Genomic DNA, 72,089 nt, shown 5'->3' on the forward strand with positions numbered 1-72,089 from the left:
AGGCATAGGTTCATTCTGGTGGCCATAGACTGCTTCACAAAATGGGTTGAAGCTGCGTCTTATAAAGCGGTAACTAAGAAGGTTGTAGCGGATTTTGTTCGGGACTGCATTGTTTGTCGATTCAAAGTACCAGATTCAATCATTACCGACAACGCCGCCCATTTAAATAGCAATTTGATGAAAGCCATGTGTGAAACATTCAATATCAAGCATAGGAATTCCACAGCATATAGGCCACAAATGAACTGAGCCGTAGAAGCCGCCAACAAGAACATCAAGAAGATATTGAGGAAAATGGTGGATAATTATAAACAATGGCACGAGAAGCTTCCATTTTCTTTGCTTGGATATCGTACCACAGTTCGCACATCAACTAGGGCAACTCCCTACCTATTGGATTATGGTATTGAAGTTGTTATTCCTGCAGAAGTAGAATACCCTTCTCTAAGAATTATACAAGAAGCTGAGCTCAGCGATGCATAATGGATACGAAGCCGATATGAACAACTAGCTCTCATTAACGGGAAAAGAATGAATGCAGTATGTTCAACTATACCAAAACGGAATGGCAAGAGCTTTCAACAAAAGGGCCAGGCCAAGGCAATTCACACTGGGGCAATTAGTGCTAAAGCGAATCTTCCCGCATCAGGATGAAGCCAAGGGGAAGTTCTCACCCAATTGGCAAGGTGCCTACATGGTTCATCAAGTACTAACAGGAGGAGAACTTATACTTGCAGAAATGGATGGAGAGATTTGGCTGAAACCTATCAATTCAGACGTGGTCAAGTGATACTATGTTTAAGATTGTTTGCATTTTTCATTTGATGTAACTGAACTACGCTTGACCTGATTCCCGTTTAAGAGGGGATACATAGACAGCCCTGTGGGTTCGATCACATCCTACTAAAATCTTCATTTCCCCCATGATCAGAAACTGGGGCAAGATTTTGAGTTTGTCCGACTTCATCATGTATAGAACAACCAAGGAATGTGTTGCCGGAAGTATACATTTAAACTGGGGCAGAATTTTGAGGAGGACCCTCAAAATTCTAAAGCAAAGAGGTTGTAATGTCTTTAAATATGTCGCAGTCACCGGTTCATCTAAATTATTTGATCTCATGCATTATCATATATTTCAAAACAACTATGCTTTTGCAAATAATTTTATCAAGTGCATACATGTTTTTTGAAAACTTTGTTTCTATGGCAGCCAGATGTTACCCAGAGTAACTCAAGCAGGACCTCAAGACAAGAGTAAAGGCTAAGCAAGGAATCAAGAGCACGAACCAATCGTTCCCCCAAAAACTCACAATTGTTCTTTGGATGCAGGCACAATAAACACAACAGGTATATTCGCAAATAGATACACACACTAAAATCACTATCTTCATAATGACAAAGTTACCAAACGCAAACACATCGAGCTAAGAAATACTTCACTCTCTTACAACTGTCCTTTGCTTTTCTTGCATAAGGCTAAGCATTCCCTTTCTTTGCATGAGACTAAGCACTGTTTCCATTTCCTGCATGAGGTTAAGCATTGCCTCCGTAATTACAAAAGGCTAAGCACTACCTTTCTTTGCATGAGACTAAGTATTGTCTCCATTTCTCGCATGAGGCTAAGCATTGCCTCCGTAATTGCATAAGGCTAAGCACTACCTTTCATTGCATAAGGCTAAGCACTGCCTTCCTTTGCATGAGACTAAGCATTGTCTCCATTCCCTGCATGAGGCTAAGCATTGCCTCAGTAATTGCATAAGGCTAAGCATTTCCTTTCTTTGCATGAGACTAAGCACTATCTCCATTTCTTGCATGAGGCTAAACATTGCCTCCGTAATTGCATAAGGCTAAGCATTGCCTTTCTTTGCATGAGACAAAGCACTGTCTCCATTTATTGCATGAAGCTAAGCATTGCCTCCGTAGTTGCTTAAGTTTAAGCACTGCCTTTCCTTGCATGCGACTAAGAACTGTCTCCAATTCTTACATGAGGCTAAGCATTGCCTCCATAATTGCATAAGGCTAAGCACTGTCTTTTCTTTGCATGAGACTAAGCACTGTCTCCCCTCCTTTGCATGAGACTAAGCATTGTACCTATTACTTGCATGAGGCTAAGCATTGCCTTTCCTTGTCAAATACTAGGCATTGTCTCCTTTCCTTACATGAGACTAAACACCATCTCTGCTAAACTACATAAGGCTAAGCACTACCCCCCTTTATTCGCATAGGGCCAAGCATTGCCCTCATCTCATATAAGACTAAGCCTTATCTTGTATCGTCCTCGCATAAAACTAAGCATCATATCTTTGCATTCGTATGCTGAAATATTGCTATTCTTTTCCGAAGGCGTCATAGTCCGAAGGCACCATCCTCATAGCCGGGAGACACCATTCCATGGCCTGAGGATCTCTCGAAACTGCACATCATAATTCAAAGGTGTCATAGTCCAGATGCATCATCCTCAATGCCTGAGGACACCATTTCATGGCCTGCGAATCCCTTATCATACGCTTCATGGCCCAGGAAGTCATTGTCTAAGGACATCATCCTCATCATCCAAAGACAACCTTCGTGGTCCAAAGGGAATTTGCATCATGCTTAAATTATCGCAATGACCCATATATGTTCGCATGCACTATGTTTTAAGTTTTGCAGGTAATTCGGGAGATAACTGTTCTACAAACGGGAGAAATCTTCGCTCTAGTTTCCGTTCACAACATTCACATCCTTTTACTACCTCGACCGTAACCAACTACCAATAATTGACTACCTTTTACTCCATGACCGTTCGAATATCTGCCTCATACACCCATTACTTACAACACTATCCTGCCCAAAAGAACCTCTTCGAAACATACGACCATTCTTATAACAACTACAGCGGTTTTGTTCGTCGTTGGATCCAGAACTACACACGGCCTGATTCCCGTAACACCAAGGATATGTAGGCAACTCAGGAACCAGAGTTCGACCCCTATTTTTCAATCATATCATTCCCCATTAGTCGTCCATTTATGGTGTTACTTAGGTACTTGACTATGTTTGGCATGTATCACTTCCGAGATAAGACTAGAATGGCTCGAATCTTTGATTTTGGGCATTATTCAGTCTATATAAACTCAACGAAGAGCGATTTGCACTCTTGGATTGATTTTCAGACGATTGAACCCTAATTAGGGTTTGAGACTCTCGATCTCCTTTACTGATTTTGATTTGCATGTGATATTTTCTTTCCTTATTTGCACTTAATTGATTATTTTCCGTGTTTGTTCTTTCAATTTTACTACTATATAAACCCCTCCGCTAATTCCCTTTGGACAAAACTGGAATCGCTTAACAACTACCACTATTCTCTCACTTTAACCTTATATATTATTTCTGCTCTCTTGATTGTGGCCGGCTAAAATCCAAGGCCACCAGAATCTTCTCTATTGCCCCCTCTAGTGCGAGCACTGCTCGGGGCTTACTGAAGCTCCTGTGAACTCCGACACACTAGGACCTAGGGTTCTCATTTTTGTCTTTACTTTGCTGTCACTACTGAGATTCTGAGTTACTCACTCTTTTGCTCGATTATCTTCGCAATTGGTTAGCATTCTTGACCCTTTACAGCCTTAATTATTATTCCCCTACTTGTTCATGTTTGTGTGTTATGTACGCCAACACTGTTTGAACTTTTAGACAAGTATGCCTTAAAGCGTCTTTGTTATTTGTGAACTATCAGCATTGTATTGTTGTATGCTTTCTGTAATTCTATTATCTCCATGATATTCTGCAGTTTCATGTTCTCTAGTATCGAACTTGATAGGTTGGAACATGTGTAGTAGACCTTCACTCTACGTATTTGATTCAAGTAGAGTCTGTCCTTTTAAGTTTTACTTGAATGGTCATGTTCATGTTAGCCTTAACATCATGTCCTTTGATTGTTATGAGTTCACATCCACACCTTGGATTTCTGGCATCCTTGTAGAAATTGTTTGCTAAAAATCTTCTTTAATGAATCTCCTTCTACTAATCTACTATTTCCTACAAAGTAATTCTTGACTGTCCCATGTTGCTATTTGTAACTCTGATGATTGTGTCCCTTGACCTGTCAATCCTGCATTCTTAGCATTGCTTCTAGGATAGATACGAATATGTAGTTCTCTCATGTGAGGTCGACTGGCATGAATTCCAATGTTTGTTTGTCCTGTTAACATGTTCTTTTACCTATTATGAGTTCTGTAGAATCTTTTTGCTATGGTTAATGTCCCTCTGATAAGTTAAGTGTTTGGTTTGTCGAATTGTGCCCACTAGCATGTTGTTATGTTGTTTGCAACCACATTATCATTAGGTTCTCTGCCTGCTGCTTGTTCATGATTCTGTTATACTATTAGCTAAGGGTCTTTAGGTTGTTGCTGGATCATGCTTTACTTTGAAAGTCTTTGAAATGGTTTATTGTCCTATGATGCTCAACCTTGTCACTATTAAACTCTATTTTTGGAATTACTAATATAGGTGTGCCTCATAGGTTTCTTGTATACCTTTCTATTTAGTATGATCCTATTTATGTATCTTGGATGGAACTGTTGATGGTTACAACTATAAGAATTAAGTGTTTAAGTTGAGTATTGTGTCACTTGTATCGCTAAATTTGGCATTCGTTTGGGTGAGTAAGTCATTCATTGGGCCTAGAGTTGGGCCATGTGTGTTGTTGGACCTGGGGCACTGGATTCAGGTACACTCTGATTGTCTTGTGAGACTGTGGCTTGGTCCTGCTGTTTTTCCAGAGAGTAAGACTATTGAAGGCCTAGGATATCCCTGGGTTACTTTTGTACTGGGCCTGTAACTGCTTTAGTGGTCTTGTATTCGTTTCAGCCTATGTTTTTTGTTATTTTCAAGACTTTATTCTTGAACCTGTAATAATTTGTAAAAAAACAATTGGGGTGATAGGGAAAAAGGGCTGGGAAATTCTAATATTTGCATAAAGGGGTAGAAAGCACTCCTATAGGATCTATATGATCTATTCGCTATTTGCTCTAAATGTTTGTAACTTCATGAGTAGAAAGCTTTCCCATGGGAGTCACACGCACACACAAAGAGGCCAAGAGGTCTCGAGAGACTGGTTCTTATTCTGGTGCTCGTGCCCCAGTTGCTTGCCATAGTAGGGGTTATATGAGTTGCCCCGTTCATTCAACTCCTCTAGCCGCCAGTGGTGTTGCAGCCCATTGAAGGCCCCAGGAGCCTTATTATGCACCACCAGTATGTGGTGTGCCTCTTGCACGAGGTGCTTTAAGCAGTCAGTCCGGCAGATCTGGCCCGAGCTAGTCTCATCAGCCACGCCCTTCGAGGTCTTGTTTTGAGTATGGCAACACCCCCACAAGGTGAGGGATTTCCCCAGACTTAGGAGGGTGCACCTCCATAGATTTCTCAGCCACAATGTGCTCCACTGGGTCCTCAGGCTATGATTCCAGCACCAGCTACTGCCCCACCTGCTCAGCCAGCTCAAGGTGGAAGTCGGGGAGGTCGAGGTCGCCCTAGAGGAGGAGGCCAGGCCAGATATTACGCTCTTTCGGCTCGTACAGAGGCAGTTGCTTCCGACTCTGTCATTACAGGTATTGTTCTGGTCTGTCGTAAAGACGCGTCAGTCTTATTTGATCCAGGCTCTACATATTCCTATATGTCCTCTTATTTTACCCCGTATTTGGGCATAACTCGGGATTCCTTGAGTTCCCCTGTTTATGTGGCTACTCCTGTGGGAGATTCCCTTATTATGGATCGCGTGTATCGGTCGTGTTTGATTGTTCTTAGTGGTTTTGAGACCGGAGCTGATTTAATATTGCTCAGTATGGTAGACTTTGATGTTATCTTGGGCATGGACTGGTTGTTGCACCCTTATGCTATTCTTGATTGTCATGCTAAGACCATGATGCTGGCTATGCCAGGATCACCACGATTAGAGTTGAGAGGTACCTTAGAGTATACTCCCAACAGAGTTATTTAATTTTTTAAAGCTCAATGAATGGTTGAGAAGGGGTGTGACGCGTATCTAGCTTATATGAGAGATGTTAGTATTGATACCCCTACAGTTGAGTCAGTTCCACTAGTGAGGGACTTTCCAGATGTGTTTCCAGTTGATCTTCTGGGCATGCCGCCCAACAGAGATATTGATTTTAGCATTGATTTGTTGCCAGACACTCAGCCCATCTCTATTCATCCATATCGTATGGCTCATCCTGAGTTGAATGAGTTGAAGTAGCAGTTATATGAGTTGCTTGATAAGGGCTTCATTCAGCCCAGTGTGTCACCTTGGGGTGCTCTTGTCTTGTTTGTGAAGAATAAGGATGGCTCTATGCGTATGTGTATTGAATTTCACCAGCTAAACAAAGTTACAGAGAAGAACATGTATCCATTGCCTCGTATTAATGGCTTGTTTAATCAGTTACAGGGTGCCAGGGTATTTTCCAAGATTGACTTGCATTCAGGCTACCATCAGTTGAAGATTCGGGAGCCAGATATCCCGAAGACTGCTTTCAGGACTCGGTATGGCCACTACGAGTTCCTTGTGATGTCTTTTGTTATGACAAATGCCCCAACATCTTTTATGCACTTGATGCACAGTGTGTTCCGGCCCTATATTGACTATTTGGTCATCATATTCATTGAAGACATTCTGGTGTATTCCAGGACTCGCGAGGATCATGAGCAGCACCTGAGGACTGTGCTCCAGACTGTGATAGAAAATAAGTTATATGCAAGATTTTGAAAGTGTGAGTTTTGGCTAGACTAAGTGGCATTCTTGGTCTATGTAGTATCAAGTGATGGGATCCGAGTGGATCCGAAGAAGGTGGAAGCAGTGCAGAGTTGGCCTAGACTATCATCAGCTACGGAGATCCGGAGTTTTCTTGGTTTGGCAGGGTATTACCACCATTTTGTAGAGGGATTCTCATCCATTACAGCACCTATGACAAAGCTGACTATCACGCCCCAACCTCGGGAAGCAAGACTGTCGCTCAACCGAGTCAACGCAGCCGAGCAAGCCTGTTAGAAACTTTCTACCCAATTAACCCATGATTAAGAAAAGACGCTATTCCATTCATTATCCAGTAGGAATCTCATTCATACAATCCTAAATCGTTTCATTAGTCATTGCACCTTTAAGTCTCAAAATACACATTTCTTATAGTTCGAGTGGAACAAGTGATCAAACACAACATAACTTGTTTAACATTCCCAACACCCATATACAACCCACATAGTGTCTACGGAGCATCTAAAGATACAAAAGAGAGTAAAGAGGGTGTCGGCAATAAGGCCACGACTATACCTCAAAAAGTGACCATAATATAAATAAAAGGTACAACACATGATCCCGGAATGAAATGGGGTTCACCGAGTTTGCGGAAAAGAGGATGCAGCACAATCTATGATCTGCACTGTCTACTATGTAACCACCTGCATCGATTTAAAAATGCAGCGCCCCCGGCAAAAGGGACGTTAGTATCGTCAAATAGCACTAGTAAGAATAGTTAAACAACAACTCAATAGAATGAATAATAATACAAGAGGAACAGTCAAAAATTCAATGAGAGTTTTCAAATAATATTAAAACATCAATTTAAAGGCCACATAAGTTTTCAAGTCAACTTCCACGTTATTAGGTTGGGTGATCCTTAGTGCCGATATTCCACAATTCACAATGCCTCCATATTCTTACATGGAGTCCGATCTCGACACGATCGACTAGGTCATCTTATTTGAGACATCAACCATAACCACAATTTCAATTATCATGTCCAGTACAGTACCACCATGTGTGCGGCATGGCACCCGATCATGGCCCGATCGACTAGGCCGTCTCACCCAAGACGTTACCATTTTCAGTTAACCATCTCACATCATTTTCGTTCAATTCATTGGCACTAGTGATCACAATTACAAATTCATTCTTGGCACTTGGCCGTATTTCGTAATTCCAGACCCCTTTTTCACATTCAATATCATTATCATTATCAACAACAATACGGCTTCCCTTTCAATACATTAAATTCACATATGAGAAATTTGGGAATCTTAGGCACATAGAGGCTTTTCATACAAATTGGGCATAACAACCTTTATTTCGATCTTGACACGAAGTAAAGACATTTCTAACATATATTCCACATTTTTGAACACATCCTTAATAATAAGATAACATGATGAAGCATTTAAAATAAATATTGAACTTACATTCTTCAACACAAACACATTAGAAATCGCCAATTCTATAATGATCAATGGCTTACTCCAATTACATGAACACCGTGGGATTCGATTCTAAGAAGAAAGGGGGGGGGGGTAGCCAACATGCCTCAATTGAGCTTCTCAAACTCAAAAATGATCGAGAATTCTTAGAAACTTCAATCTATTTTAGAAATATAGCAAGTTGGGCCAAAATTAGGAAGATGAACATGGTTTTCGCTCATTTGAGCATATTAACAAACACTAGGTGTGCATCAATGATTTAAGGCCCATTCTCTATTATTTTTAGCTCACAATCTTCCCACATACTACAAGGATACATGCATTCAAGGTAAGCACTCCCATCCCCATTAGTTACCTTACTAATGGCCCATTCTAGTTACATTTTAAAATTAAGAGTTTGGGTGATATAATCTTACCTCTTAGGAAGAAGAACTAGGTGTCTCTCTTGATAATCTTCAAGATTTTAAGTGAGAATTGAAGAGCAATGTGATGAAGATCACTTCTCCCACAAAGACCTTCTCTCTTTCTAAAATGATCAGAAAATATGATCAAAATGGTCCATGTGGTGTGTTTTGACGGAACTGGGTCGTGTTTAAAAACCCCAAAATTAAAGCTCCGGAATGGGTTCTGCGGTCGCATATACGACCGCATAATGGTTATACGGTCCACAAAATGACCGCGAAAATGGGTGCCAGAGCTAGAAAGAAACTGACATGGTTTGCGGTCACTATGCGGCCCACAGACCTGTACTGCGGTCGCATAATGCACCACTGAACGGTTCTGTGGTCGCATAATGCACCGCAGAACCTCCCTCCAAAAAATCCCTAGGAGTTTTATACGACAAGAATGCAGCCTGCGAAATGGTTATGCGGTCGCATAATGGCCGCGAAATTGGGCATCAAAAATACCCCAGAAATCTGCCCCACTCTGCGACCAGTCTACGGTCCACAGAGTGGTTCTGCGGCCGCAGAAATGCGTACTTCTGCCCAACATTTTCCTTCAACTCCCCAATGCATTGTTCAATCTAAAATGTCTGAACCGCGGCTCGCTAGCCCGTCGCGAAGAATTTCTACTAATATAACCTCTACACCTACTTTGGCATCACGAAAACCAGGTGTTTAGGAAATATTTTACGGGGCCGTACATCCTCCCCTACTTAAGATCATTTGTCCTTGAATGAGGATCAAAGTCAATTATTAGCACCTTCTGCAACTCAATTATCATATCCTACACCAGCAACCCAAAATTTAACTAACTTCCTAAATTTTCAAAAGTTTCGTCATAGTTTCCTTTGTAATTATGCCTATCAACCTGTCAGAGAGCCCCATAATCACATCTTACAAACATATACAGAATCCAATGATGTACCATAAATCATAATAATGCCAATTGTGTCCTCATCTAAACAACATATAATCAAAAGGAACACCTTTACATTAACTGAATAAGTGATACAAAATTCATAGGCGACAAGTTCATAAAAAGAAAGGACTGCACAGCTATTCAAACAAGAAAGGATACTTCTTCTTCATGTCTTCCTCAGCCTCCTAGGTGGCCTCTTCAACCTGATGGTTTTGTCATAACACTTTCATGGAGGTAATTTCTTTATTCCTCAACTTTCATACTTGTCTATCGAGAATGGCAACTGGAATCTCTTCATATGACCATTCTTCATTAACCTCAATGGTCTCAACCGGCACAACAACTGACGGATCTTTAACTACCTTCTTCAACATATACACATGGAATACCGGGTGGACTAATGATATTTCGGGTGGTAGCTCAAGCTTGTATGCGACCTGGCCAATTCTCCGAATGATGCCCGACATACCTCGGACTCAATTTCCCCTTTTTCCCAAACCGCATAATACCCTTCATGGGGGAATCCTTCAAGAATACCCAATCATCTTCTTTGAACTCTAAGTCTCTGCGATGAACATCCAAATAAGATTTTTGATGACTCTGAGCAGTTTTAAATTGCTCCTTTATGATCTTAACATTTTCCATAGCCTGATGTACAAGGTCTGGCCCTATCAATTCTGCTTTCCCAATCTTTAACCACCCAATGGGAGATCTACATCTCCTACCATATAATGCTTCAAATGGTGCCATTTGAAAACTAGCATGAAAGTTGTTGTTATAAGAAAACTCTATGAGTAGAAAATGATCATCCTAGCTACCCTTGAAGTCAAGAACACAAGCACGCAACATGTCCTCAAGCGTCTGAATAGTCTGCTCTGCTTGCCCATCGTTCTATGGATGGAAGGCTATAATAAAACTCAACTGAGTACCCAAACCTTGCTGAAATTTCTTCCAGACATTGGCTGTGAACTGAGCCCATCGATCAGAAATGATAGAAACCGGAGTACCATGTAGCCTGACTATTTCCTCGATATACATCTGGGCATACTGTTCCGCTGTGTCGGTAGATTTAACTGGAAATAAATGAGCTGATTTCGTGAGCCGATCCACAATCACCCAAATTGAGTCAAACTTGCGCAGAGTGCGAAGTAATCCTTCCACAGTGTCCATATTAATCATTTCCCACTTTCACATTGGAATTTCAATGTTTTGTGCCAACCCACTAGGCCGTTGATGTTCGGCCTTCACTTGCTGACAATTCGGACACCTTGCCACAAAGTCCTCCACATTCCTTTTCATGTCATTCCACCAATATACTCCCTTGAGGTCGTGATACATCTTCGTAGAACCTGGATGCACGGAATACCTAGAAGCGTGAGCCTCGATCATGATTCTTTCACGGAGACCATCTACATTCGGAACACATAGTCGCCCTTGGTACCTTAGTGTACCATCATCCATGCCAAGAGCAAAAACAGTAGTCTTATGTTTTTGAATCCCCTTCTTCAATTGAACCACAAATGGATTGTTGTATTGCTTTTCTTTGACTTCCACAACAAGCGATGATTCAACCCTATTTTGCACATTTTACCCCTCCTTTATTAGAGTCCGTAAGACGAACTACCAAACTAGCCAATCGATGGACTTACTTGGCCATTGGCCTTTGATATACCTCCAAGTGAGCCAAACTACCCATAGATTTCCGGCTAAGCGCATCCGCCACAACATTGGCTTTCCCCGGGTGATAACATATCGATGTCATAATCCTACAGCAACTCAAGCCATCTTCTTTGCCTCAAATTCAGCTCCTTTTGTATGAAAATATATTGAAGACTCTTGTGGTCCGTGAATACCTCCACATTGACTCCATACAAATAGTGACGCCAAATTTTCAATGCAAAAACCACCGCCGCAAGTTCTAAGTCATGTGTTGGAAAATTCACTCCATGATTTTTGAGTTGCCTAGAAGCATATGCAATAACCTTACCGTGATGTATTAATACACACCCAAGCCCAATTCTTGAAGAATCGCAATATACCACAAACCCTTTTGTACCCTATAGCAGGGTCAACACCGGCGCCGTAGTAAATCTCGATTTAAACTCCTGGAAGCTCCTTTCACATGCATCAGACCATTGGAACTTAACTGCTTTCTAAGTCAATTTAGTCAATGGAGAGGCAAGAGTAGAGAACCCCTCCACAAACTTCCTGTAATACCCTGCTAAGCCTAAGAAATGGCGAATGCGTTGTAGGCCCAGGTCAATTCTTTACTGCCGAAATCTTTTTAGGATCAACCTTGATTCCATTTCTAGAGACAACATGACCCAAGAATGTGAAAGATTCGAGCCAAAATTCACACTTTGAAAACTTTGCATACAATTGGTGTTGATGAAGAGTCTGCAACACCATCCTGAGCTGATCGACATGGTCCTCCCGACCTCGTGAATACACAAGAATATTGTCAATGAACACTATCATAAGGGAGTCGAGGAAAGGCTTGAAAACCCAATTCATAAGATCCATGAAAGCCGCTGGGGCATTTGTTAGCCCAAAAGACATCACCAGAAATTCAAAATGCCCATAGCGGGTCCTAAAAGCTGTTTTCAGAATATCCTGCTCCCTGATCTTCAGTTCGTGATACCCTGATCGTAAATAAATTTTGGAGAAGTATCTAGCACCCTGTAACTGATCAAACAAATCATCTATTCTTGGTAGTGGGTATTTGTTTTTGATTGTGACTTTGTTGAGCTGCCGGTAGTCAATACACATCCGCAGTGATCTATCTTTCTTCCTCACAAAGAGAACCGGTGCGCCCCATGGTGACAAACTCAGTCTGGAAATACAGTAATCCCAAAATCAATCTCCCTGTCTGGTAGAATCTCAGGGAGCTCTTCAGGAAAGACATCTAGAAATTCATTCACAACTGGCACATATTCGAGTGCAGGTGCCTCAGCATGTTGTCCGTAACCCGGACCAAATGATCGACACACCCCTTCTTAACCATTTTCGTGGCCTTAAGGTAAGAAATAAACCTACCTTTTGGCATCGTATTATCCCCGTTCCACTCAACAACCGGCTCATTAGGAAATTCAAACCTCACAGTTCTAGTTCGGCAGTCGAGCTTAGCAAAACATGAATAAAGCCAATCCATTCCCATAGTTATATCAAAATCAACCATCCCCAATTCAATGAGATCGTCAACGGTGTCCCGACTATGCACTATGACAACACAACCCCTATAAACCCGTGCGGCCACAATAGACTCGCCAACCGGAGTAGATACAGAGAACAACTCAGGAAGATATTCTGGTTCTATCCTAAATTCCATAGCAACATAAGGGGCGACATAGGACAAGGTGGAACCAGGATCAATAAGAGCATATACATCACGAGTGTGGACAGTCAATATACCTATGACAATATCTGGAGAAGCCTCTACATTCTGGCGACCGCTCATAGCATTAAAATGGCTGGGTCCTTCTCAACTATGTGCACCACCAATAGCTACACCATGCCTCGCTGGTGCTGGAGTACCTCGAGCTAGAGGGGGTGCTGAAGATGTAGCAGCTGCAGAACCGGATGGCTGTGTTGTGCCCCTGCCCGCACCCTGGCGGGGTGAATGACACTCCCTCTGAATATGGATCCTCAATCCACACCCGTAACATATAGGTAAGTCCGTGTAGCATATCCCTAAGTGCATCTTCCCACACCTAGGGTATGGTGGTCTCCGCTGCTGTTGGAATCTCCCTCCTGATCGGCCTTGCTGGTAGGGTCCCATGCTACCCTGACTGGGCCTACAACGACTCCACTGCTACTGACTAGGCCCTGCTGGCGTTGCACTGGCTGAAGACTGAGCAACAGACTAGAATGGCCCTGATGACCCTCCCCTAAAGGTTGACCTCACCCCACCAAATGACTCCCCAAAGTTGCCCGTAGACTGGGCCTTGCTGGTACCCTCTCGCTCCATTCTGTTCTTCAACTTACGATTCTCTATAGCTTGAGCAAATGCTATTATCCTCCCATAGTTCATATCTAAATTTAAGGCAGCTGTAGCGGCCTCATTGATAACCAAGGGGCTAAGGCCCTGCACAAACTGGCGCACTCTAGCCTCCATAGTAGGCAACTTGAGAATGGCATATTTTGAGAGCCGCGCGAACTCCATGTGATACTCCCACACACTCCTACTCCCTTGCTTAAGATTCTCAAACTATGCGGCATGGGCTGCCCTTGTCTCGGCAGGCATATTTTGGCATTCACTCCATCTTGTTGGAGGGCTCCCCTCTTCCTGAGAGTCCTCCCACAGCTTAAACCAAGAATAGGTCATCCCTTTCAGGTGGAAGGCGGCCAACTCCACTCCCTCCGTATCATTAGCACGCATAACCCTGAGAGTCTTATGCATCTCATCAATGAAGTCCTGCGGGTCCTCCTCGGAATTAGCACCCGTGAACACCAGAGAATCCAACTGCAGAAACCTGTTCACCCTGGAACTACTAGAATCCCCTTGTTGGCTAGAAGATGTGGGTGCAACATTCGACCTTTGGACCTGAGAAGCCACTATCTGAGTCAGCATCTGAATAGCTCCCCTAAGATCCCCATTAGAAATACTAGAGCTGGAAGCTAGGCTGGAGGTAGAATCGGAATATCAGGTGGAGGAACCGTCGCACCATCAGTAGTGTAGGAACTGGTGTGGCCTGCGCTGGTGTAGTGGAATCAGGTAATGTAGCAGTCGGGGCATTATCCTCACCCCTCGGGTGTTCACCCGTATCATCAAATAAAGGGTCAACTGCCACTCCTAAGTCGGCGTTAACTCCTTGGCCAGTTCTTGCTCTCTTCTTAGGTGCCATATACTGAAAGTTAAAGGAATGCACGAGTTAGAGGGGGAAGAATTGCACAATTAGTTTCATCGCACGATCCAGAATATCGAAGAAGGGTATTGTTCCTAAATGTCCAAGTAGCCTCCAACTTATAGAAGTGGTCGACAACACACTTATAAGAAGGACTCTACTAGACATGGCTCCGAAACATCCTAGGACACTTTAAAACCTTAGGCTCCAATACAAAGTTTTTCACGCCCCAACCTCGGGAAGCACGATCGGCACTCAACCGAGTGAACTCGGCCGAGCAAGCATGTTAGACACTTTCTACCCAATTAACACATGATCAATAAAAGACGCGATTTCATTAATTATCCAGTAGGAATCTCATTCATACAATCCTAAATCATTTCATTAGTCATTGCTCCTTTAAGTCTCAAAATACACATTTCTTATAGTTCGAGTGGAACAAGTTATCAAACACAACATAACTTGTTTAACATTCCCAACACCCATATACAAGCCCACGTAGTGTTTACGGAGCCTCTAAAGATACAAAAGAGAGTAAAGATGGTGCCATCAACAAGACCCCGACTATACCTCAAAATGTGACAACAATATAAATAAAAGGTACAATACTTGACCCCGGAATGAAATGGGGCTCACCGAGTCCACTGAGAAAAGTGTGCAGCACTATCTGTGATCAGCATTGTCTGCTATGTAACCACCTGCATCCATTTAAAGATGCAGCGCCCCCGGCAAAATGGACGTTAGGACCGTCGAATAGCACTAGTATGTATAGCTAAACAAAAACTCAATATAATGAATAATAATACAAGAGGAACAGTCAAAAATTCAATAAGAGCTTTCAAATAATATTAAAACATCAATTTAAAGGTCACATAAGTTTTCAAGTGAACTTCGATATTAGGTTGAGTGATCCTAAGTGCCAATATTCCACAATTCACGATGCCTCTATATTCTTACACAGAGTCTGATCTCGACCTGATCGGCTAGGTCGTCTCATTTGAGACATCAACCATAACCACAAAATCAATTATCATATCCATCACAGTACCACAATGTGTGCGGTCTCACCCAAGACGTTACTATTTTCAGTTTACCATCTCACATCATACTTGTTTGATATCTTTCAATTCATTGGCACTAATGATCACGAGTACAAAGTCTTTCTTGGCACTTGGTCGTATTTTGTAATTCCAGATGCCTTTTCCATATTAAATATCACTATCATTATCAACAACAATAAGACTTCTTATTCAAGACAATAAATTCATATATGAGAAATTGGGAATCTTAGGCACATAGAGGCTTTTCATACAAATTGGGTGTAACAACCTTTATTTCGATCTTGACATGAAGTTCTAACATTTCTAACACATATTCCACATTTTTAAACACGTCCTCAATAACAAGATAACATGATGAAGCATTTAGAATAAATATTGAACTTACATCCTTCAACAAAAACACATTAGAAATCGCCAATTCTATAATGATCAAGGGCTTACTCCAATTACATGAACACCGTGGGATTCGATTCTAAGAAGAAGGGGGGTTTAGCCAACATACCTCAATTGAGCTTCTCAAACACTAAAATAATACGGAATTCTTAGAAATTTCAACCTATTTTAGAAATATAACAAGTTGGACAAAAATTAGGAAGATGAACATGGTTTTCGCTCATTTGAGCATATTAACAAACACTAGGTGTGCATCAATGTTTTAAGGCCCTTTTCCTGAACGATTCCATCATTCGCCAACCCATTCTCTATCATTTCTAGCTCACAGTCTTCCCACATACTACAAGGATACATGCATGCAAGGTAAGCACTCCCATCCCCATGAATTACCTTACTAATGGCCCATTCTAGTTACATTTTAAAATTAAGAGTTTGGGTTATAGAATCTTACCTCTTAGGAAGTAGACCTAGGTGCCTCTCTTGATAATCTTCAAGATTTTAAGAGAGAATTGAAGAGCAATGTGATGAAGATCACTTCTCCCACTAGGACTCTCTCTCCTTCTCTCTCTCTCTCTAAAATTATCAGAAAATATGATCAAAATGGTCCAAAAGATGTGTTTTAACGGAATTGGGTCAGTCTTAAAAACTCCAAATATTAAGCTCCGAACGGGTACTGCGGTCGCATATGTGACCGCATAATGGTTATGCGTCCGTGAAATGACCATGAAAATGGGTTCTAGAGCTAGAAAGAAACTAACATGGTCTGCAGTCACTATGCGACCTGCAAACTTGTTCTACGATCGCATAATGCACCGCATAACGGTTCTGCGGTCGCATAGTGCACTACAGAACCTCCCTCCAAAAATTCCCAAGGCGGGATATGTGATAAGAATGCAGCCCGCAAAACAGTTATGCGGTCGCATAATGGCCGCAAAATTAGGCATCAAAAATGCCCCTGAAATCTGCCCCACTCTGCGGTCCGCAGAGTAGTTCTGCGGCCGCAGAATAGGCCGCAGAAATGCGTACTTCTGCCCAACATTTTCCTTCAACTCCCCAACGTACTGTTCAATCCAAAATGTCTGAACCTCTACACCTACTTTGGTGTTACACCTCATATTTTAGTACATGAAAGTACGGTATAAGTAAATTGATGAAAGCTGAGAAATGAGATGTTACATCCCGCATTTTTGTACTTTAAAGTTTCGTCATAAGTTAATCGACGCAAGTTCGGGAATGGGATTATTTTGAGATTATAAGCATTATGCTATTTCAAACAAGTGACGAGTTAATTCGTTAAGGTGAGAGGGTAAGCTAATCAATGAAAATGAGTTCCGTCGAAGTTAGGCAATTATGGGATAGAATACGGCCCGAGCTAAAATACCCGGTATTTATGGACTAGTACCATACAAGGTATCACATGGCCACGATAGTAAGGTGTATAAGGTTTGTTTAAAGTAAGTATTATTATATATAATTTGAGATAATTCTTAATTATATGGATAATCGGATAATTATTGATTTTAGTTGGAGGTTAACTAGTTAATTAAGGAGTAGTGGTTGATTAATTACAATTATCGGATAAGATTAACACCCCTCCCCCCAAAAAAAACATGGCAGCACCCCATCACTTATAAAGTGACTCTTAAAATCTTGCATATACGTAATATTTTGGAGGAGTTATAGTGACTTAGTCACCCACTTAAGATTTCCTACAACTAATGAAATGCTTATTCCTTAGTACCAAGGATTAAAGATCAAGAATGGAATTCAATATCTTAAGGAGTGGGCTGGCCGTGAGTTTCCATCTTCCTACAACTAGTTTGATTCATGTTTCATCAATATGAATTCATATGTTGCCTTAAAATCCAAATTGAATCTCTTATAGAAGAGTGGCTGATCGTGAGCTCTTTAAAGAGCAAAACAAATCCATACCAAAAATTGATAACGTTGGTTGATTGATTTTGTAAACCGTAAATTGAAAATTCTATGAGAGTTGGTTCAGGTATGTTAAGTCTATCCCTTCTTTCCTTTTGACATGATCTATACGACACGGACAAAATGAGAAAATGCACAATTTTCATAAATGACTCTATTCATAGAAGTATTAGGGGTGTCTATGTCATTTATTTCCCATGCGAATTATTATTATTTGATAAAATTTATCCGAAAGGCATATTGATTTTATGACAATCTAAGAAATCTTATGAACGTAAATCTTATGCATTTCATGCATTTATACATGTACATTGACCCATGACCAGATGGCGTTATATAAGCGTATATATGTATATTATATTTATATGGGATATGGGAAAAAGTTTACGGCGTTATATACGCACCACCACCTGATCAGCTGGTATACGTTGATGATTTGCCCACAGTGGCCGAAATGATATGATGAGATGCCCTTAGAGGCTTGATAATGTTATGAACGCATATACCTATGCATGGTATGACATTTATACTGATATGCATGACATTATAAAAATGAAATGATTCACAGAGCTATGCAAACGTACATGTCGAGTCTTTTACTCCATGTTTCTCTCATGTCTATTATTTATTGATTTTCATTCCTTACATACTCGGTACATTATTTGTACTGACATCCCTTTTGCCTGGAGATGCTGCGTTTCATGCCCGCAGGTCCCGATAGACAGGTCGAGAGTCTTCCAAGTAGGTTCTCAGCTCAGCGGAAGATGTTGGTGCACTCCATTTGCTCCGGAGTTTCTTGTTTGGTCAGTATGATTTAGACGTGTATTGTTTGGTATGGCAGGACTCTGTCCTGACCTTTATAAAAATTATGTATCCTTAGAGGCTTGTAGACAGATGTCATGTACGTAAAAGATTGTATGGCCTTGTCGGCCTATGTTCAGTATACGAGTGGTTATTTTGGTCTTATAGGCCCGTATGTCTTATGTATAAGTTGGCATTACATGTTGTATTCTACTTATCACACGGCAGCCTTTCGGATCAGTTATCTATTATAGTATGACATAAAAAGATACGTTATGTTTGTACTCAGTTGAGTAAGGTACCAGGTGCCCATCGCGGCCCATCGATTTGGGTGGTGACAAAAGTGGTATCCGAGCAGTTCTATCCTAGGGAGCCTACAAGCCGTGTCTAGTAGAGTCTTGTTTATGGGTGTGTTGTGCACCACACTTATAAGCAGGAGGCTACAGGGCATTTAGGACTGTAACTCTTTCTTCTTCCTCTAGATCGTGTGGTAGGGCTCAGTTGTAGGAACTCACTTTCCTAAACTCTATCTTATTCATAATACAACGATGCCTATATCTAGAAAGACGGTTGGTAAGAGATTGCATGTGGCTGTGAAAGAGTTGAGTCAGAGGAACTCGATTTTGCATGATGTTTGTGATGAGTAAATGTAAGGTCGTCAGTAGATTATGTGTGTACTAATATGTGTATGCCTTTTGATAAGGAGCCTTAAGGCAGGAATATCTATCCACCCCTATGGTGAAAGGCAATGAGAGATTCAGAAGTAAAAGAAGCATGATGAAGAAGGGTACGAGGCATCCAGCTAATGAAGATTATCAATATTTACAATTCAGGCAGAGGAATATAAGACTTTTGAGTTACCTTCAACAATAATATAGGTATGTACAATTGGCCACACCCATCTCATTTATGCCCTATGGGGGCTAACAAAAGTAGTATAAGAAAAGGACGGATATCAGGATCTGGCTGGGGTTAGAGTAACCCAAAATGGTGAATGGATTGTTTGTGTTAGTTGACATTTCCGAAGGATATTGCAAATGTGGTAATAGATCTCCTTGTGAGACACCCGGATGGTACACTCTAAAATAGTACAGCTAGATATGAGTACTATAAAGATAGGTACTAGAAGCCTTGAAGGGATAAATATTACCTTAGTGTAGCTCCCGTCCCTAGTGGAGAAAGAATGTTAGGCAACCCAAAGAGCCAGTAGATGGGTCAAGGGGAGCTAAAAGCAAAAGAATGTCTTGTTCAAGTTTTCAGAATAAAGTGATAGATAAAAATGTTAGCAGGGAATAAGAAGATAGTTAATGAAGCATTATGTGTAAGATGTGATACATGTATGACAACGGTAGATCAAAAAGATGACAGTATTACAGAATCTATAGTCAAGTGAAGGAAAGGACGAGAGGTAACAGGCCTTGAGACAACAAAAGAATATAGGCCATAAAGTCATATCCTCATTTCGAGAAATAAGTTTGTGACTACAACGCGACTACCAAAAGGAAAAGTTAGACCCCAGAGTAATAAGAAATCAGCATGGACTGATGAACAAGATAAACTAAGCATGAACTAAGGACCAAGTAATAGTTGGCATCATGAGAATTTCAGAGATTGCGTCCCAGCAATAATAGAATGGACGACAGAAGAATACCCTTTAAAGGTCACTTAGGAAGACGCTTCCCCAAAGCAAGCAAGGTGAGTAAAGTTAAGCTTAAGGGACTGTATGTGCCAATAACATTAAGTGTCACCCTTGCGAGTGAGGAATTTCATTATCCTTGGTACAGAAAGATTACCGCGAGGCGAGTAAGGATCATCGATGATGTGAAAAGATGCCAAAGACGAGAAGGTAAAACATCTATATGTAGATCATCGTAACACTTAATGTTAGTACTCCATTAAAGGGAGGAATATGGAATGATATGGCATTAAGTCATAATTAAGTGGTTCTAGTAACTATGACATGGTAAAGGAAGAATGCGATAAAAATGAGAAAGGAAGGAGATTGCACTTATCCAAATCCTATAGATATGTTATGATTCTAGAACATTATGGAAGCACGACGTCAAGGAAAAGAAATCAGGGTTCTTGCCCGGGATGTTATTGATAAATAAGGAGCTAGTGCGAGAAGTAAGCTAAGACAAAAGAAACAACCTAAGAAAGATTAAGTGAAATATTCATATGAGAATGGGCCAATGACTAGTGAGTAATTGATTCAAAAAGATCCTAGTTATGGGTAAACAGGAGGTTACAGACGAGTTAGCAGATCATGCAAGATAAACATAGTAAAACCCAATATGGTGAATTCAGCCTCACAGATACGACATGGTGAACCTTAAGAAATATTCAGATAAGAGTTGGGGTAGTTAAAGGTTCCGTATGAATGTTATGGAAATAAAAGATAGTCTCACTGGGAAGACAATCAAAATATAAGTTCAAAAGCAACCCTACAAGCACAAGGGAGTGGAGGTAAGTAACTATGGATAATTATAGGCGAGGAAGGACACCAAAAATTATGTCGAGTATACGATATAATGATCTCGCAGCTTTACAAGAGTTAGAAGGTCGTTCCTAAGTACTACAATGAAAGACTAACTGAGGAAATAAGGAAGAAGGCTTCAAACCTAAGCATAGTGACCTAAAGAGGAAATGGTCTTGTAACAACAGTCTCACTATAACATTGTATGCACTCTATAAGAAAGTGGCACCTACTGTGGCTAGTGAATGGGGAGTAAAATCAAAAGTAATACTCGAGATCATATGAGTTGCATGAAAATTCTGTCATGCGTGGGATCTAAGATAAGCTAAGTATGCACACAACAAGGGGGTAGAAAGACCAAGAAAAGTAATAGCTTACGTTTAAAGAAATATGAGAAGGAACAAAAGGAATTATTCGATCAATGATCCAGAGTTAGTTACGTTATGAATGAACTTAAGATTTCGGAGTATTATCCATGCAGCATATATGTTGACAATCATACAGCCGTAGAGGACTCTGGTATATGTTAAAAGAAAGAATTGAGTCCAGGTCATAGACAAAGGATTGAATTGTTAAAAGATTGTATTATGGATATTCCATAGCGCCCATGAAAGGATAAAGTAATAACTAACAGCAGGAGCCGCAAATCAGAAAATAGCTTAAGCCTACATAAAGGCTGATCAGAAGAAAGAGCAAACTAAAGAGTTACATCAAGTAAGTAAATCATGAGTCTGATTATTGGACTAAAAAATTTTAGACATCGTGATTGAGAAAAATTGCAGAATTACTCTTAATATCAGAGGTACAAGAGAGATAGTACAACAACCATATTTTATGACGGCTCTACGATAAAGCCAGTTAGAAGAATACTCTCCTGGTAAGAAGTCAGTATGAAGCTCCCACCAGATTATGTATGCACCAGAGGTGCAAGTATTATAATAGAGCTTCAAGTTGTGGATGTGAATTATACCTGTGTTAAAGCGAGGTCATGGGCAGTATGAAAGGGATAGAAGATATGATGTGAGACTTTAAGATAAGTAAGGTAAAGGTGGACAACGTACGAGATAGTCAAATGCAGAAGGTTGTGAATAGTCCATACTTCGGATAAAAGGCTAGAAGTGCGGGGATTCAGTATCCAGGAATAATAGCGGCATTGTTAGTAGCATATCTTCCAGCCTATGGTCTAGGTATCGAGAAGCTTGATTAAGAGAGTAAATAAGAGTTAGAGACGATGTGATGTCTCGCTTCATGTTCCAGAATAACATAAGGAAATCTATGATGCAAGCAAGTTGAAAGGTTGCGAGTAATATAAATAGATATGTGTATGTCGCGAGATATTGTATGGTGAAGCGACAAGGTCCTAGAAGACAGGAGTAAGGATAGAAAAAGGGGAAAGTGATACAATGACGAAAATGGATAAGTCCTCATGCTTAAGCCCATGAAAACAAGAAAAGCGGATGGTTTTGCTAAGTTATACAAAGCTCACTATAGCCTGAATGAACTCAAAGGAGTCTAAGACTAATAACATTTAGGAAAGATGGAATGCTGCACTGGTGAAGAATGAGGGTGTAATTGTGATAGGTAAAGAATGATGTTTGGGCCTTCGATTGAGTAATGATTTCAAGAATTGTACAAGATTAGAATACCCCCATAAGATGAATCACATTGGGGTGCTACGAAATACGGTTATGGAAGTATAGTATCGCCCCTAGGTGAATCAGTCTAATTACTCCAGATGTCCCAGATGAAATGTGGGCCCTAGGGCAAAGTATTACATAAGAAGTTTCAAGTTATCAGTGGTATATTGTAGATCAATATTGAGGTGAATCAACAATGGATGGACAAAAGTTACAAAGTATGAGATGAGATTAGGCCATCATTCTTAAGATGAACAGTAATGAGGAAGCATTAAAGGACTTAGATTTATACATATGGGATAGGCAACGAAAGTAACCGGGAGTTCGGCAGCAGATCTCAGTAGCGATAAATCGATGTAAGAGTTATGGTATAGTATGAGCTACCTAGATGCAGTAAAGTCATACGAATGGATAACTAGGTCTATGAAATAAGATATAGCAATATTCGTAAGTTCAACAAAGTATCGAGAAAAAAAAACTTCAGTATACCTATAGATGCCCAGAGAGAAATCTTATCAAGCTCTGTATATGCTTACAAAGTGAGGCCTAAAGATTGACTAAAAACTGGAGCAAAAAGGAGAGAAGAGTTGCATAGGGACACACAAAAAAAAAGTCATACAGGCGGCATGACAAAAGGTAGTAAGAGTTACGAGATTGGAAGAATTCCGACCACAGGCCGTGGTGTGAAAAATTGGCCTAAAGGGGGGAATGCCCTGGCTTTGGATTTATTCAAAGAACAATTGCCTAAATAGTCAGAAGAGTATTAAAGTATTCACAAGAGCTATGGGTTATGAGAATGATAAGTGTATCAGTCAACATTCGAGGACGAATATTCCAAAGGGGGGAATGATGTTACACCCCATGTTTTCGTACGTGAAAGTATGGTATAAATAAATTGATGAAAGCTTGAAAATGAGATGTTACATCCCGCATTTTCATACGTTAAAGTTTCATCGTAAGTTAATCGACGTAAGTTTGGGAATGATATTATTTTGATATTATAAGCATTATGCTATTTCAAACAAGTGACGAGTTAATTCGCGAAGGTGAGAGGGTAAGCTAATCAAAGAAAATGAGTTTCGTCGACGTTTGGCAATTTTGGAATAAAATACGGCCCGAGCTAAAATACCCGATATTTATAGACTAGTACCATACAAGGTACCACATGGCCACGATAGTAAGGTGTATAAGGTGTGTTTAAAGTGAGTATTATTATAAGTAATTTAAGATAATTCTTAATTATGTGAATAATCGGGTAATTATTGATTTTAGTGGGAGGTTAACTAGTTAATTAAGGAGTAGTGGTAGATTAATTACAATTATAGGATAAGATTAAGCCCCCCCCCCCCCCCCAAAAAAAAAAACAAACGTGGCAGTTACAGTTGCCTCTTGCCGTGAGCTCTTCAAAGAGCAAAACAAATCCGTACCAAGAATTGATAAACGTTGGTTGATTGATTTTGTAAAGCGTAAATTTAATTTTTTTGAGAATTGGTTCAGATATATTAAGTATATCCCTTCTTTCCTTTTGACATGATCTATACGACACGAACAAAATGAGAAAATGCACAATTTTCATAAATGAGTCTATTCATAGAAGTATTAGGGGTGTCTATGTTATTGATTACCTATGCGAATTATTATTATTATATCTTCTGTTCATGGGTCTCAGAAAAATACGTATTTGATAAAGTTTATCCGAAAGTCATATTGATTTTACGACAATCCAAGAAATCTTATGAACGTAATTATTATGCATTTACACATGTACATTGACCCATGACCAGATGGCGTTATATACGCGTATATATGTATATTATACTTATATGGGATATGGGAAAACGGATATGGCGTTATATGCGCACCACCACCTGATCAGCTGGTATACGTTGATGATTTGCCCACAGTGGCCGAAATGATATGATGGGATGCCCTCAGAGGCTTGATGATGTTAAGAATGCATATACCTATGCATGGTAGGACATTTATACGCATATGCATGACATTATAAAAATGAAATGATTCACAGAGCTATGCAAACGTACATGTCGAGTCTTTTACTCCACGTTTCTCTCATGTCTATTATTTACTGATTTTCATTCCTTACATACTCGGTACATTATTTGTACTGACGTCCCTTTTGTCTGGGGATGCTGCGTTTCATGCCCGAAGGTCCCGATAGACAGGTCGAGAGTCCTCCAAGTAGGCTATCAGCTCAGCGGAAGATGTTGGTACGCTCCATTTGCTCCGGAGTTGCTTGTTTGGTTAGTATGATTTAGATGTGTATTGTTTGGTATGTCGGGACTCTTTCCTGACCTTTATGAAAATTATGTATCCTTAAAGGCTTGTAGACAAATGTCATGTACGTAAAAGATTGTATGGCCTTGTCGGCCTATGTTTAGTGTATGACTGGTTATTTTAGTCTTATAGGCCCGTATGTCTTATGTATAAGTTGGTATTACATGTTGTATTCTACTTATCTAACGGCAGCCCATCGGCTCAGTTATCTGTGATAGTATGACATAAAACGATACGTTATGTTGGTACTCGATTGAGTAAGGTATCGGGTGCGCATCGCCGCCCATCGGTTTGGGTTGTGACATTTGGCATCACGAAAACTGGCTTTTTAGGAAATATTTTACGGGGCCTTACGCTGAACAAGAAGGGTGCTCCGTTCAGGTGGACAGAGGAGTGTGAGGAGATCTTTCAGAAACTCAAGATAGCTTTGACTACATCCCCAGTATTGGTACTGCCTATAGGTTCGGGGTCTTATACTGTAAATTATGATGCGCCACGGATTGGCCTCGGCGCGGTGTTGATGCAGGACGGTATGGTGATAGCCTACGCGTCCAGACAACTGAAGGTGCATGAAAAGAACTACCCTGTCCACGACCTTGAGTTAGCAGCTATTGTCCATGCCTTGAATATTTGGCGGCACTATTTGTTTGGTGTCCCTTGTGACATCTACATCGATCACTGGAGTTTGTAGCACCTGTTCAAACCGAAGGATCTTAACTTACATTAGTGGAGGTGGTTGGAGCTGCTTAAGGATTATGATATCACCATTTTGTACCATCCAGGAAAGGCCAATGTGGTGGCCGATGCTTTGGGTCGCCGGGTAGAGAGTTTGGGGATTTAAGCATATCTAACAGCATCAGAGAGGCCATTGACATTGGATGTTCAGGCCTTAGCCAGCCAGTTTGTGAGATTGGATATTTCTGAGCCGAGTCGAGTATTGGCTTGTGTGGTCTCTCGGTCTTTTTTTTTATGATCGTATCAGGGAGCGTCAGTATGATGATCCCCATCTGCTTGTTCGTAAGGACACGGTCCAGCACGGTGATGCTAAGGAGGTCACTATTCATGCCCTCCAATCTCCTGGAGATACTCACAACCTGCTGATAAGAAATATCCATCTCCAACTCCCTAGCCATACTAATCTGGATACTGGGGTGGAGTCCCTCAATAAACAGTCAAACCCTCTCTCGAACTGTGGCAACCAAGGCCGGTGCTTGTCGGGTCAAATCACTGAAATGAACTGCATACTCTGACACAGTCATAGCACCCTGGCGCAGCTGCTCAATCTCTGCGCGCCATGAGTCCCTTAGGCTCTGAGGGACAAACTCTCTCAAAAACCTGTCTGAGAACCGAGTCCATGTAAGTGAAGCTACCTCAGCCGGACTATCCAACTCATAAGCACGCAACCACTCATAGGCTGCTCCTCTAAGCTGGAAGGTGGTAAAAGAAACCCCACTCATCTCCGCTATGCCCATAGTACAGAGAATACGATGACACTCCTCCAGAAAGCACTAAGCATCCTCTATAGCCAATCCACTAAAGGTAGGTGGGTGGTACTTCTTGTACCTCTCAAATCTAAACTGCTCTGCCTCAGAAACTGTTGCCCTAACCTCGGGTTGAGCTGGAGCTACCAGCTGCATCGGTATAATCTCTAGAACTTGGTTGATATTAACCCGCTGCTCTGGAGTACCGGCGACGGGAGTCTATGCTCCTCCCCCGGCCTGAGATGTGGCAGGAGCAAGTGGAATCAATCCAGCCTGAGCTGAGGTGCTGAACATGCTCAGGAACTGGGCTAGAGTCTCCTGGAGGGATGGGGGCTCCTCTACAGCAGCTCGTGCGGGTGCTCTGTCTTCACCAGGTAGACTTCCTCGGCCTCTACCTAGGCCCCAATATCTCGCGGCTCTAGCAGGCGGCGCGGGTGCCTGGTCATCATATCATCTAGTACGGGTCCTCACCATCTGTGAGAAAGAATAGAATAGAGACGTTTAGCATTTTTTTGATGTCAACAAATTTTGCACGACTAGGAATCAAAGAAGTATAATTTTTTCTAACAAATCCATAGCCTCCCGAAGATAAGTACAGACGTCTCCGTACCAATCCGTGAGACTCTAATAAACCGGCTTATGACTCATGACACCTATGAACCAAGAGCTTTAATACCAACTTGTCATGACCCAAACATCCATACGAGACATGTCGTGACGACACCTAGTCTCGATGACTAGGAAAGCCTAACAGATTGCGGAAAGATCAATAATGGAAGCAAAACTAAACAGCTAACTGCATTAGATACCGAATAACCAATAATAATGCCACTCGGCATACACAATAACGAAAACACTAGACGTACATAGTTTCCCAAACCCGGAACATCATGAATCACAAACTGCAAAAGGAAACCTAGTATCTCTATACATCAGAGTCTAACAAAAGAAATACCGAAGGTAATGGACATGGGAAAGGGTAGAAAGGGACTCCGAGGTTTGTGGACGCGACATATGTACCTTGAAATCTCCAAAGTTGTCTCTACTCACTGATAATGTGGTTGGTAAGAAATACCTGGATCTTCACACGAAAATATGTGCAAAAGAGTAGCATGAGTACACCACAATTGGTACCTAGTAAATACTAAGCCTAACCTCGGTCGAGTAGTGACGAGGTCAGGTCAAGCCCACTGGTATATAATAAATAATCAATAGAATATTCCGGGCTAACAGGATAACTACATATGCTAGTATGCTCAGATAAAATAAAAACAGGCTATTACTCAGCAAAAATCAGGTTTTTCCACAAATAGCCCGTGTAAGCACTCGTCACCTCGCGTACACGACGCTCACATATCACAACAACACCAAATCCTAAGGGGATTTCTCCCACACAAGGTTAGGCAAGCCACTTACCTCGAACCAAGCTCAAATTAATCCGTAATAATGCTTTTTCAACGAATCTAGCCAAAATCAATTACATATCATAAATATAACTATAAGAAACTAATCTACTTAATGAAATAAAAGCTAAAGCTAGAAATTAGAAAATCGCCCCAAAAGGTCTCCTCGGGCCCACGTCTCGGAATCGGGTAAAAGTCAAAAAATACGAATATCCATTCACTCCCGAGTCTAACCATACAAGAATTTCTCAAATCCGACCTCAAATCGCCTTCCAGTCGAAGGACCAGGCTCGATGCCATAATCGAGGCCATGACCGAGGTCTAGGCCCGAGCTTGTGATTGAAGCCACGATCGAGGCCTAGGCTCGAGGGCCATGATCGAAGCCACGATCGAGGCCCAGTTCTGAAGGATGTCTGGGCAGTTTTATAAAAAGAGGGCATTCGTAGAAAGCGAAAAGTATGGGTAGTTTGGCTTCCATTTCAGCAGAGGAGAGGCCATTAGCTTTGGATATTAAATCCTTGGCTAACCGACTTGTGAGGTTGGACATTTCAGAGCCAACCTGAGTTCTTGCATGTGTTGTAGCTCAGTCTTCACTATTTGAGCAGATCAAGGCTTGCCAATATGATCATCCACACTTAATGGTTCTTCAAGAAACGGTACTACGGGGTGGTGCCAAGGAAGTTTCTATTGGAGCGGACGGTGTTCTACGACTCCAGGATCGTTTATGAGTTCCTAATATGGATGGACTGAGGAAAACGATCCTAGAGGAGGCACACAGTTCTCGGTATTATATTCATCCAGGTGCTATGAAGATGTATCGTGATTTGAGGCAACATTATTGGTCGAGGTGAATGTAAAAGGACATAGTTGAGTATGTAGCTAGGTGTCTAAATTGCCAGCAACTTAAATATGAGCACCAGAGTCCAGGTGGCCTAGTTCAGCAGATGACTATACCAGAATGGAAATGGGAACGCATCACTATGGACTTTGTAGTTGGGTTGCCGCGGACCTTGCAGAAGTTTGATGTAGTTTGGGTCATTGTTGACAGGTTGACTAAGTCAACACATTTTATTCCTATTGTGACTACGTATACTTCAGAGAGGTTGGCCCAGATTTATATTCAGGAGATAGTTCGGTTGCACGGTGTGCCAATTTCTATCATATCAGATAGAGGCCCTCATTTTAGTTCACATTTCTGGAGAGCAGTACAGAGTGAATTGGGGACCCATATAGAGCTCAGCACGGCCTTTCATCCACAGACCGACGGGCAGTTAGAGCGGACAATTCATATTTTGGAGGATATGCTCAGGGCATCTATGATTGACTTTGGAGGTCAGTGAGATCGTTTCTTGCCTTTGGCCGGGTTTTCTTATAATAACAGTTACCAATCCAGTATCAATATGGCTCCATTTGAGGCTTTATATTGTCGGCGATGTCGTTCGCCCATCGGGTGGTTTGAGCCCGGTGAGGCTAAGTCATATGGTACTGATTTGGTGAAGGATGCCTTGGAAAAAGTAAAGTTAATTCAGGAGCGATTTCGTATAGCGTAGTCCAGACAGAAGAGTTACGCGGATCAGAAAGCGAGTGATTTATCATTTATGGTAGGTGAAAAAGTTCTTTTGAAGGTTTCGCCGATGAAGGGAATCATGAGTTTTGGGAAAAAAGGGAATTTGAGCCAAAGGTTTATACGCCCATTGGAGATGTTGAGACGAGTTGGGGAGGTTGCTTATGATCTTGCATTGCCTCCCAGCCTATCGGTAGTTCATCCGAGTTTTCATGTATCTATGCTCCGGAAGTATCATACCGACCTATCACATGTGTTAGACTTCAGCATAGGTTCGCCAGTTTAGGTCCAAGAGGATTTCTGCAGTAAAAGTCCAGTGGAGTGGCCAACCAGTCGAGGAAGCGACTTGGGAGGCCGAGGAAAACATGCAGAGCACACATCCACACTTATTCAACACTTCAGGTATAATTCTAAACCCGAAGTGTGGAGAATGTGATGACCCAAAATGTTAATAATTAATTATGTGTTCTAAGACCTCGAAAAATACTATTTATTATTCCTCGACTTACGTGCGCAGTCCGTAAAATTTTCCGGAAAGTGTTTATTTGCAAAATGCATTAAAATGTGAATTAGAGCTTTAAAACTCAGCTGAGTTGACTTTGGTCAAAATTTTGAGTAAACAGTCTCGGATCAGTATTATGACAGTTCCGGTAGGTCCGTATCATGATTTGGGACTTGGGCGTATGCCCTGAATCAAATTCCGAGGTCGTTAGCCCGAGATATGGAATTTTGATGAAAAATTAAAAGTTTAAGTTCAAATAGTGACCGGCTATCGAATTATGTGCAAACAAACCCGGAATAAAATTTTGATGATTCCAACAGCTCCGTATGATGATTTAGGACTTAGGAGCGTGATCGAAATTTTATTTGAAAGTCCGTAGTGAAATTTAGCTTGAAATGGCTAAAACAATAATTTAAGTTTGGAAGTTTGACCGAGGTGTTGACTTTTTGATACCGGAGTCAGAATCCAGTTCTGAAAATTTTCGTAGCTCCGTTATGTCATTTATGACTTGTGCGCAAAATTTGAGGTCAATCGGGGTTGATTTGGTAGGTTTCGACATCGAATGTAGAAGTTGGAAATTCTAAGTTTTATTATGCTTGATTTGGAGCTTAATTAGTGGTTTTAGGGTCGTTTTAGGTGATTTGAGGTTTCAAATAAGTTCGTATGATGTTTTAGGACTTGTTGGTATATTTGGTTGAGGTCCCGAAGGCCTGGGGTGAGTTTCGGATGGTTAACGGATCAAAAATTGGACTTAAAAAGCTGCTGCAATTGTTTCTTCTGCTGGATATTTTGGGCTGTGATCAAGCCCAAGATCGAGCCCAGGGTCGATGGCCTGAGGCAAAGCCAGGGATGAGGCTCAGTATTGAAGCCAGGATCTAAGGTCCAGCTCGAGGGCCAGGATCGAGACCCAAGATCGAGGGTCACAATCGAAGGCTCAGGCTCGATGCCATAATCAAGGCCATGACCGAGGTCAAGGCTCGAGCCTGTTATCGAAGCCACGATCGAGGCCTAGGCTCGAGGGCCATGATCGAAGCAACAATCAAGGCCCAATTTCGAAGGCTGTCTGGGCAGTTTTATAAAAAGAGGGCATTCATCCTGTTCGCCATTTTTAACAAATTGGAGCTTGAGTAGAGGCGATTTTGGATAGAAAGACATTGGGGTAAGTGATTCTAACTCGGATTTAGTCTATATACACAAATATATCATTGTATTCACCATTTAATTAATGTTTTGAGATTGAAATATGGGAAATTTTTGAAATCTCATAGAAACAAATTTTTGAGATTTCGGTATCGATTCGGAGTAGGATTTGAGTGAAACTGGTATGGTTGGACTCGTAATTGATTGGATTATCAGATTTCGTAACTTTCGCCGGATTTCGAGATGTGGGCCCCACAGACACATTTTTAATTTACTTCGGGATTTTTATTGAAAATGTAGTATTTTCTTATAGAATTGATTCCTATAAATTTTAATGATTGTATAGAATTATTTTTGGTTAGATTCGAGCCAATCGAAGTTAGATAATCGAGGAAAAGGCCTTCTAGTGGATTAAATTGGAGCAAGACGAGGTAAGTCTCTTGTCTAATCTTGTGAGGGAGAAATTACCCCATAGGTAATTAAAGTAATAATTGTTGCTAATTGTGGGAGCTACGTACACACGAGGTGACGAGAGTCCGTACGTAGCTACTATTACTGCTAAAGTCCGGGTAGTTTAGGACTCAAAGCATGAATTACTTATGTAAATTGTATTCTTTGTTTAATTAATATTATTTGATATATATATATATATATATATATATATATATATATATATATATATATATATATATATATATATATATATTGTGAATTTTTAGATAAGAATATTAAAGGATGAAAACCTCATGTGCTCAATTTTTGTTTAAATTAATTAATTGTTAAGAGAAATTGTTCATCCTCTCGAATTGATCTTATAATAAATATACTCTCTTTTCGGAGATACATAAGAAAATGTCCTCTTTTCTAGTGGAGCGGGCCGAATGCTTCGGCAGGATAGATACATCTATGGATCATGCCGCACGTCCCTCGGCAGTGTACACGAAACTCTGGATCGGGCCGTACGACCTCGGCAGAAATCGTGCTTGATAATAAAAATTACACGATACTTGGACAGTTGATTGCAGCTTGTAAAGCTATTTGATAAATTGGAAATTTATTAAAATTGAATTGCAGCTTGTATAGCTATTTGATAAATTTGAATTTTTATTAAAATTGAAGGATATAATTAATAGATTGGAAATTGTTGCATTTGACGGATTTTTATTATTTCTGCTAACTGAATAAAATTATTGATAACACTGTCAATCATGCAGATTTTAATAATTATAATTTATTCCATTTATTATTATTGACCCTTAGTGAGTGTCAAAGTCGGCCATCTCGTCTCTACCACTTCGAGATTAGGCTTCATACTTACTGGGTACACGTTGTTTACGTACTCATGCTACACTTGCTGCACATGTTGTGTAGGATCTGAGACAGATACTAGTGGAGGAGCAAATCCTCGTTATCCAGGGGCGTAGTGGTGAGCTGCCTTTCTGAGCCATCCTGCAACTATCAGTGCCTCTTCTTGTATTTTTAATTCTGTCTATTTTCATTTCAGATAGTATTTGGAGTTTTGTATAATCTACTAGATACTCATACACTTGTGATACCAGGTATTGGCACACACATTGGTATTATTTTCTGGAATTTAAACTAATCGATATCTTTTATATTTTCTTTAATATTGCTAGTAAAAGAATAAAATCACATAGAAATTTTTTCTGAAAATAATTAATATATGTTTAATTTATTGGTTGGCTTGCCTAGCTGTAGTGTTGGGCGCCATCACGACCTATATGTGAAATCGGGTCGTGACAGTCCGAACACGCTCCTAAGTCAAGAATCACCTAACGGAGCTAACGGAACCGACAAAACTCTATTCCGGAGTAGTCTTCACATAGTTCCAACTACAGTCAAAATTCTAAGACTTAAGCTTTCATTTAGGGACTAAGTGTCCTAAAACACCCCGAAACCAAAAACAAAACCTCCCAACAAGTGACATAAGCAGAAAAAGATACGGGGGAAGCAGTTAATATGGGATCGGGGCTATAACTCTCAAAATGACTGGCCAGGTCGTTATACATTCTCTCTCTAAAATACTCTTACCTCTCTCTAAAATCATTAGACAATCATTCCAAAATAAGCCCTAAAGGCTATTTATTAAAATGGGGTATGGTTAGAAAAATAGAAAAATGGACCCTCCATACCCAGGTCTGTGGTCGCAGAATGGACCACATAACAGATATGCAGCCCTCGAAATGGGCCGCGAAACTGATGCTAGGAAGTGGGCTGGTGTGGACCGGTATGCAACAGGTCTGTGGTCCGCAAACTGCTTATGAGGCCACAAAATGGACCGCAGAATGACCCAACAAATTTATCATTGGACCGCAAATATGCGACGGAAAATGTGGACCGCAAAATGGATATGCGGTCGCAAAATGGACAACAAAATGTCCTTGGGACTTGGGACATACTTATCGAGCACCAACGTACATTTTATCTAACCTTCTTTATTATCTTTAAGGGCCGATGAGATCAATATAAATGGTAGACATGGACCATGAACAGCCAAGAATGGAAGATAATGGCATGAACATTCATAACATGGGACGACAAGACTGTCAAGAAACTATATATATGGTACGAGCTACCACGCTTCCATGAAAGACTATACAACAAAAATCTGCCGACAAGGCATTCCAAACCATACATAAGTCGACACCTGTCTATGAGAACATACCCATAATGTCTATAAACAAAATGCAGACCAAGAACACGGCAAGTCTAGAGAAGGGATCTCGCCAATAACCGCTGAACTGGGTAGCCTACTGTGGTAGGGGAGCTGCGTCTACCCGTCTATCAGGACTTGCAGCACGACATGCAGCGTCCACAAATAAAAAAGATGCCAGTACGAATAAAGTACTGAGTATGTAAGGCAGAAAAATATAAGTAAGAATAGTAATGTAAACAGGGATAGAGGATATACAACCTGTGACATATGGGTGCCTCTGAGAGCTACTGACATGAATGCACGATACATACATATAAATACATAAACTTTTAAAACATACGCCTCTGTGGGAATCATCATCATCATATCCTACCCGGCCGTAATAGGCTCGGTAAAATGTACCCGACCATCATAAGGCTCGGTAGAATCGTACCCGGCCACGTGGAGTTTGGTAAAATCCAACCGATCAGTGGTTGCACAATAGGTGCCGTACCCGGCCGACTATAGAGCGGCTCGGTAGAGTAAAATAGATACATATATATGATGCGTGCTGGACTCATTGGAATCACATTTTGAACCTTTTGGAGAGACGCAAGGTTGGTATCCTCTGTACACGTTATTAGGATTAAATCTCATAAAGAATCTTATAAGAACCACGAAGTACAAACAACATCGATAACATAAGAATAAGATAAGTAACATCAACATCAATCGTTCCATAAGAAGGGCAACAATATAAGTACTGCTAGCTTCTAAGAGTAGAGTATCTTTGGAAGCTCGTTCATTACATTATGTACAATCAGAGTCGTGCAAAAGAATGAAGGGGATAGCCTCACATACCTTGTATATAATTCCCAACCTCAAGCTATGCAAATGTCACGACTCCTTAGTCTACAATAAGAGAAATGACACTATCGTTGTCGTTTAAGCGTCGTAACTACTATTTATCGGCCACAACCTATTTTACGATGAAACGGACAGCACCTCCCCTATTTATATGACTTCCCACAAGTCAAGAAAATCACCAAACAGCCCAAACAACATCAACAATAGTCATATTGATCCTCCTAAAACAGTCCACCAACCAACAACATTACTACCAAGCCTTTCGATATATATTTCACATGTTCTAGCTTCAACTACTTAGCTGCAACTTGGATAATCTTAAATACATGTAGACTAAGAGGTTCCTTACCTTTAAACAGAAATAACAACTGCAATTTGACCTTAATATTCCACGAAATATCCCTCTAATGCTGCCACAAGAACAAGGAAGTGAAAGTAGCAATCAATTCGGGTTTTTTGGCACTAGAATTACTTTAGAAGACTTGAAATCACCTAGGGTTGGTATTAAAAACTTGAGGGAGTATTTACAGAACATAAAACATTTAAAACAACATCCAACACGAGCTGGAACAACACAAAAATCAGCAACAACAAGAAGAACAAGAAACTTACTAGCGCCACGGGATTCCCGACATTTGATTTGTGTTGTTTGCCCTTTGTTTGGGTCTTGGATCATGAGAGAACCTTGAGAGATTGTTTTTAGGGTTTTAAGGTCTGAATATATGGAAAATGAATGACTTAAAACGGGTTTGAGGCATCTTATATATATCCATATGTCTTAAACCGCCTATGTGGGTCCCATAGAGAGCCGCTGGTCACAGTCTCGCAAAAACGTAAATATCTCTCTATTCTGAGATCGTATCAATGAAGGGTTTAATGCGTTGGAAACTAGACTCATAGATCTTCAATTTAGTGGGTATATCACCCCGTAATTTCAAGTACATTGGGAGAAAAACGTAGTAATATTTGACCTAAAGTTTAAGTAAAATTATAAACGTAAGTTACGATAACTTTTGTCGACTTTTGTTTCGTAAATCGCTTGACTTCAAGACTTAAGATACGGATATTATTTGATTCAAATACAGTAAAACAAGACCTCTTGGGACAATTAAGCACCTCTAGTTTTACCTGAAAATACGGGTTACAACATTCTTGATTCGTTTAACTTATAATACTTGTTAACCACTCTTATATACCCTTGTATCGTTTAAGACCAATAGGATTAATTTCTTATCATCTCAACAATAATCTCTTCTTGAATTTACGTCGAATAACTTATTGCGTGATCTAATGTATGCGAATTTGGGTTGTAATACCCTCCCCCCCAAGGAACATTCGTCCTCGAATGTAAGGTTTTATGGGGAGTCTAACTCATCGTGGATTCCGACGGAAATTTTCGGCCGTGTTTCCCCTATAAAATGGACACTAGACAAACTTGCAAGCAATTAAACTCAACTTATGGCCTTACAAGACTATACAAAGCATTATGGATATGTACATTATCTGCATATCACCATTTTGTAATAAAAATGAGCATTCACAAGCTATTGCTTACCTCATAGAGCCGTTTCACTTTCTATTGCGTCCTGCTTTCCCTCGGCATCCTCGTTATCTTCAATCTGGAACAGCTAAGGGTATTTAGACTTCATCTCCTCTTCTGCTTCCTATGTCATTTCTTATGTATTCTTGTTCATCCACAATACGTTGACGGAAGCTACATCCTTTGTTCTCAGCTTGCGGACTTGTCGATATAATATAGCCACTGGCACTTCTTCATATGATAGATCCTCTATAACTTGTACGTCTTTGATAGGGACGGCCCGAGAAGGGTCTCCAATACATTTCCTCAACATAGATACATGGAATACCAGGTGGACAAATCCCAATTCAGATGGAAATTCTAACTCATAAGCAACCTGTCCAATTCGTCGAAGAATTTTGTACGGCCCAAACCCGACCACCAACCTCAAATTCTAGATCACAATGTCGGACATCGGAATAAGACTTTTTCCTGCTTTGTGCCGTCCTCAGTCGCTCCTGTATCACTTTCACCTTATCAATGGCTTGGTGAATCAAATCTGGCCCATATAATTTTGGCTCACTGACTTCGAACCATCGAACTGGTGATCTACATCTCCTCCCGTACAGTGCCTCGTACGGGGCCATTTTAATACTGGAATGGTAGCTATTATTGTAGGCAAATTCTATGAGTGCCAGATGGTCATCGTAATTCCCCTTGAAATCTAAAACACATGCTCGTAGTATATCTTCAAGCGTCTGAATGGTACGTTTAGCCTATCCGTCAGTCTGCAGATGGAATGCAGTGCTGATATTCATTTGTGTGCCTAAACCCTTCTAAAAAGACCTCCAAAAGTTAGCCGTAAATTGATCTCCTCGGTCTGATATAATAGATACCGGCACACCATGAAGCCTAACAATCTTCTTTATATACAACGTCACATAATCTTCAGCCGTGTAAGTTGTCTTAACTGGCAGACAATTGGCAGATTTTGTAAGTCGATCAAATATCACCCAGATGGAGTCAAACTTATGATAAGAGTGAGGTAATCCATTAATGAAGTCCATATTAATAACCTCCCATTTCCAGGTCGGAATCTCTATATTTTGAATCAATCCACCGGGTTTATGATGCTTGATATTTACTTGTTGACAATTAGGACACTGGGCAATAAATTTTGCAATAGACTTCTTCATGTTATCCCACCAATACTGCTCCTTAATGTCATGATACATCTTTGTCGAGCCGGGATGGATCGAATACCAGGACTGATGAATCTCAATCATAATCTTCTCCCGCAACCCTGCCACACTAGGCACACATAATCGACCCCGGTATCTCAGTGCCCCATCTCCTCCGATCTCGAAAGTTGTAATATTACACTACTGAATGCCCTCTCTCAATCTTACTAAGGTAGGATCTTCATATTGTTGTGCTTTTACCTCGGCTATTAAAGATGATTGTGCTGTATTTTGTACAGTAACACCTCTGTCATCAGAGTCTAACAAGCTGATTCTCATATTGACCAGCTGGTGAAGCTCTTTGGTCAACCCTTGTCTACCTGCCTCAATGTGTATCAAGCTTCCCATTGACTTATGGTTGAGAGCATTTGCCATAACATTGGCTTTACCGAGATGGTACAATATCTCGACGTCGTTGCCTTTCAGTAATTCAAGCCACCTATGCTGCCTCAAATTCAACTCTTTCTGCTTGAAGATATATTGTAAACTCTTGTGATATGTGTATATGTCAACATAGATGCCGTATAAGTAGTGCCGCCATATCTTCAAAGCATATATTACTGCAGCCAACTCCAAATCATGAGTCGGGTAATTTTTTTTATGCTTCTTCAATTGTCTTGATGCATAAGCAATCACCTTCCCACGTTGCATAAATACGCACCCCAAACCTATACCTGAGGCATCACAATATACCACATAACCTTCTGTTCCTTCTGGGAGAGTGAGCACTAGCGCGGATGTCAATCGATTCTTTAGCTCCTGAAAATGACGTTCACAAGCGTCAAACCACTGGAACTTGGTAGCTTTCTCTGTTAACTTAGTTAGTGGTGCTGCTATAGAGGAAAACCCTTCTAAAAACTGCCTATAATTAGGGCTGCTTATCGGGCGGATTGGGCGGTTATTTACTCTTAACAGTTTGGCTTATCGGTTATCGGCTTTTAAATGTATTAATCCGCTAGCCACCCGATAAGATATCGGGCGGATTCGTATCAGTTTAGCTCTTATCGGGCGGTTATCGGGCGGTTTATCGGCCTAATTCAATCTATATTACATGCATTAATTGTTTGCTGACCGATGTGACTCAAAATAAAATTCATATGCTCAGCAGACTACATTCCAGTCTATAGAATACAATAGATGAGTCCATTATATCCCAAAGAAGACTACATTACAGATGAGTCCAGAATACATGTCTTTCCTCCGCCCACAACTGCAAAGGAAAAGTCAATGATTAATTTTGAAATGATAAAATTCCAGTCTATATTCAAAGTGAGTCTAGAATACATATTTCAAAATGATTAATTCATAATTGAGCAGACTACATAGAAATGTTTGGTCTGCAACTAACGCCAAACAGTGCTTGAATTTATGCAGCTTCAAAGTTCAAACAACAACTTAATCCATAAGCGAGTAGATCCCTGTAAAAAATATGCATACATCAAATTTCAGCATTAGCCAACGAAGTAAAGACTGTGATAAATACTACTGTCTTGATTCTTGTTTGATGTTTAGATGACTTTTCTCATACATATTCTTTCCGAATAGATCATTAAATGCTCAATATTGTTTTCGCAACGTATTTCCTAGTAGATTAGTAATAGAGATAGAGTACTGGAACTCCTTCAAATAGTGACCCAATACGTTATATATGGAAGTGGAAGAAGGATATTTAATATATATGGATAAAAATAAATTATATATATATATATATATATATATATATATATATATATATATATATATATATATATATTAACGGGTTAACGGATTATCCATTAAGAAAATTGAATATTCCGCCCCCAAACCGATAAGCCGTTAATAAAAATATTTCAATCTATTCCCGTCTGTTAAACTGTTAACTCAATACCAATAAGCCATTAATCTTCGGTTTCGGTTCGGTTTTCGATTTCAGTTCGGTTTTGAACACCCCTACCTATAATATCCTGCTAGCCCCAGGAAGCTACGAATTTCTGACGGTGTTGTAGGTCTCGGCCAATTATTCATTGCATCGATCTTCTTAGTGTCGACACTAATACCCTCGTCAGATATCACATGTCAAAGGAATGCTACTGAGTTCAGCCAGAATTCACATTTGGAGAGCTTAGCATATAACTTATGATCCTGAAGGGTCTATAATAATATCCGCAAGTGGTCCGCATGTTCCGCCTCCGAACGAGAATACACCAGAATGTCATCAATGAATACGATTACGAGCACATCAAGATAGGGCCTGAATAAACTATTCATGAGATCCATCAAAGCTGCTAGGGCATTTGTTAGCCCGAACGACATCACCAAGAACTCAAAGTGTCCATATCTTGTCTGAAAGGCCATCTTTGGAATATCCTTCTCCTTAACCCTCACCTGATGATACCCTGAACGTAAGTCAATCTTGGAGAAATACTTGGCACCCTCGAGTTGGTCAAACAACTCTTCTATGGTTATATATCATTAATCTATAGTTGGTTCCACCCTTTAATGAAGGATTTAAGTTGGAAATTGGGTAAAAATGATAGAAACTTCCTAGACTAAGTTTTTGAGATTTGGAAGGCGATTTGAGGTCGGATTTGAGAAATTCTTATATGGTTGGACTCGTGAATGAATGAGTGCTTGTATTTTGTGACTTTTACCCGATTCTGAGACGTGGGCCCGGGGAGACATTTTGGGGCGATTTTCTAATTTCTCACTTTAGCTTTGATTACATTAACTAGACCTTTCGAGCATGCCATCCAAGAGGGATATTGATTTTGGTATTGACTTGGTGCCGGACACTCAGCCCATTTCTATTCCTCTATATCATATGGAACCAATAGAGTTGAAGGAATTGACAAAGAAACATTAGGAGCTTCTTGATAAGGGATTCACTAGGCCGAGTGTGTCGCCTTGGGGTGCACCGGTTCTGTTTGTAAAGAATAAAGATGGTGCTATGAGGATTTGCATCGACTATAGGTAGTTGAACAAAGTTACAATTAAGAACAAGTATCCTTTGCCATGCATTGATGATTTATTGACTAGCGCGGTGTAGGGGAGAGGGCAGCCAATCGAGGAGGCTATTTGGGAGACAGATCGGGAGATGCGGAGTATATATCCACACCTATTTGAGACTCCATGTATGATTCTAGACCCGTTCGAGGACGAACGTTTGTTTAAGAGGGGGAGAACGTAATGACTCGACTGGTCATTTTGAGTATTGTAGCCCTGTTTCCCCCATTTATTGCTTATTCTATGTTCATCTGTGGTTACATGATTTGCCGGGGTGGTTAGTTAGGTTCCGGAGATGTTTCTGAATGAATCGGGACACTTAGTCCCAATGTAAGAAGCCTAAGTTAAAAGAGTTGATCGAATATTGACTTATGTGTAAATGAATCCACAATGGAGTTTTGATAGTTCTAATAGCTCCGTATGGTGACTTAGGAGTGTCCGGTTATTGATTTGGAGGCCCGTAGGTGATTTTGGCTTGAATTGGCGAACGTTGGAAAAGTTGAAGTTTTGAGTGTTATGAAGTTTGATCGAGAGTTTACTTTAGGGTTACCAGGCTCAGATTTTTGTTCTAGAAGTTAGAATAGGTCCGTTGTGTCATTTATGATTTGTGTGCAAACTTTGAGGTCAATCGGAGTTGCTTTGATAGGTTTCGTCATCGATTGTAGAAGTTAGAAATCCATTAGTTTCATTAGGCTTGAATTGGGGTGTGATTCGTGTTTTGGTATTTTTTGATGTGATTTCAGGCCATGACTAAGTTCGTATGATATTTTAGGATGTGTTGGTATGTTTGGATGGGGTCCCTAGAGCCTCGGGTGAGATTCAGATTGATTACAGATTGAATTTGGTCTTGTTGAACTGCAGTAATTATGATGTCCAGTTTCCTTATTCGCGTTCGCAAAAAAGGTCTCACATTCGCGAAAGGTATCTAGGAGGTAGATGAAGTTTGTCATTTGCATTCGCGAAGAAGGCCGCGCATTAGTGAAGGTTTAGGTAGTTTGTTCATCGTGATCGCGATGGGGTGATCGCGTTCGCGTAGAAGGATGAGGCAGGTGGGGCACAGGCTAGTAAGCCTTCGCGTTCGGGGTAGGGGAGTCGTGTTCGCGTAGGCCTTGGTTCTGTGTTCATCGCGTTCGCGAGGGGAACCTCACATTTGCGTAAGAGTAATTTTGGCAGCTGAGTATTCTGTGCTTCACGAACGCAAGGCACTTACCACGTTCGCGAAGAAGGGCATCCGGACAGCAGTTATTTATTTCACAAATCGAGGGTTTGAAACCATTTTTCATATTTTGAGCTAGAGACCTTGGATTTGGGCGATTCTTGAAGGAAATTTCAAGGAGTTGATTGGGGTAAGTGATTCTAACTCAGATTTGGTTGTAATACATGAATCTATCATTGTTTTTACAATTTAATTAGTATTTTGAGTTGGAAAATTTACGAATAATTTGTGAATTTTCATAGACCAAATTTAGGGGATTTCAAAGGCGATTTAAGGTCGGATTTGAATAATTTTAGTCTGGTTGGACTCACCATTGAATGGGTGTTCGGATATTGTAAAATTTGTTGGATTCCGAGACGTGGGCTCGGGGTTGACTTTTGGGTTGACATTTTGACTTTGGTTAAAGATCTTAGCTTTATCATTTGGAATCAATTCCTATAGCTTTTATTAATAGTATTATATCATTTTTGGCTAGATTCGAGCCTTCCATAGGTCGATACGCGTGGGAAGGGCTTTCTAGCGGTGTGATTTGATTTGTTTGAGGTAAGTATCTTATTTAAACTCGGGTGAGGCACTAGTTGCCTGAATTGATGTGATAGCTACGTGCTATTGGTTGCATACATGCGTGGGGATGAACCCATATGCGGTCACCAAGATTATATATTCATGTTCGGGTTGTGCTCGGGCTCTCATATGCCTAGAATTTGACTGTTTAACCTTAAGCTATGATGCTTCACACATTTGCGACATTGTTATGAACTATTTGGGCCATGTTTGAGGCCACATAGGGGTTTAATCCCTGAATGAACAGACTAATGTTATTCTTTGATGAAAATTGTCGGTTTGAGCTATGATAGTACACTTGCACATGCCTACACTTTAGCATGTCGTTTATGCCAGTCCAGGAGTATGAGATTGGTTATTCAGTCATTTTATACATGTGTACTTGTTTATTTGCTACTGTATGATGTGATTGTACTGTATGCCTGTGACCACGCCGGGCGGAGTGCGTTGTTATAGCTGTGACCACGCCGGGTTGATTGTGTTGATATGCAGGTGACCACACCGAGAAGATTGTGTTGATATGCCTATGACCACTCCGGGTGGATTGTGTTGATATGCTTGTGACCATGCTGGGCGAATTGTATTGTTATGCCTGTGACCACGCAGGGCGAGTTATGATATTGAGCTTGTGATCATGCCGAGCTGGCAGCAGGTTCAATTGGCCGTGCTTGCGTGTGGATATGGATCCACCCCTCCTAGGGTCACCCTCTCATGTTTCTCTCTTGATGGTGTACACGCGAATATTGGAAAATACTGATCAATGGTTCGGAAGTGATACATAAAAGTGAGAGAATCTGGCCAGTGTGTTGTTGGATTTTGCCTTTCATCTTTACTTGCAATTTCCTTAATCATGTATCTGATTTAACTACATATCACCTCTATATGCCAAGATATTGTCTGAGCAAAGTATTTGAGAAATTGTACACATACACACAGACGTTTTCTTACTAAACTTGATGATTTGATTTCAACACGGAAGTTTAAGATGAAACTATGTAGGTGATAGCTAGTATCATTAATAATTTGTGCTTCTTTTACCTTGCCGTGTTTATTTACGATACTTATTGAGTACATTGGATCGGTTGTACTCATACTACACTCTACACTTAATTGTACAGATCCAGGTGTGGGGACCAACTATCAGCAATAGGTTGCTTTTATGGACTATATGATATAGGCGAGGTAGAGCTGCATCCTTGGTCGCAGTTTGACTTGTCTTTTTCTGTAACGACTTGACCGGTTGTTTTAAGAGAATTAGCCCCAATCCCCTAATTATTGCTCCCTCTATTTCATTTTATGGTTATGTGACTTGTCGGGGTGCTTGGTATCGGGTTCGGAAGAGTTTCAGAGTGGAATGGGACTCATAGTCCCTAAATTGGAAGTTTAAGTCGTAGGAGTTGACCGTAGTTTGACTTGTGTGAAGATGACTTCAGAATAGAGTTTTGACTATTCCAATAGCTCCGTATGGTGATTCGAGTCTTAGGAGCGTGTCCAGATGTTGATTTGGAGGTCCGTAGGTCATTTTGGCGTAAATTAGCGAAAGTTAGAAGATTTTTGGAAAGTTTGATCGAGAGTCGATTTTTTGATATCGGGGTCGGATCCCAATTCCAGAAGTTGGAATAGGTCTATAATGTCAATTATTATTGGTGTGCATGATTTGGGATTAATTGGAGTTGTTTTTGTATGAATCAGCATTGGTTTCGGAATTCGGAAGTTCATAAGTTTATTATGCTTGAATCAATGCGCGATTCTTGGTTTTAGCATTGTTAGATGTGATTTGAAGGCTCGACTAAGTTCATATAATGTTTTGGGACTTATTGGTATGTTTGGATGAGGTCCCGGGGGCCTCGGGTGAGTTTCGGATGGTTAACGGATCAATTTTGGACTTAGAGGTTGGCTTAAGTTTTCTGGTGTATGAGTATCTAGTTTCCTCTTTCGCTATTGCAAAGAAAGGGATGTGATCGCGAAGAGTTGTTGCAGGCAGGTGGTGATTCATTCATTGCGTTCACGATATTAGGCCCATGTTCGCGTATCTTTGAGAGTCTCAGGTCATCGTGGACCCGAGAAAGTTCACGCGTTCGCAAAGATGAGTGGTCAGTTGGGGCATCAGGCTTTAAGCCTACGCGATCGCAGTAATGTCTTCGCATTCGCATAGACTATTTTGGAGGCTTTGATAATTTGTTCGTCGCGATCATTATGTAGGTTCTAGGATCGCGATGCATAACGTCTAGGCAGAAATTTAAATATTTTAAAACAAGGGTTTGAGTTCATTTTCACGATTTGATTTTGGGAGCTCGGTGGGAGGGAATTCTTGGAGAGATTTTCAAGGGAATGATTGGGATAAGTGATTCTTACATAGTTTTGGTTAAATTCCATGTTTATATCTTTGATTTTATCACTTAATTAGTGATTTGGGTTGAAAATTATGGGAAAATAGAGGAAAGTCCTTGGGCCGAATTTTGGGGATATGATCGAGATATTGATATCGGATTTGTGTAATTCTTGTATGGTTAGACTCGATATCGTATGGGTGTTCGGATTTTATAATTTGGTCAGGTTCCGAGATGTGGTCCCGGTCGACGTTTTGGGGCGATTTTTCAATTCTTAGCTAAGATCTTTATTTCATTAATTAAATTAGTTTCCTATAGTTATATTTGTAGTATGAAATTGTTTATGCTAGATTCAAGACGTTCAGAGTTGGAAAATTGAGGGAAAGGCCTTCTAATTGATTGATTTAGCGTGGTTTGAGGTAAGTGACTTGTCTAACCTTGTGTGGGGGGAAATTCCCCTTAGGATTTGGTAATTTGGTGATAATTAGTGATATGTGAAGGCCGTGTACGCAACGTGACGAGTGCGTACAAGACCTAAATGTTGAAATTCCAGTTTTTGCTAGGTAGTTTCCTTTTCATGTCTTTATTGAGTCACTTTTGCACATTATAGTCATCATGTTCAGCCTAATTTCACATGTCTACTTGTCTTATTTCCTATTTGCTACTTGTATCACATGTTTAGTTGAATTACTTCCTTTTCTTGATTTTTGTATTCATTACTTAACTGTGGAAATTATTTACTTGAAATTCCTATCCTTGAAATATCATTTATTTAGTTGTTGTGTTTTGGCTTTCTTGTTATTGTTGAAGTGCTGTTATTATTGTTGCACGAGGTTTCTGCTGTGCAGTTGTTATTGTTTGCACGAGATTTCGGCCGTGCGGTTGTTATTGTTGCATGAGGTTTTTGCCGTGCCGTTGTGATTATTGATACGCATGCGGTAGTATATGGTTTGGGTGTTGAAATACATGCGATGAGATAAGGTGGGCTTGATAAGCGTGGCTAGTAGGGGAATTACTAGAAGCCATGAGGTGTGATAAGGTGGGCTAAAACACGGGATGCTATTTTGGGAAAATGATTTTCAAAAACCAATATGAAGGCTCCCGCGGTGATATAAGGAAAGATTGTGATTTATTTTTATGATTTGGGACTACGAGGCGGTACCTAGGGAGTGCCCTGTTGATATTCTTTATTTGTTGTATTGTTTGGTTCTTGTTTTCCCTAACATGTAAAATTCTTGGTTTTCTTTCGTGTTGTGTTAGCTTTTCTTGATTTCGTGTTGTTATTTCCCATAAATTCTTCATTCTCCACTTCCCTGTCATTTCATTATATCATTATATTTCTGCCTTGTTTCTTATTTTCACCAGTAGGGGCTTGACCTGACCTAGTCACTACTCTACCGAGGATAGGCTTGACAGTTACTGGGTACCGTTGTGGTGTACTCATACTACGCTTCTGCACATATTTTTGTGCAGATCCAGGTATATCCTATCAGCCTCGATATTAGTGCGATGTGTTGCTACTTTGGAGACTTCAAGGCACACTTGCCCGCGTCCGCAGGCCTCGGAGTCCCCTTCTACCCTGTTTTTCTTATTTCTTTATGTTTTGATAGACAATGATATATAGGATTGTTTAGAGTTGTATCTAGAGCTTGTGACTTATATCTCATCGGGTTATGGAAAATTGTACGTATTGAGCTTATAGTCTATTGATCAAATTGTGAAAGTTTTGCAATTGATGTTTCTTCATATTGTTAGGCTTACCTAGTCTTAGAGACTAGGTGCCATAACGACATCCTATAGAGGAAATTTGGGGTCGTGATTCTAAATTTCTGTCTTTCTATTCTCTCACAGATGGTGAGGACACGTACAACTGGATCATATGACCAGACACACGCGCTCCCTGCTAGAGCCGCGAGAGGCCGGGGCCGGGGTAGAGGCTGAGGATGTCCACGTGGTGCAGCTAGGGTACCCACACGAGCTGCAACAGAGGAGCCACCAGTAGCTCCAATTGGAGGGTAGGCACCTGAGATACCTGTTACTGCACCCGCTCTCCAAGAGACTCTCGCCCAGTTTCTGAGCATGTTCGGCACTTTAGCTCAGGTAGAGTTGATCCCACTTGCTCCTGCTACATCTCAGTCCAGGGGAGGAGCACAGACTCCCGCAGCCCGTACCCCATAGCAGCAGGTCCAGGTTGACCAGGTCACAGAGGTCATACCAGTGAAGCCGATAGCCCCAGTTCAGCCCGAGGTTAGGGTAGCAGCTTCTGAGGAGGAGCAACTCAGGCTTGAGAGCTACAAAAAGTACCACCCTCCTACTTTCAGTGGCTTGGCGTGAGAGGATGCCCAGGGTTTTCTTTAGGAGTGTCATCGTATCCTCCATACTATGGATATTGAGGAGTCTAGTGGGGTTGCTTTCACTACGTTCTAGCTTAGGGGAGTGACTTATCAGTTGTGGCGAGCATAAGTGTTGGGTAGTCCGACCGAGGCAGCCTCACTCACTTGGACTCGGTTCTCAGATATGTTCTTGAGGGAGTATGTTCCCTAGAGTCTTAGAGATGCATGGTGCACATAGTTGGATCAGTTGCGCTAGGGTTCTATGACCGTGTCGGAGTATGCGGTCCGGTTCAGTGATTTGGCTAGGCATTCACCAGCCTTGGTTGCTACTATTAGAGAGGGTCCGTCGATTTATCGAGGGGCTCAACCCCAGTATCAAATTTAGCATGGCCCGAGAGTTGGAGATGGACATCACATACCAGCAGGTAGTGGGGATTGCTAGGATATTAGAGGGTTTGTTGACTTGGGAGAGAGAGGAGAGGGAGGCCAAGAGGTCTCGAGATTCAGGCAGATACAGTGGTACCCGTACCCCAGCTGCATCTCGTCATGGTAGGGGCTTTGTGAGTCGCCCTATTCATTCTGCACTTACTGCTTCCAGTGGTATTCCGGCCACTCCAAGGCCTCCGGCTCCCTATTATGCACCGCCATTATGTAGTGCACGTCCTGCATGGGGTGCTTTCAGCGGTTAGTCTAGCCGATCAAGACCGTGCCAACATCAGCAGCCACGTCCTCCGAGAGCTAGTTTTGAGTGTGGTGACACTCGTAATATGGTGAGGGATTGCCCCTGACTCAGGAGAGGTGCACCTCCATAGACAACTCAGGTTCCGCGTATTCCACCGAGCCCTCAAGCTTCTCAGTCCATGGTCGTCGCACCAGCTGCCACCCCACCTGCACAACCATCTAGAGGTGGAGGTCGGGCAGGTAGAGGTCGCCCTAAAGGGGGAGGCCAAGCCAGATATTATGCTCTTCCTGCTAGGACAGAGGCAGTTGCATCCGACTCTGTCATGACAGGTATTGTTCCGATCTGTCATAGAGATGCTTCAGTCTTATTTGATCCAAGCTCCACATATTCCTATGTGTCATCTTATTTTGATCTATATTTAGGTGTGTCCCATGATTCTTTGAGTTCTCCTGTCTATTTGTCTACACCTGTGGGAGATTCTACTATTTTTGAGCGTGTGTATCAGACGTGTTTGGTTATTCTTAGTGGTTTTGAGACCAGAGCTGATTTATTGTTGCTAAGTATGGTAGATTTTGATGTTATTTTGGGCATGGACTGGTTGTCGCCCTATCATGATATTCTTGATTGTCATTCCAAGACGGTGACATTGGCTATGCCAGGTCTACCGAAGTTAGAGTGGCGAGGTACTTTAGATTATATTCCTAGTAGGGTTATTTCATTTCTAAAGGCTCAACGGATGGTTGAGAAGGGGTGTGATGCGTATCTGGCATATGTGAAAGATGTCAGTGTTGATACTCCTACAGTCGAGTCAATTATGGTAGTGAGGGATTATTCAGATGTATTCCCGATAAATCTTCCGGGCATGCCGCCCGACAAGGATATCAACTTTGGTATTGATTTGTTACCGGGCACTCAACCCATTTTTATTCCACCCTATCGTATGGCCCCAGCAGAGTTGAAAGAGTTAAAGGAACAGTTGCAGGAGTTGCTTGATAAAGGCTTCATTCGGCCCAATGTATCGCCTTGGGGTGCTCCAGTCTTATTTGTAAAGAAGAAAGATGGTTCTATGCGAATGTGTATTGATTATCATCAGTTGAACAAGGTTATAGTGAAGAACAAGTATCAATTGCCACGTATTGATGACCTCTTTGATCAGATTCAGGGTGCCAGAGTATTCTCTAAGATCGACTTGCGTTCAGGCTATCATCAATTGAAGACTCGGGAGACAGATATCTTGAAGACTGCCTTCAGGACTTGGTATGGATATTACGAGTTCCTTGTGATGTCTTTTGGGCTGACCAACGCCCCAACATCATTCATGCACTTGATGAACAATGTATTTCATCCCTATCTTGACTCATTCATCATTGTGTTTATTGACGACATTCCGGTATACTCCCGAAGATGGGAGGATCATGAACGACACCTAAGGATTGTGCTTCAGACCATGAGAGAAAAGAAGTTATATGCAAATATTTTGAAGTGTGAATTCTTGCTAGATTCAGTGGCATTTTTAGGTCATGTAGTGTCGAGTGAGGGGATCAAGGTAGATCCAAAGAAAATTGAAGCAGTGCAGAGTTAGCCCAGACCATCCTCAGCTACAGAGATCCAGAGTTTTCTTGGTTTGGTAGGGTATTACCGTCGAAACGTGGATGGTTTCTCATCTATTGCATCACCTATGATTAGATTGACCCAGAAGGGTGCTCCATTCAGGTGGACCAAGGAGTATGAGGAGAGCTTTCAAAAGAACAAGACTGCTTTGACTATAGCCCCAGTGTTGGTATTGACTGCAGGTTTGGGGTCTTATACTATGTATTATGATGTGTCGCACATTGGCCTCGGCACGGTATTGATGCAGGACGGTAGGGTGATTGCATACGCATCTAGACAGCTGAAGGTGCTTAAGAAAAACTATCAAGTCCACGACCTCGAGCTAGAAACTATTGTTCATGCCTTGAAGATCTGGCGGCACTATTTGTACGGTGTCCCTTGTGAGGTCTACACTGATCACCAGAGTCTACAATATCTGTTAAAATAGAAGGATCTTAACTTGCGGCAGCGGAGGTGGTTAGAGATGCTTAAGGATTATGATATCACCATTCTAAATCATCCTGGGAAGGCCAATGTAGTGGCCGATCCCTTGAGTCGCAAGGTGGAGAGTTTGGGTAGCTTAGTATATCTACTGGTAGTAGAGAGGCCATTAGTCTAGGATGTTCAGGACTTGGCCAACCAGTTTGTTAGATTGGATGTTTCTAAGCCGAGCCGGGTTTTGGCTTGTGTGGTTTCTTGGTCTTCTCTTTATGATCGTATTAGAGAGCATCAATATGATGACCCTCATTTGCTTGTCCTCAAGGACACAGTTCAGCACAATGATGCCAAGGAGGTTACTATTGGAGATGACGGTATATTAAGGATGCAGGGTAGGCTATGTATGCCCGATGTAGATGGTTTGCGTGAGTTGATTCTCCAGGAGGATCAGAGTTCGTGGTACTCCATTCATCGAGGTGCCACGAAGATGTATTAGGACCTGAGGCAACATTATTGGTGGAGGAGAATGAAGAAGGACATAGTGGAGTTTGTATCTCGGTGCCTAGATTGCCAGTAGGTGAAGTTTGAGCATCAGTGGCTAGGTGGATTGCTCATCAGTGGCTAGGTGGATTGCTTTAGAAGCTAGAGATTCTAGAGTGGAAATGGGTGCAGATTATAATAGATTTTATTGTTGGGATCCCACGGACTCAGAGGAAGTTCGATGCAGTTTGGGTGATTGTGGATAGATTGACCAAGTTAGCTCATTTCATCCCAATGGTGACTACCTTACTCTTCAGAGCAACTGGCTCAGATTTACATTCGCGAGATTGTCAGGATTCATGGCATGCCGGTATCTATCATCTTTGACCAGGTTACATAGTTTAAATCGCGGTTCTGGAGAGCCGTACAACATGAGTTAGGTACTCGGGTGGAGTTGAGTACAACATTTCACCCTCAGACGGATGGACAGTCCGAGCGCACTATTTAAATATTGGAGGATATGCTTCGTGCGTGTGTGATGGAGTTTGTGGGTTCTTGGGATTACTTCTTGCCAATTGCGGAGTTTGCCTACAACAACAACTACCAGTCGAGCATTTAGATGGCCCCGTACGAGGCTTTGTATGGTACACGGTGTCGGTATCCGGTGGTTTAGTTTGAGCTAGATGAGGCTAGGCTATTGGGTACAGACTTGGTTCAGGATGTTTTGGAAAAGGTTAAATTCATTCAGAATCGACTTCGTACAGCCCAATCCAGAAAAAAAAGTTATGCAGATCGTAAGGTTCGCGACGTTGCATTAATGGTTGGGGAGTGGGTCTTGCTCCGGGTTTTGCCTATGAAGGACGTTATGATGTTCGAGAAGAAGGGCAAGCTGAGCTTTAGGTATATCAGGCCTTTTGAGATTCTTGAGAGGGTTGGAGAGGTGGCCTACAGACTTGCACTACCACTTAGTCTAGCTGCAGTTCATTCAGTGTTCAATGTTTCTATGCTTCGGAAGTATCACAGTGATCTGTCTCATATGTTAGACTTCAGCTCAGTCCAGTTGGACAAGGATCTATCTTATGTTAAGGAGCCAGTGACCATTTTGGACAGGCATGTTCGAAAGTTGAGGTCGAAGAATATTACTTCTATTAAGGTTAAGTGGAGGGGTCAACCAGTCGACAAGGCGACTTGGGAGACCGAGCATCATATGCATAGCCGTTATCCTCATTTTTTCACCACTTCAGGTATGTCTCTATACTCGTGCGAGGACAAACATTTCTTTTAAGAAGGGGAAGATGTAATGACCCGGCCGGTCATTTTGAGAGTATTAGCCCCGATCCCTTAATTATTGCTCTATCTATTTTATTTTGTGGTTATGTGACTTGCCGGGGAACTTGGTGTCTGGTTCAGTAGAGTTTCGGAGTGGAATGGGACACATATTCCCTAAATTGGAAGTTTAAGTCGTAGTAGTTGACCGTAGTTTGACTTGTGTGAAGATGACTCTAGAATGGAGTTTTTATGGTTCCAATAGCTTCGTATGGTGATTTGAGTCTTAGGAGCATGTCCGAATGTTGATTTGGAGGTCCGTAGGTCATTTCGGTGTTAATTGGCGAAAGTTGGACGATTTTTGAAAAGTTTGACCGGGAGTAGACTTTTTGATATCAGGGTCGGATCCCGATTCCAAAAGTTGGAATAGGTCCGCAAGGTCAATTATGAGGTGTGTGCAAGATTTGGGGTTAATCGGAGTTGTTTTGGTATGAATCGGCTTTGGTTTCGGAATTAGAAAGTTCATAAGTTCATTAGGCTTGAATCGATGCGCGATTCGTGGTTTTAGCATTGTTTGATGTGATTTGAAGGTTGACTAAGTTCGTATGATATTTTGGGACTTGTGGGTACATTTGGTTGAGGTACCGGGGGCCTCGGGTGAGTTTCGGATGGTTAACAGATCAATTTTAGACTCAGAGGTTGGCTGAAGTTTTCTGGTGTCTGTGTAACTGGTTTCCTTTTTCGCGATCGCAAAGAAAGGGACGCGATCGCGAAGAGTTGTTGCTGGCAGGTAGTCATTCATTCTTCACATTCGCGATATTAGGCCCGCGTTCACGTAACTTTGAGAGTCTCAGGTCATCGCCGACGCGAGAAGGTTCACGCGTTTGCGTAGAGGAGTGGTCAGTTGGGGCATCAGGCTTTAAGCCTACATGATCACAGTATTGTCTTCGCGTTCGCGTAGGATATTTTGGAGGTTGTGATTATTTTTTCTTCACCATTGCGACGTAGGTTCCGCGATCGCGATGCGTAACGTCTGGGCAGAAACTTAAATATTTCAAAACGAGGGTTTGAGTTCATTTTCACAAATTGATTTTGGGAGCTCGGTGGGAGGCGATTCTTGGAGAGGTTTTCAAGGGAGTGATTGGGGTAAGTGATTGTTACTTAGTTTTGGTTGAATTCCATGTACAAGTACCATCCTCCTACTTACAGTAGCCTAGCATTAGAGGGTGTGCAAGTTTTTCTAGAGAAGTGCCACCGTATTCTCCACACCATGGGTGTTGACGGCCAATTTTGATCCTCCCTTTTCAAATTAATTTATTTATCCTTAAATATTTTATAATGTATGTTTTGAAAGTATCTTCTATCAATAAATACCTTTTTTTTTTTTTACATATTTATTAAGTGTTAGCTTTGAAATTAATAACCTAGCAATAGCGTTATGTAATTACAAATATACTAATATTAAAATATTTTAAAAATACACCATATAAGTTTTATAATTAATTTACGAATTACTTCTCAAATTTTTAATTAGATTACTATGTTGGTAATTCAAAATTAGTGTTGTAATTTAGAAAGCAAAGCATTTTATAAATAAATAATTATAATAGTTAGTAGTGTATTTGATAATTATATTTTTACTATATTTTATTGGAAATTTATTAAGCTTAATTGAATTGATTTTAAAGGTGTTAAAAGGCTAAAAGGTTACAATTGAAAATATCTAATTAACACAAGATGACCATCCTTTAAATTCATTTTGGCCCAAACGACAAGCCCATTTGAGAAAAATACTCAGTCCAAATGACCCTCTGAACCAATGAGATCGTGCCACGTCACCCTCCCTTATCACTCACAAAACCAACACACATGCATCTGAATCGTTGGTCCATCTGATCAACGACTCACATTTAATGTCTAATTTTCTTTTGATTTTTAAACACCCGCCCCCAGAGATATCATCTCCGCCGTCCAAATCTTATTAACTAACTGCCACCTAAATTCCTCCCTAAAAATCTTAAATGACCAAATTATCAGGGTTGTGTATCATAAGATCCAACGGCCCAGATTCTATCTCCAATCTTTAACTCTAGAGACGGCCTCCCAGACCCCTAACCCTAATTCATTTTTCACTCACCCTACCGCTTCTCTTTCCTCTTCCTCTCTCTTTTCTCTCAACCTCACAGCCCAATCAACCACCAAACCTTGCACAAATTTTTGCAAGGTCACGAATTCATCAGAGATTTATCTGTTTTGGCTTCCCTATCCGTGATTCTCTCTAATCCCTTCCTCTCTCATCATCAAAAATTCAAATCCCTCAAATCCGAACCCTAACCCCCAAAGTTGAAACCTCAAATCACCATTGATCTTTCAAATTCGTGGCATGAATGGTCATTTAGTTTGCTCCTATACTCCAGACCTCGTCCCTCTTTCCATCTTCATCATTCGATTTCAAAAGCCCTAATCAAGAAGTAAGACCAAAAGGGTGAAACTTCGACTCGCCAGATTTCTTCTTCGTCCTTTCAAATCGACGCAAGCCTGAGATGCTAGCTGGCTTCATCATTGATATTCGACACCCACATGTCAAATGCAATGGCCTATGTGTATTAGGGTTCTGACCAATGGTCTCTTATGCCTGAATGTATAACTTCTCTCATCTCAGGTATAATCCTTAACGATTTCCCCTATGTTTCCTAGGTTTTTTCACTCGATCTTGCTTGCATCACTTGGTAATCGTCACTGTCCACTACTGAGTTTGAATCTGTGAAACCCTAAGGCTATAATGGCCACTATAAATAGGGATTTCAATGCTCTAATCAACCAGACCTAACAGATCAGAGAGCATTAAGAAATCCTAAATACGAGTATAAAAAATATCAACATTTCAAACGTTTAGGCTCTCTCCCTCTCTAATTAACTTCTGTTCTTTTGTTTACGAGTTCTCACTATTCAAGTCTTGAAGCATTGGTCCTTACACGGCTGATTTGAAACTTCGTTGGGTCTGCTGCACCAAAGGAGGTCAGTATACCTATTCCCCTTCTCTTTTTATTATCTTATTTGAAATTATGAATGCACTGTTGTACTTCTGTTAACTGCTTTCGTTTGTTATGTTTATCACTAGTTTATGATTATTTGTTGTAGCTCATAATGATTTGTTATTAATTCAGGGATGACTGTTATGCTCTTATGGATCTCGAGTTAGTTTGGTTGAGTTATTATATGAATTTGATTACTATTACCATGAATCAAGTAGCCTATATAATTTAGTCACTTAATATGTCCTTATAGCTTCCCAAACTTGTCTTAAATTCAGATTTCTCCAATGTTCTATTATGATATTTATGTCTACCATACTAGCCCTATTAGTGTAGTCTGTTATTGTGTACTTGAAGTTGTTATTTGATGATTTTAACTAAGATGTATAAGGAATGTTCAAGATTTATTCCTTCTTGTCTTAGTTGAAGTATGTTAAGTTTAATTGTTTCGGGTGTCTTCTTTCTTCACGTGAGCATGTGTTAATCTAAAGCAACCTCTGAGTTATTACTGTGAAAGTTAGGTGTTTATAATAATTGATAATCATATTAATGAACTTTGTTATTTAAAATAGTTTCACTAAAGTAATTAGGTTAACTCTTTGATAAACCCCCAGAAATTATTCATGTATGTATTCTGTCATGACCAAGCTGTCTCTTTTGAACAAGGCTAATATCATATCTGCTGCAGCTGAGTATCAGTTGTCGTGTTCGTAAGTCGAATAGGACTCCCTCATGTCCAAACATTCATATTCAATTTGTACATCTAAGTTAAACCTACTTAGCATGAAGTTTCTCCTGTCTTGAACATCATTCATCACTCATATTGGTTCTTTTAATCTAAAGGAGTACAATTCTATTTTGGATAAGGATCAGATTGCTATTATGGTGTTGGTGTAATAGTCATGATCTTTGAGTCCACTCTCATCCCCTTATGCATCTCTATGATACTATTGATTGTTTGATTAAACCGATAACTGATATGCAAGCACACACTAATGTTAGTTGGATCTTCATATTGCATGATTCATAAGTTATCTCATACTAAGACTAATCTTCCCTTTATACCTGAAGTATAATCCTAAATGCATTCAACATGCTCCATTTCTTTGATAACATCTTTAGCTTCTTTTGAACATCACCCATGATGGCCTCAATGGTAACTCTTACATGGTCTAATCTCCTTCTAGTCTCTTTTGTGTATGATAGTGACCCTATGTTATCCAACATCTCTGTCTGAGTGACCACATGTATGCCTACCTTGTTTTGAAATCTCCATTGCATTCTCTTAAGCATGCATGTCTCACCTCTAAAAGGACTTTTGTCACTACTGCTTGAACATGACTGCCTGGTTTCATTTTAATAGGATTGATTTGAAGTTAAGACTCTCAAAGATATAGATATGTCACTTGATGCTTTGAAACTTTGTTAAACACTCTTACGGATTCTGATTAGATTTGTGAACTTGTTGGTATCCTCAGAAGTTCTAATTAGGATTTGTGATCTTGTCAATCCTAGTTGTGATATGAATATTTGTGTTCTGATTGTGATTACTATCCTTAACTTCTGCTAATAATCCTTGAGTTCTTTGTTCAAATTGTTTAACCTATGTACACTTAAGGGTCAAGGCTTCATCAACTTGTGATTAATAAAATTGAGTGTGGTTAAGACAAACACACTTATGAGTTATTACACACTAGAACTGTATTCTTTCTGCCTTTCGGGTGTTTGGTATCAGGTGTTGGTCCCTTAACAGTAGCATGATAAGTAGGTTTGTAACTCATTTTTTCTTAAGGAACTATCTAATATGTTAATCATCTGCTTAATTCTGAATATGGTTGTAATGGTATATACATAAACTGCCTCTTGCCTATATGGTATTCTGTTTGGTTTTCATAAGAAAGGTATGTACTTCTGTGGTATGGTATTGTTATAGTAGCTGGTTTACATTGAAAAGGCCTTATTGGCATTCAAACCTCTAGGGACTAATGAGTTGTTAGTGGTTAGATGTATTTGGGAGTAGTGTTTAACTCTAGGTTGGGCTTCTCTCCTCGGCACAAGCATTGTCCTGGGCCTTGAGACCCTTGGGAACTTTGTAGTGTCGTGGGATTCAAAGGGGGTATCGGCCTTGAGTAGAATTCTCTCTTAAGCCTTTAATTCATTTGACACTTATTACTCTCTTTGGGTTTGGTATTTAATGATAACTAAAGGTGTTCAATGTGGATGATTTACTATACACAACCTCCACATTAATATGAGCTCCTTAGTATTTAAATGCTGGCAGTGATCTTCTCTTTTTTATTCTTTGCTTGCGAATTTCATATATATGGATATGTATGTAGTATTGTTATTCTAATGACCTTCTCTTTTCTTTTTGAACATGTACAATGATTTGGGCCTGCTGAGTTCTTTAAGAACTCAGGCCCAAGTCCAGCCCTACTATGTCTCAGAAGGCCTTGAGTCAGTTATCGCTTGTGTTGCTCGTCCCTGTTACTTCCGGGCCTGCCATTCTGAGGCCTAAACCCCCTAGAGTCCATTCTTTCCCTTCACTCCTTCATTTATTGCTTTCATTATTTTTACAGTTTCACTCTGTCGTTACTCTTTACTGTGTTCATGTTGCTTTATCTCACATGTATATAAGAATTATATATTGTATTGAATGCTTTATTTTATCTTTTAACTAACATAAAATAATTTAGACAAGCCTTAAAGAACCTAAGATTAAAAGAGGCATTAGTTAGCAATAAATTCCATATCCGCTAACTGTGAGCTGTCATTAATGTATTATGCTTTTCTAACTCTTCTCTTAAAGATTTTGAAGCCTAAAGGCTTAACAAAGGTGGCAGCCCCTCTCTCAAAAGGAAAAATCAGAATGGGCGCGATTTTAATCTTTCCAAAAGGGAACCAACAATTTCAAAAGGACTAAAGTGCTGCTGCCCCAAAAACAAAGGCTTTCAAATAGTTTTATATCTAAAACCCAGGTACATCTCAGGGGCATCGTCATAATACTTTCACCACATTAAGGTAATATGAATTTCCCTGATTTAGGAAACAAGTTGCACTAACTTAAGCTTTTTTTAAAACGCTTTCATAACAAACGTTCCATCTTTAAAAGTTATTTTTCAAGTTTATATATACTAACATTATTTTCTTAAAGGCTTTTCTTTAAATACATCCTCTTTAAACCATACTCTCCCCTTATAGATTTTATGTCCTAATATATTGTAAGCTACTCTTTGAACACTAGTTAAGGCATAATACAAATAATTAGTCATAAATCTAGTCTGAGTCCTACGGAGCTACCTCACGTAGATTTTAAGGGGTGCCTAACACCTTCCCCTTAGAAGAACAAGAACCCTTACCCATAATCTCACCGGTTAGCAGGCTAATAAAATATAACTTTTAGTAATTACATAGGTACCCTAGTATACCTTTAAATATTAGGTGGCGACCCTCTTTTATCAACAACACAGAAAACACAAGGTGAATCTTGTTTTGACTAGTACAAAATAGGGTGCAATAACATAGCGACTCTGCTGGGGATTCACACTTAGGTTCTGACCTTAGCAGACTCACATTGAATTTGGCATTTAGATTTGTTTGTGCATTGCTTTAACTGTAGTTAAATTTGCAATTACATGCTTACTTGTTTTATTTGCTCTTTATTCTTATTATCATGCTTATTATTGCTACATCCTTATCTGTTACCGCTTTACATATATTGTCATCACATTCCTTCCTATCGAGTTTTCGACGTACACTATCATACACGATTGCACACGAGGGTTATCTTTTACACCCCTCCAAACCTTCTTTTCAAAACTCTCTAGTTTCAGAGAATGGCTTTGTCAGGTCAATTGACATAACTTCTCGCAATCTTCAATCCAACTCAAAAGTAGGAAACACTCTACTCTAGAAAAATAGGTCATATTGCATAAACCTTAAGTGAGTCGGTCCTTGGAATCGACACACAATTAGGAAAACCACCTTGATGTCAACGGGTCATACACCCAACGACATGACTTATATGGAAAGACGAACAAACCTGACAAGACATCTGAAGATCCGAAGCAAACACTTACCAAAACCTTTCTTTACGCACTTTAGAAAATGAAAATCAACCAAAAACATCCCCGAGATTAACATGGTGATGGGTGCGCCTCACAAATTGAAGCAGTGGTGGAAAATCATTCACCAGGAACAAGGAGACGAGATTCAGACACACTTGGAGGCACTGACCGCTTTGCTAAACATCTGAGCAGACAAGGTACTCACTCGCATGCTGATAGAGTTCTGGGATCCGGCTAAGGTGGTGTTCAAGTTTGCTGACTGTGAGTTAGTACCAACATTGGAATAAGTTACTAGTTTCACGAAGCTGCCATTCATAGGAAGGAACCCAATACTACTAGTCACTAAGCTCAGTTACAGGTTCTTGGATAAATTGGGTCTGGCTAACAGTCGAGGTCTGAGAAATAACAAGGACGGATGGGTGAGCCCAGATCAACTGTTCGATAGATTTGGACATCGCGTAAGCTATGAGTGGTATTCAGGAGAGTTTCAGTATGATCAAGAAACATGGGATAGTCTCAGGCCCATCACTTTCTCATTATCACTGTTGGGATTGTTGGTCTTCCCACAGAGAAGGGGTCGGATCAACATCAACTTATTACCCTTGGTTCCGGCGACCTTCCACGGTAACCTTCAAGCTACTCTGGTGTTGATGGTACTAGTTGAGATTCTGAGGGCTTTGTCTGCATGTGCCTGGGGGTATGATTTCTTTGAGGGTTGTAACTTGCTACTTCATATCTGGGCCACAGAACATTTCTTCCAGCGATAAGCCATCATTGACTACTTTGTGGGTGTCAGCAACATGATCCACAGCCACAATGAGAGGATGAGACATTGGGTCTCCCCACATGGGCAAGAAGAGTGGAGGGAGATGCTGACTAATTTAAGTAGAGAATGGGTCAACTGGAAATGTCATGGTTAGGAGGGAGAGCAATCTTAAGGACTCATTAGAAATACTTCATTGAGCTGATCGGACTTGAGGGCATCCAACAATACTCACCCCTGCAGGTTATCAGACAGTTCGGGATGATCCAGGATGTGCCTCTATGGATGAGGACAGCGCTATATGAGGATGAGTACAATAGACAAAATCCAATCCCTATGATAAGAAGGCTCCAAGAAGAGTGGAACGATCTATTCACAATGCTTATGGGTCAAAACTCGTGGTGCCCTCCGGAGTATTATGTCTGGATCAACGAGGAAGACCAGCTAGACCGACCAAGCTGAGAGGGTATAGCCTAGATGGAGAACACAATGGATTCTTTCCAAATCTACCACGAGATTCTGCCACATTACCTTGTGACTACCTCAACGCACCGTCAAGTGGTCTCAGGATCCATCGATCACATGTTGCCACCTGCTGAAGACGATGACCGAGTAGTGGAGTGTATCGAGATAGAATATGAGACAGAGCCGGAGGAAGATCCAGGAGAGCAGTCTCAGTTTAACGATGACGAGAAAGAGTTTGAGGAAGATCCGGAGGAAGAACCAGAATAAGAAGAGGAGATGGGAAATGATTCCGGAGATGGTTATTAGAAGTTGGTTGATTTCCCCTTCTTTCCCACTTTGTATCCTTATCCCCAGTTTTCTTACTTTCCTAAAGGGCAAGTTGTTTAAGCCTATGCAGTTCAATGAATATCCAAAACAGCGATGTAACCTTTGTTCCCACTTATCTCATTCCAAACATTATCAATGAAAACAAACTTGCTTCAGATCTAAATGTGTTAAGTCTAATTGCTTGTCAAACATCTGCGATTTAGGCCTATATCCGGAAGTGAGAGGTCCCACAAATTCTAGGAAAATGCATTAGCATAGATACGTGAATTAATTGCTCTATTTTATTTCCTGCTTGTATAAATGAGGAAACTGACTTCTGTTTCTTTTTATTTTTCCTTTTTTGTTTACTTTATTATTACTCCCCAAAAGAAAAGTTGGTTTGTGTCGACCCGAAACTGGCGGAACCACTGTACCATCTAATATCAAAGGAAAAGATGTATGCTACAAAAAACCTGACCGAGCATGCTCTTGTCATAGTCGATAGCCTGGGGTGACCGGAAGAGAAGGGCGATACCGAGAATGATGAACACGTGGCCAGAATGGCCCAGAAGATGGAGTCTTTAAGGGAGGAGGTACAACACATCAGAGAACTAGCACATCTGGCCGTGACAATGCTCCCTCAACCACCTCGCTTTCCTTTTTTGGATTCAGTTCCTGACCACTTTCCTTCCACATCACGCCAAAACAACAGCATCCCAACTTCAGTCCCCCACCACTAAAATCATACCTTCAGTAACCCCCTCAAACCCACCAAATCCCCCTATCCACACTCCCTACGTACCAGAGTCACTTTTACCACTCACCCAAATCAACACATACCCGTGGCACATACCGCCTCTTATGAGCGATATAATCCTCCTATATATGTCATTTTTGAACCTACCTTTATAGCGCCTGTCACGGTCAGAGTGCCTTATGAGATTGACCAATATGCCGATATGGAGAGGGAAGCTAGGCGTAAGGAAGAGGAGTTAGTATCTGAGCAGCTACAAATCATGAGAAAACAAATGAAGAACCTCCAAGTCGCTAGGGGAAGTGAAAGTTCGGACTACAAGGATCTGTGTATCCATCAGAATTTGGATATGCCAGTAGGGTATAAGGCTCCAAAGTTCAATATCTTCGATGAGATGGGTGATACCCACACACATTTGAGGGCATATTGTGACAAGTTAGTCAGAGTAGGAAGGAATGAGAAGCTAAGAATGAAGTTGTTCATAAGAATCCAGACGGGAGAAGCACTTACCTGGTATACTCGACAAGATCCATAAAACTGGAAAACATAGAAAGATATGGCGGAAGATTTCATGATTCGCTTTCGATTCAACATAGAGATCACTCCCGATAGGTTCGCACTGGTAAACCTGCAAAAAAAAAGCCATTCGAGTCATTCAAAAAATATGCACGTTGGTGGAGGTCAGAAGCCGCTAGGGCACAACCTTTGCTGGATGATAGTGAATTAATCAAGTATTTCATCAAGGCCCAGGAATGGATATACTTTGAAAACATGATGGGAATGATGGGGCAGAAATTTCCCGAGATAGTAAAGATGGGAGATTTCTTAGAAGAGGGTATAAAATCTGGTAAAGTACAGTCCATGGTTGCACTGCAAGCGGCCAGCAAGGCAATCCAGTCAGGGTCGATCATTAGCGGAAAGAAAAAGAAAGAAGAAGTCTTAGGAGTCGTCCCTTACTATCAACCCAACCTACGTGACGGAAACACTTCCTATTCCCCAAACAACCATTCACCACCACCCGCTTATGCTCCAATCTATAACACCGAGCCATATTACCACCCCCAACCTCAATACAACCCTCCTCGAGCTCACAACAACCCAAACGCACAACGACCATATACTCTTATACAAACTACTACCGATCAAAACCAACCCACTTATGCACCATACCCTCGTCCCAATTTTGAAGAGAGGGGTACGAAAAATTATACCCCGATCGCTGAGCCTATGGCCCAATTGTTCGAGAGATTGAGAAGAGCAGGATTGATACATCCAGTGGAAGGAAGGGTTCCTGAGTATCCCTCTAAGTATTTTGATGCAAGTAAAAGGTGCGTGTACCATTCCAACGTGCTCGGGCATGATATTGAAGATTGTTTTAAGCTTAAAAATGAGATTGAAAGACTGATCAAGAGTGGAGCCATTTAGAGCACTCCGACTCTGCCCAATGTGAATCGCAATCTGCTGCCTAATCAACGAAACCAGGGGGTTAACATGATCACGTTGGACGAAGAATATGATCTGAAAGGAACGATTATCATAATAGGAAATGTAGAAGCAGCAAGGATTCCAACTCAAAGGGATCTGATGCTTACAGTGCAAGTGAGGCCTACGGTGACTGTTCAGACTTATCAATGAAAACCCGTCGTTGCTACACAGGATGAAGATTGTCGGAATACAAAATTGTCCCTTGAATGTACTAGCAAAAGGGGAAGGCCAAGATGACGGACTCTGCAGCAGCCCACGATATGACTAGGTCGGGGAGATGCTACGCTACTGAAAATGCAAATCGAGGGAATTTAAGAATAGAGAATATTCAAAGAAAGAACATAACAGAACCAGAAGCCGCAGAGTTCTGGAAGAGAATGTCGACCAAAGAATACTCCATGGAGGAGCAGCTGAAGAAAACTCCATTGCAAATATCAATCATGGACTTGCTAATGAGTTCTGACAATCATAAAGATGCCTTGATGAAAGTACTAAGTGTGGTAAGTGTGCCAAGCAACACCACCAGTGAGGCGTTGACTGCAACAATTGGGAAAATGTTCGAAGCAAATATGATCACTTTCAGAAGAGACGAACTTCCTGTTGAAGGGGTAAGTCACAACAACGCCTATCATATCACTGTCAAATGCGCGAACAAAGTGATGTCCCGAGTGCTGGTCGATGAGGAAAGTCAAGGAAAGCCACGTGAGGGTAAGGGCTTTTGATGGTTCGCAGAAGGATGTTATCGGAGAAATTTATTTGTCTTTGCACATCGGGCCGGTTGAATTTCCCATATTATTTCAAATAATTGATATCTCTTCTTCATATAACTTGCTGCTAGGAATGCCCTGGATACACATGTTAGGGGCCGTCCCATCCACTTTACACCAGTGAATGAAATTTGAGTGGAGATGTCAGGAGATCGTGGTACATGGCTAGACAGAGCTTTTTTCCATGTAGTGAAAATCATGCAGACTACCGAAATAGAAGAGACTGAACAAAACTTGGGGATGCAGTTGCCATATAGATCGAAGACGGCTATGAAGGAGATGATGAAATATGGATACAGACGAGGAATAGGTGTTAGGAGCCAGATCTGATGGGATCATAGAGCCAATTGAACTTAGTGGGTAGAAAGGAAGGGCCGAGATAGGATATTAGCCTCCAGTGGGGAAAGCTCATAATGTTAGCTCTGAGAAAAGGGTTTTTATGCTAGAGCATATTTCGGGTGCGGGCCAGAGTTCAGCACCAGAGGATGACATCATCAATGGAATGGGAAGGCTGTTTGTGAATATGATGGAAGAATTTTGTGAAGGGACTAACATCAAGACCGACCATCAAGAATGCCGAACTAGGGGAGGAGCTGCATAATTGGACTGCCGGTCCAGCTTTGGTTCGCCGGAAGTCTTGGTAGTGTGGAACTGTAAAAGTTTTCTTTTTTGAAAAGCACACGGTCAAATGTGGCATGCACCATGTATGTACCTTATTATCATTTGCCTCTTTTGGACACCTAGACATTCGTCTTTTGATGAAATAAATAGAATCATTTTCTTAAAATATTGCAACTTTATTTACCGCTTCATTTTTTCATAGTTTTTCTTTTTAGTAATCAAAATGATAAAAACACGCGTTCTGCGATTGTAACATGTAACGAAACAGCCAAGCAAAATGACCCAAATTACGAGGAGTATGACAAGAGTATGATGCCAGATAATCTCCCACAAGAGATCAAACAACTGGAGAGTGATAAAATGCACAACCTCGAAGAAAGGGAAGTGGTCAATCTCGTAAGAGAAGAAGACGTGAAAGAAACCAGAACCAGCATTCATCTAGAAGCTCAGTAGAAGGAAAACCTAGTTGATCTCCTCCGACAGTACATCGATGTATTCACATGGTCATATGATGACATGTCGGGATTAAGAACAGACATTGTTTCGCATCAACTTCCATCGATCCTACCTGACCGCCGGTCAAGCAGAAATCCATAAAATTCAACCCTCATTTGAGTGTGAGGATAAAGGAGGAAGTGACCAAGCAGATAGAGGCGAATGTGGTAAAGGACGCCGACTATCCCTGCTGGTTGGAAAATATTTTTCCAGTACCCAAGAATGATGGGAACATCAGAATATGCGTAGATTACAGAGATCTCAACAAGCTAGTCCAAAGGACGACTTCTTTCTACCAAATATCCACATCCTCATCGATAATTGCACGAAGCATGAACTACAGTCGTTCGTGGATTGTTTCACCGGATACCGCCAGATCTTGATGCATGAAGAAGATGCAGAAACAACAGCTTTCACCATACCTTGGGGAGTTTACTGCTATAGAATCATGTCATTCGGTCTAAAGAATGCTGATGCCACCTACATCAGGGCCATGACGACCCTTTTCCACGACATGATTCATAAGGAGATCGAAGTATATGTGGATGATGTCATCATTAAGTCTTGAAAGGGTTCAGAGCATTTGGACGATTTGACGAAATATTTTGAGCACCTGTAGAGGTACAACTTGAAATTAAACCCGGCAAAATGTGCATTTGGGGTCCTTGCTGGAAAAATGTTGGGCTTTATTGTAAGCAGGAAAGAGATATAACTGGACCCATAAAAAACAAGGCTATTCAGGAATTTCCACCACCCAAGAGAAAGAAAGATGTGATGAGTTTCTTGGGCTGACCAAATTCCATCAGTCGTTTCATAGCCCAGTCTACGGTAATCTGTGAACCCATTTTCTAGTTGCAGAAAAAAGATGTTGCCACAAAATGGGCAAAAAAGAGTGCCAGAAAGCGTTCGATAGAATTAAGGAATATTTGTCAAATCCACCAGTGATGGTTCTCCCCGAGCCTAGGAAGCCATTGTTACTATATCTGTCAGTCTTGGATAAAGCCTTCGGCTGTGTGTTGGGACAGCATGACACTATTGGGAGAAAGGAGCAGGTCATCTACTACTTAAGTAAGAAGTTCACGCCATGCGAGGCAAAATACACTTTGATAGAACGCACATGCTACGTCCTGATCTGGATCAATCAGAAAATAAGGCATTAAATGTCAACATACACTACGCATATCATATCTCGGCTCGACCCGCTCAAGTACATATTCTAGAAGCCTATGCCAACCGGAAAGCTAGCTAAATGGCTAATTCTCCTCGGCGAATTTGACATTGTGTACATAACTCATAAGGGTATCAAGGGGAAAGCTTTAGCCGACCACCTCGCAGAGAATCCAGTGGACGGGGATTACGAGCTAGTCACTACATATTTTCCCGATGAAGATGTATTGTTTGCCGGAGAAGATATTGCAGAGTCATACCCTGGATAGAGAATATTTTTTGATGGAGCAGCAAACTTTAAAGGAGTTGAAATTGGGGAAATCCTAATTTCGGAATCTGGACAGCACTATCCAGCATCAGCAAAGATAAGATTCCCCAGTACCAATAATATGGCTGAATACGAAGCGTGCATCTTTGGGATTAGAATGGCAGTCGACATGAACGTCAAAAAGCTTTTTGTCATAGCAGATTCTGATCTGTTGATACACCAGGTCCAAGGAGAAGGGTCCACCAAAAATCTCAAGATCTTTCCATACCTGCACTGCATAAAAGAGCTATGCAAGAAGTTCACAAAGATTGAGTTCAAGCACATCCCAAGGATTTAGAACGAGTTTGCTGACACCCTTGCAACTCTATCATCAGTGATTCAGCATCCAGACAAGAACTACATTGACCCTATCGAGGTATAGATCAGGGATCAATATTCCTATTGCTTACATGTAGATGAAGAGCCATATGGTAAACCATGGTATCATGAAATCATGAAACTCCTTGCAACTAGGGAGTACCTGGAGAATGCTAGTAATAGTCAGAAGCGAACCCTCAAGAGATTGGTAAATCACTTCTTCCTTAACGGGGAAGTCCTATAAAGGAGGACCCCACACTTGGGTTTGTTGAGATGGTAAAGATGGGAGATTTCTTAGAAGAGGGTATAAAATCTGGTAAAGTACAGTCCATGGTTGCACTGCAAGCGGCCAGCAAGGCAATCTAGTCAGGGTCGATCAGTAGCGGAAAGAAAAAGAAAGAAGAAGTCTCAGGAGTCATCCCTTACTATCAACCCAACCTACGTGATGGAAACACTTCCTATTCCCCAAACAACCATTCACCACCACCCGCTTATGCTCCAATCTATAACACCGAGCCATATTACCACCCCCAACCTCAATACAACCCTCCTCCAGCTCACAACAACCCAAACGCACAATGACCATATACTCTTATACAAACTACTACTGATCAAAACCAACCCACTTATGCACCATACCCTCGTCCCAATTTTGAAGAGAGGGGTACGAAAAATTATACCCCGATCGCTGAGCCTATGGCCCAATTGTTCGAGAGATTGAGAAGAGCAGGATTGATACATCCAGTGGAAGGAAGGGTTCCTGAGTATCCCTCTAAGTATTTTGATGCAAGTAAAAGGTGCGTGTACCATTCCAACGTGCGCGGGCATGATATTGAAGATTGTTTTAAGCTTAAAAATAATATTGAAAGACTGATCAAGAGTGGAGCCATTTAGTGCACTCCCACTCTGCCCAATGTGAATCGCAATCTGCTGCCTAATCAACGAAACCAGGGGGTTAACATGATCACGTTGGACGAAGAATATGATCTGAAATGAACAATTGTCATAATAGGAAATGTAGAAGCAGCAAGGATTCCGACCCAAAGGGATCTGATGCTTACAGTGCAAGTGAGGCCTACGGTGACTGTTCAGACTTATCAATGAAAACCCGTCGTTGCTACACAGGATGAAGATTGTCAGAATACAAAACTGTCCCTTGAATGTACTAGCAAAAGGGGAAGGCCAAGATGACGGACTCTGCAGTAGCCCATGATATGACTAGGTCGGGGAGATGCTACGCTACTAAAAATGCAAATCGAGGGAATTTCAGAATAGAGAATATTCAAAGAAAGAACATAACAGACCCAGAAGCCGCAGAGTTCTGGAAGAGAATGTCGACCAAAGAGTACTCCATGGAGGAGCAGCTGAAGAAAACTCCATTGCAAATATCAATCATGGACTTGCTAATGAGTTCTGACAATCATAAGGATGCCTTGATGAAAGTACTAAGTGTGGTAAGTATGCCAAGCAACACCACCAGTGAGGCGTTGACCGCAACAATTGGGAAAATGTTCGAAGCAAATATGATCACTTTTAGAAGAGACGAACTTCCTGTTGAAGGGGTAAGTCATAACAACGCCTATCATATCACTGTCAAATGCGCGGACAAAGTGATGTCCTGAGTGCTGGCCGATGAGGGAAGTCAAGGAAAGCCACGTGAGGGTAAGGGCTTTTGATGGTTCACAGAAGGATGTTATCGGAGAAATTTATTTGTCTTTGCACATCGGGCCGGTTGAATTTCCCATATTGTTTCAAGTAATTGATATCTCTTCTTCATATAACTTGCTGCTAGGAATGCCCTGGATACACATGTCAGGGGCCGTCCCATCCACTTTACACCAGTGAATGAAATTTGAGTGGAGATGTCAGAAGATCGTGGTACATGGCTAGACAGAGCTTTTTTCCATGTAGTGAAAATCATGCAGACTACCGAAATAGAAGAGACTGAACAAAACTTGGGGATGCAGTTGCCATATAGATCGAAGACGGCTATGAAGGAGATGATGAAATATGGATACAGACCACGAATAGGGGTTAGGAGCCAGATCTGATGGGATCATAGAGCCAATTGAACTTAGTGGGTAGAAAGGAAGGGCCGAGATAGGATATTAGCCTCCAATGGGGAAAGCTCATAATGTTAGCTCTGAGAAAAGGGTTTTTATGCTAGAGCATATTTCGGGTGCGGGCCAGAGTTCAGCACCAGAGGATGACATCATCAATGGAATGGGAAGGCTGTTTGTGAATATGATGGAAGAATTTTGTGAAGGGACTAACATCAAGACCGACCATCAAGAATGCCGAACTAGGGGAGGAGCTGCATAATTGGACCGCCAGTCCAGCTTTGGTTCGCCGGAAGTCTTGGTAGTGTGGAACTGTAAAAGTTTTCTTTTTTGAAAAGCGCACGGTCAAATGAGGCATGCACCATGTATGTACCTTATTGTCATTTGCCTCTTTTGGACACCTAGACATTCGTCTTTTTATGAAATAAATAGAATTATTTTCTTAAAATATTGCAACTTTATTTACCACTTCAATTTTACATAGTTTTTCTTTTTAGTAATCAAAATGATAAAAACACGCGTTCTGCGATTGTAACATGTAACGAAACAGCCAAGCAAAATGACCCATATTACGAGGAGTATGACGAGAGTATGATGCCAGATAATCTCCCACAAGAGATCAAACAACTGGAGAGTGATAAAATGCACAACCTCGAAGAAAGGGAAGTGGTCAATCTCGTAAGAGAAGAAGACGTGAAAGAAACCAGAACCAGCATTCATCTAGAAGCTCAGTAGAAGGAAAACCTACTTGATCTCCTCCGACAGTACATCGATGTATTCGCATGGTCATATGATGACATGTCGGGATTAAGAACAGACATTGTTTCGCATCGACTGCCCACCGATCCTACCCGACCGCCGGTCAAGCAGAAATCCATAAAATTCAGCCCTCATTTGAGTGTGAGGATAAAGGAGGAAGTGACCAAGCAGATAGAGGCGAATGTGGTAAAGGACGCCGACTATCCCAGCTGGTTGGAAAATATTTTTCTAGTACCCAAGAATGATGGGACCATCAGAATATGCGTAGATTACTGAGATCTCAACAAGCTAGTCCAAAGGACGACTTCTTTCTACCAAATATCCACATCCTCATCGACAATTGCACGAAGCATGAACTACAGTCATTCGTGGATTGTTTCGCCGGATACCGCCAGATCTTGATGCATGAAGAAGATGCAGAAACAACAGCCTTCACCACACCTTGGGGAGTTTACTGCTATAGAATCATGTCATTCGGTCTAAAGAATGCTGATGCCACCTACATCAGGGCCATGACGACCCTTTTCCATGACATGATTCATAAGGAGATCGAAGTATATGTGGATGATGTCATCATTAAGTCTTGAAAGGGTTCAGAGCATTTGGACGATTTGACGAAATATTTTGAGCACCTGTAGAGGTACAACTTGAAATTAAACCCGGCAAAATGTGCATTTGGGGTCCTTGCTAGAAAAATGTTGGGCTTCATTGTAAGCAGGAAAGAGATATAACTGGACCCATAAAAAACAAGGCTATTCAGGAATTTCCACCACCCAAGAGAAAGAAAGATGTGATGAGTTTCTTGGGCTGACCAAATTCCATCAGTCGTTTCATAGCCCAGTCTACGGTAATCTGTGAACCCATTTTCTAGTTGCAGAAAAAAGATGTTGCCACAAAATGGGCAAAAAAGAGTGCCAGAAAGCGTTCGATAGAATTAAGGAATATATGTCAAATCCACCAGTGATGGTTCTCCCCGAGCCGAGGAAGCCATTGTTACTATATCTGTCAGTCTTGGATAAAGCCTTCGGCTGTGTGTTGGGACAACATGACACTATTGGGAGAGAGGAGCAGGTCATCTACTACTTAAGTAAGAAGTTCACGCCATGCTAGGCAAAATACACTTTGATAGAACGCACATGCTACGTCCTGATCTGGATCAATCAGAAAATAAGGCATTAAATGTCAACATACACTACGCATATCATATCTCGGCTCGACCCGCTCAAGTACATATTCTAGAAGCCTATGCCAACCGAAAAGCTAGCTAAATGGCTAATTCTCCTCGGTGAATTTGACATTGTGTACATAACTCATAAGGGTATCAAGGGGAAAGCTTTAGCCGACCACCTCGCAGAGAATCCAGTGGACGGGGATTACGAGCTAGTCACTACATATTTTCCCGATGAAGATGTATTGTTTGCCGGAGAAGATATTGCAGAGTCATACCCTGGATAGAGAATATTTTTTGATGGAGCAGCAAACTTTAGAGGAGTTGAAATTGGGGCAATCCTAATTTCGGAATCTGGTAAGCATCAGCAAAGATAAGATTTCCCAGTACCAATAATATGGCTGAATACGAAGCGTGCATCCTTGGGATTAGAATGGCAGTCGACATGAACGTCAAAAAGCTTTTTGTCATAGCAGATTCTGATCTGTTGATACACCAGGTCCAAGGAGAAGGGTCCACCAAAAATCTCAAGATCTTTCCATACCTGCACTGCATAAAAGAGCTATGCAAGAAGTTTACAAAGATTGAGTTCAAGCACATCCCAAGGATTTAGAACGAGTTTGCTGACACCCTTGCAACTCTATCATCAGTGATTCAGCATCCAGACAAGAACTACATTGACCCTATCGAGGTATAGATCAGGGATCAATATTCCTATTGCTTACATGTAGATGAAGAGCCATATGGTAAACCATGGTATCATGAAATCATGAAACTCCTTGCAACTAGGGAGTACCTGGAGAATGCTAGTAATAGTCAGAAGCGAACCCTCAGGAGATTGGTGAATCACTTCTTCCTTAACGGGGAAGTCCTATAAAAGAGGACCCCACACTTGGGTTTGTTGAGATGGTAAAGATGGGAGATTTCTTAGAAGAGGGTATAAAATCTGGTAAAGTACAGTCCATGGTTGCACTGCAAGCGGCCAGCAAGGCAATCCAGTCAGGGTCGATCAGTAGCGGAAAGAAAAAGAAAGAAGAAGTCTCAGGAGTCATCCCTTACTATCAACCCAACCTACGTGATGGAAACACTTCCTATTCCCCAAACAACCATTCACCACCACCCGCTTATGCTCCAATCTATAACACCGAGCCATATTACCACCCCCAACCTCAATACAACCCTCCTCCAGCTCACAACAACCCAAACGCACAACGACCATATACTCTTATACAAACTACTACCGATCAAAACCAACCCACTTATGCACCATACCCTCGTCCCAATTTTGAAGAGAGGGGTACGAAAACTTATACCCCGATCGCTGAGCCTATGGCCCAATTGTTCGAGAGATTGAGAAGAGCAGGATTGATACATCCAGTGGAAGGAAGGGTTCCTGAGTATCCCTCTAAGTATTTTGATGCAAGTAAAAGGTGCGTGTACCATTCCAACGTCCTCGGGCATGATATTGAAGATTGTTTAAAGCTTAAAAATGAGATTGAAAGACTGATCAAGAGTGGAGCCATTTAGTGCACTCCCACTCTACCCAATGTGAATCGCAATCTGCTGCCTAATCAACAAAACCAGGGGGTTAACATGATCATGTTGGACGAAGAATATGATCTGAAAGGAACGATTGTCATAATAGGAAATGTAGAAGCAGCAAGGATTCCGACTCAAAGGGATCTGATGCTTACAGTGCAAGTGAGGCCTACGGTGACTGTTCAGACTTATCAATGAAAACCCGTCGTTGCTACACAGGATGAAGATTGTCGGAATACAAAACTGTCCCTTGAATGTACTAGCAAAATGGGAAGGCCAAGATGACGGACTCTGTAGCAGCCCATGATATGACTAGGTCGGGGAGATGCTACGCTACTAAAAATGCAAATCGAGGGAATTTAAGAATAGAGAATATTCAAAGAAAGAACATAACAGACCCAGAAGCCGCAGAGTTCTGGAAGAGAATGTCGACCAAAGAGTACTCCATGGAGGAGCAGCTGAAGAAAACTCCATTGCAAATATCAATCATGGACTTGCTAATGAGTTCTGACAATCATAAGGATGCCTTGATGAAAGTACTAAGTGTGGTAAGTATGCCAAGCAACACCACCAGTGAGGCGTTGACCGCAACAATTGAGAAAATGTTCGAAGCAAATATGACCACTTTCAGAAGAGACGAACTTCCTGTTGAAGGGGTAAGTCATAACAACGCCTATCATATCACTGTCAAATGCGCGGACAAAGTGATGTCCCGAGTGCTGGTTGATGAGGGAA

This window comes from Nicotiana tabacum, chromosome 2 (assembly GCF_000715075.1).
Source record: "Nicotiana tabacum cultivar K326 chromosome 2, ASM71507v2, whole genome shotgun sequence".
Lineage (NCBI taxonomy): Eukaryota > Viridiplantae > Streptophyta > Magnoliopsida > Solanales > Solanaceae > Nicotiana > Nicotiana tabacum.